The following is a 60,513-nucleotide window of genomic DNA, read 5'->3' on the forward strand; positions in this document are numbered from 1 at the left end:
GCCAATCTATGGTTGTCAGGGAGCAAAATCAGCCAATCAAATAATTATTTTTCTTAAATCCTGAGTAATATATAAATTTTCATTTTTTCCAGTAGAAAGTATGGAACAATAACAAGAAAATAGACATGTTTTGTCAGATTTTGACTGTTTATTGATATGGTATGTCTCGCTGTACACATTCCCTCCCCTAAAAAAATATACATACAAAGAAACCATATTTCGAGTGTTGCTTCAATTGAAACACAAGTTATTCTGGATTGTTTGTTTGCTGCATACCAAATATAATTTTATATTCCATGTACCTTAGCCATTTTTTATATGCCTATATCTCTTTTTCAGGCACTTGATCGCATCATCCTGGCAAACCACATGGGGTTGAACCCTAGTTTCCCAGATGAAAGGCTTGTCAGTGTTTTGGATGACATTTTTTCTGACCTTTAATGGTTATTATCCATAAAACCAAACAAACAACTACAATGTCTGTGGAGGCATCGACAAAGTGAACAACATCATTACCATACAGAGCTGAGCAATCTCATTACATTGGTAATGTGTGGAGGGTCTTTCTCTGTGTGTCTGTGTGTGTGTGTGTGGCAAGACAGGGCAAAAAACAAATCAAAGGAAATAACATTTAGACAGTCGTGCTATTGGCTTTGTAGCTTTGTGTGAGATCATTATCCAGATGGGCTTACAAGGTGATCTGGAAGTTGTGTAATGAATGTGTACTTCCTAACAATGAATGAAGGTACATACACCGAATTTATGCACAGTGCTTTCAGCTCAGTAATAATGGACTCAGTTACACTGATGAAGATTTGCATGCACTGTTTTGTGCTTGCAAAACTGGCATAAAAATCCATTCAGTTACTCACCCATTGATACACACGCGCTGGTATTCTCCTCAAGGCAAAACTGTATTCCTGAACTCCCAACCTCTCTATCATATCTGGGAATTCCACCAGATAGCCTTCTGCATGATTTCATGCTTTTCAATGATGCTCTTTGACCGGCTGAAGAAATGCCTCAGGCACCCGGAGCAGTAATATTACAACTATAACGAATATTGAAAAAATGCAGTGTTGGGGTTTTAACAAATGCTTATATACGGTGTATTAGGATGATGAATTCCCTGCTTGGGCACCCTCCAGACACAGCACAAAAAGATGAAAACTATATTACACACATATACACACACAGAGGAAGAGAAAGAGAGAGAAAGAGGTACACATAGACAAAAAAATGAGGCAAATGGCAGAGTTTCTGCATAGCCTTTAAGTGTGATTAAAGACTATTACGATAGGTGGACAAAATATTGGGTGCCCCTTTTTAACCCCCTGCAATCCATTATAAGACCATGAACTGCCTCAACAAATTATAACAGAGCTGTCAACAAACCGCAGACACAGACTCAACAAAATAGTGCACATTAGAAGCTTCTCAGGGGTGCATTAACATTGTAAAGGTCTTCATAAGATTGTAACTACCCCCTGCAGGTGCAACTGGCATTTGTCAAAAACAAGCCAACAACCAAGAACAAGGGCATGCAGATAAAAGCCAGAGCTCTTTGGATGTTAGAAAGATTATCCTCAGACAACACACTCACTGAGGATGTTCAGTGCTCTCTGATTTATGGGCTGGTTTTATTTTTTTACACAGAAGGATTTTTTTTCTTTTTGCTTTGGTTTCTATGGCACCCCAGTGTTCAAGCCAGTGGAACTTGCAGTCATCACTTTGAAGTTGTAACACTCGCACTGTGATGTCTCAGAGTAGCGAATATATCACTATAATCCAAATTCTTCCTTTAATGGGCTTTGAAACAATGTTTAACTGAACTCTATAGGGCTGGCATATAACATTCACGAACAAACCATGAGCCGCATTCATATCACAGTTTTTGGTCTCAAGAACAAATCACACATATTCAAACTCATAAACCACCGCAACCGGCTTGACAATGTTTCCTCGTAGCAACCTTGAACACCAAATCGCTTTTCTTCTCCACTCATTTTGCTGTTCATTTTCTTGTCTGCACTCGCTGTTCAGCCGGTTTCAATACTGATATATAACCAAACTAATCTATAAAAAGGAGAATAAAGTGTGGTGTGCTTTAAGGTGGGCCTATCTTGTGATTGACGATTTGAGGTTGCAGTGTGTCTTGGTTTCTCAGTTAGATCTAGTTAAAGTTAACATTATCAAAGCCTGACACGAACTGTGAGCTCTTTTCTTCATAGCTCACCTGTTTGGCCTTTGGTGAGGCAAGTTAGTGACAGGACCACTTTGATTTAGCCAGTAGTTCCCTGCTTAAATTTACCTGGATCTCTTTTGCGCTGCAATTTTGGTGAGTGAAATTCTTGTATTTTATTAGCCTGGTACTTATGACTAATTAGCTGATAACTTAGCTAATGCTATCAGCTAATGCAACTTGATGTTTGGCTCATGCTGTTATCCAAATATGTTCTTTTCGGCCAGCAATGAGGCTTCAAAATGTAGAGTTTAGAAACCACTGTGGAAATATCCATCTTTCACATAGAGTGCAGCAAGCCACCGCTCTCTTCAGCTGGTTGGAAAAAAATCAAGACATTTTGGCTAAAAGGCTCAGCTCAAAGTTTCATGATTTTATATCTTTTCCAACTACTGTAACTTATAAATCAAGTCGTATTCAGTAGGAGTAGGGAAATCTGACAAAACTACACTCAAACCAGCATTTGGGAGCAATGTGAAATTATTTACTGAGGGCACAGCTAGCATACAGACTTATATACAAATGGGCTTTACTTTTACAATAAGAGTTGCCAACTGTTGGCTTTTAGAAAGAATGCAGATTTAAGGCACATCCATATTGACTTCATTTTCAGACCCGCACACCACATCCATCTTTTGTATGCAGTGTTAAGCAGTTATTGTCTCTGGATTTGTCACTTCAAGCAAAATGATTTACAAATAGGTAATCTTCACATCCTTTAATGGTCTACTAAATATTGATTATAGGAGCTTTAATCACCATACAAGAAGTAATGAGGGTGTTAAAGGGAACTGTGTAAATTATGTAATCAATACTTGCTGTAATATGTATTCAATACAGCATGAACTTCTTTGTGAAATACTTCTTCTTAGCTACGACTATATTGATGCACTCGCTGAGTCCTAGAATCAAAAGCTTTGTGAATAAATATTAACCACTCTGTTTATTAACCAACCAGTCCTCCAGCACAGCATAAGATAATACATAACACAATGCTTAAGTCATTCTAAATTCAGGCCCTTCGCTTCTCAGACCCATAACTTTTCCTACTACTTTTGATCACATCTTTGTTTTGCTCCCTGAATGCAGAATTTGGTAAAAGTTATTGAAAAATACAGAGGAAAATCTGTAAAATGTGATTGAAATAATAATAAAAATGTTGGGCAAAACTTCAGTGTTTAATGGCTGTATTCTTCACAGCTACATTTACGAGCATTTAAATGAATGTTTAAACACACCAAGTTGAACGCCAACTCTGGAAATCTATAGTGACATTGTTTTTTGAGGACATGTAGAAGGTGAGGCATTGCTGCAAGCCTATACAGCGTAATTAAGACATTCAGAAATCTGGCAACTCAGTAGGGTGGAAAGCACATTGCTGAGATGCTGCTCTGTCCTCTAACTACTGATCTGGCAACTGGCAGCATCGTCCTGTAATTAGCTCTGACATGAATACAAGGAGCACACACGGATGTAGTGTGTGATGAGCAAACAAAGGATGGTACTGTATGACAAAAATACTAACATCAAGAGCTCTCGCTGTACTCCCCTTCTCCTTTATTCTCTCCTGTCTTGTTTTACTCATCACATTGGAGCATTTATATGACTTTATTTAAAAAAAAAAAAAATGTTTCTCTGTTTGCAACAGCTTCCAGTGTGTTCAGCCTAACCCTCTCTGCCATTGTCTGTCAACATCCCCCTTGTGCATGTCTGCTGCGTCATTCTGGCCTGACCCACATAACCTGTGGTCATCAATTTTGTATACTGTTGAAGTATTATGATGCACGAATTCTTGTGGCAGCAAGGTCCCCCTGGGGATGTGAACAGTGCTATGTCAGGCACACACTTGGACACAAACACACAAAGAAAGCATAGCTGCAGCAGTCATTCACTGACATAAGCCCCCTCTAGCAAAAACACACATGAACAGCACTGCAGCCTATTCATAGGCAGAGAAACATGGTGAAAGACTGCACAGTCTGAGAGGAGTTGATAATATCGCAGTGTAGACACTGGGTGTACGGAATAAAGAAATAAATGGAACGGATAATTAAAACATATAATGTAATCGGCTAACACAGACACTCCGAAACCTTCTACAATGTTTGACAGATGTAGTTGTGAAGCGTGCACAGCGGTTTATCAGACTGGAAGTACTAAGAAATTTTTACAGTAAGCATGTCGCACAGTGAATGTTTCTGGATGTTTTGGAAAAAAAGGTATGCTCAGTGTAGACGGTGGGTGAAATGCACAATGTCGGTCAATTTTGGGTTCTGTGCTGTTGTCGTAAATGCCACATTAGTGAAATCACAGTGTTTAGTCAGTGAATCAATGGAAAGGCCTGAGGGTTGGCCTGTAGGCTTTTCCACCCCAGGGCAGAGTTGCCTTTGTTTACCATAGCAAACTGTGCTGGATTAGCGACACTCACAGCAGCCTACACACGCAGCATGTACTAAATGTCTCCATTATCTCCCATCTTACTAGTGCAAAAGGGGCAGGTGGTGGCAAGTCTGACAGCTTGTTATGCAAGCCCACCCAAACCCCTTTAATTACTCGCTCCTTGAGCTAGACATGTATAGTACACAGTGTACATACTGGACAAAAGTGACAGATTTACCACTTGAAATGTGTAATTTCTAAAACAATAACTCACTAATTTCACACAGACATAGACAACAAAAAGGGATTTTTCATTTTATCCAGCAAATGTCAGTTTTGTCTGTCACTGAAACATTTTGCCAAAGTCTACTAGTTAATTGCTGCAATGAATTAATGAATGAATAACATGACACGTGGCAGAGTGGTTACTTTTAAAAAGCAAATTCTGTGAAAAAGGTCTGAAATAGCACAGTCCTGATGGCTCTGCACATGTCTCAGGGAAAAGTTAACATCAATGCAAGATGATCATCAGTGAAGACATGCAGCACTGGTTTTGTAATGCAAGGTCGAGTTAGCTAATGGAGCAATACATGCTTTATGATTTAATTTCGGTGATGATAAATGTTTTCACTTGGCTTGTTTTGACATTTCCCTGACTGGATATCTAGCTCACACAACAAGAAAAAAAATGATGAAAAACATATTTAATAAACACAGATGTCCTGATAATTACAGGATGTGTAATTTATTGTTCATATTTCCATATATATAATAAAGGATTTCAAAGATGATGAGTATTTGATGTATTGATGTAATCTGCTGGTCGTAAGGTTGGTGGTTCGATCCAGTCTTTAACGTCCAGTTATACTTGAGTAACTGAATGTGTGTGCATGTTAGATAGAAATCATTTACATAGGAAGAACATAGAACAAGTGCTTCTATGAATGGGGGTGAATGAGGCAAGTTGTGTAAATTGCATTGAGTGTTCTGAGGTGAAACGCGCTGAACCAGTCCATTTACCATATGAGTATTTGGATATTACGTCACTGCAGTGTGCAATATATGCTAGTGTAAGTGAAGTGGAAATGTTTTTTATCTGTATTGCAGTTGTATTGTTTTTACATAATTTGCATTGTGACATGTCTGATCAGTTTTGCAGCATTTAGCTGAATGTGAGCAGTAAATACACTTCCTGCTATTTCTATCAGCAGTTCAGAAGACCAGCTTTCAACTGTTCCCATGTCATTAGGGAATACTGCAGCGGGTAGGTCCGCATGTTGGATTTGTCTTTATGCCGAATGCCTGTCTTGACCTAACCCATAAGGGGAGTTGTTTTTCCAGCAACTGTTTGCTTTCCAAGCAAATGTGTAAAGCATTACACTATGGAGCCACTAGTTTCTGTCAGCAGCTTCATCATCAGCAAACACAAGTGACCTGGTTCGGGCAGGCATATGTGCCTATTCATGGAGGCATCTCTTGATTGTAGAGTTTGGCGATAACAGGCCGAACTCCACAAAGTGTTCTTGACTTGGTTAGATGTTATGGAGTTGTTTTTCTTAACCATGCACATTGTTTTCCTTCTGTAGTCTTTCAGGCATCTTAGTGTTCCTGAACTGGCCATTCATTCATTTTAAGAATGAACCTAAATTGTTTGTTCGTCAACTCTTTTTTTTTTTTTTTGCAAACTCTGTTGTAGGTTTATTCAGATTTTTCACTAATGATAGCTTCCTTCACTTGCTTTGTGATCTCTTTGCCAATTACACTGAAAAGCTGTAAACAGTTTGAAATTACAGTCATTTTCCAACAATATGATTAAAAAGAACTGTTCCAACAGTTTTTGGTAAACTCGCATAAATTGAAGAGGAAAGCACTTCAATTGCATGTTGATTGTTTCATTTTAAATGAACTGAAGTGGTATACAGAGGCAAAACTTGTGTCTTTTGTGTAACAAACTAGGTAGGTAATGATAATCTGAGTATATACAAAATGCAGTTTTTAAATGATGATTTTATTTAAGGTAGAAAAAAGCTATACAAACCTACCCGGCCCTATGTGAAAAAGTAATTGGCCCCTAAACCAAACAACTAGTGCCAAGGTTTATCCCCTTGGTACCAAGAAGTGCAGTCAAGCATTTTCAATAACTACTAATGAGTCTTTCATATTGCTGTGGATACAATTTTGGCTAAAACATTTACCTGTATTGTAGCAGATAAATATTCAGGTGTGTCTATCGAAAAACCAGTCCATGCATTTGTTACTTCTAATCTGGAAATGGACTAAAATCAAAGAGTACTAACAGAGAATAGAAGGAGAGAGCATATATCTCACACATTAGCATCTATTCAGTGGTTCCCTGTTAAACCTAGAGTGGATTTTAAAATCCTTCTTCTCAAATACAAAGTCCTGAAGGAATACGATCTCTATATATCTTAAAGACCTCACAGTAGCATAATATCATAATAGAGAACTTTGTCCTCATATGACAGGCTTACTTCTTAAGAAAGGAGTTCTTCCTCCCCACAAAGTGCTGCTCATAGACGATGGTCTAATTGCTTTATTTCTAATATTTTAGGGTCTTTGCATTAAACACCCCAAGGTTACCACTGTTATGATCTGGCTCTATGTAAATAAAACTGTCACTAACGTGTGCACATTAGTCTCAGATTCTTGAACATTCCAACTATTCTTCTTCTTCCATCTCCATCCTCTTCACTAAATACACTGTATGAATAAAGGTACTGGACCACCTACACATTGTATATGCAGGAAATTCTCAGCTATGGATACCCAGGCCATGAAGCTCCTGATACACAGTTTTTGTGCTGATGTTGATTCCAGAGGCAGTTTGTAGCTCACTATAGCATGAAGATTTTTCCACACTATGCACCCCAACACCCAGCAGTCCTGCGTTGTAACTTCATGACATCAGGCATTTCATGACTTTTTATCCTGTCTAGCAGCTCGATGTTTAACATGCTATATCTAATATATCCTCTTCTGCACATGTCTAAACCATTTCAGCTTTGCCTCATTAACTTGGTCTCCAAACCTGAACTGTCCCTCTTATATATACTAATCTTGTCCATGCGGGTCATTCCCAGTGAATCTGGGTCATTCCCAGAGTTTAGCATCTTTTACTTGGCCACCTCCAGTCTCCACCAGTCTCTTTATATGACCGCTCCATCCTATCCATGGATCGTCCATCCAAGAAGAAAGCCTTCCTTGATAAAGGGAGTCAAGAAGGTTGTATGTTAACAATCTAATTTATCTTCAGCAATAACAAATGTCCCATAAAGCTTTAATGTTTTAAAGATGTGGTAACTGGAAGAGAACTTTAATGCGTTTGACTTCATCCCAACATCAGTGAAACCGCTCGTGAACGGCTCTAGCAGCCTGTCTAGTGACATTATAGTCCTGCGGTATGACAACACCACAAGGGGAATGCATTTACCTCACCGTGTGCTCAACTAATGCTGTAAACACAGTCTAATGCACCTCAGCCAGTTATCCAATCATGTAGTGCAATCATTACTTGTAGTGTTTCACAGTAGATGGCCATCTGTATCCCTCCAGACTTAAAACCTTGTTTAACATCTTGCAACTGACACTGAGCATCAATGACCGTTTTTTCTCTCCAAAGCCTCTAAACATAAATCTGTATGGACGGTGAAAAGAGACGAAAAAAATTAATCACATTAGACGTTTCATCTGGTTTTTTGCACTGACCTTTGATATCTGCACGTTTACTGGAAACTATGCCTTGGATGCTAGTTGTATGAGGCTAAGAGATTCCAATTTATTGCTTCACAGAGGTGTTGGTTTTATGCAAATGTGACCTTTAAAGTGACAAATGTTAGATATCTTATGAAACTGGCAAACACCACTACTAGTCATTGAGATAGATAGAGAAAGACAGAATGAAGGAGTTGTGGCAGCATTAGAGACTAGATAGATAGATAGATAGATAGATAGATAGATAGATAGATAGATAGATAGATAGATAGATAGATAGATAGATAGATAGATAGATAGATAGATAGATAGATAGATAGATAGATAGATAGATAGATAGATAGATAGATAGATAGATAGATAGATAGATAGATGGATGTTGTTTTTTCCACCCCCTCCCTATCCATCCCATTTTCTTTACCTTCCTCTATACAGCTCAGGCTTTATCTTCCCAAGGACTGAAGGCTGAATGTTGATAGAGTGATTATCCAATGCTTTAATGCCAACTTAAGATTAACACATAGGAGGTTGTTAAATCATACTTTTATGGAGCGCTCCTTGTTAGCACAGAACCGATCAAGGTCACGGACCTATCTTGACCGGGTCTTCAGCACACTAAATGAGCAGAGCCTTACTGGGACATAATGGAAACATATCTTTAATAGTTATCTGTGGCATCAACCCCGAGGAGAGCAAAGGGAGAGAGAAAAGTGATGAAAGGGGGAGGTAATGGCAGCTTGCCTAAGAGGAAAGACACAAATTCTATTAGGACCTATATTTAAACTGGAGCTCTTTTACTCAATTTCTCTTTCTGCCTCTCGCTCCCTGTCTCTTTCATGAAATGAGACACACACACATGCGCGCACACTCACGCCTACACACACACACACACACACACCGAAGCTGAACAAAATGAAAAACAGAGAAAAGAAGTGACCTCACGAAAGAAGCGAGCCTTTTTCAAATGGATACTAATTCCTGAAGGTTAATCAGTTTTTCTGTGAAACTTGAATAACGATGCTAAATCTCAGGTGCTTTTTTTTGGCGTTAAATTCTGTAAGTACCAAAAGCAAATGAGAGAAGCAGAGCAAATTCCCCTCCAATGCACCTGCAATGAAGACATTTTTCCATATATCTGCATGCAAACAAGACAATTCCATCATTTGCATTTTCAGCTCAATGGGCAGAAAATAAATCACGAGGAGAAATATTCACAACAGCAGTGTAATAAACAATTCTTGTTCAGCCCTGCAATGCTTGAGAGAAAAAAAAAATCAAAGTCTTATTTTTTTTTAATTCAGGCTCTTTCATTTCTTTATTCCCATACTAGTTCCCTCTTCATCATCAGCCTCCTTCCAGTAGCACATAGGAATTTGGGAAGCAGATTTCCATGGCTCCATTTCACACTAACTAGCATGCACAGAATCAATAAAACTGCTGCCGTATTACATTCATGTTTATGCAAACAACCCAAACAAACTGCAATACGAAAACAAACCAGATACCACTGTGTATCTTTTAATGGGATCTTTCCCATGCACACTGAAAGTCTGCTATTGCAGTACTCATAATAATAGAACATTTCATCAGGCATGATTTTAGGGGAGCTTAGCGATATCCGCTGTGACTTCATGCTTACGAGACAAACTTTAAATACTGGCCAACGTGCAAGTGAGATGTATCCCCTGCTGTCCAGTGTGTGGGCTGTGTACTGCCACGCAGGGAAGAGCTCCTGCCAACAAACAAATGTTCTTCTTTATGTCTAGAGTATTTCACTTTCATTACTCACAGACTGCATTCCCCTGCTCCATAATCAAATCTTCATGTGACTGAGCTGAAACTCAGTTACTAGCGCTACTAGAAAAGCAAAAATACATGCATTTGTGGATGTGCACAGGCTAAACTATATTTAGTTCTTGAAAAAACAAAATCTGATGTAAATCTGATGGAAGCAGGTGCAGTGCACTTTAAGTCATTATCTGGAAAAACCTATATCCTACTGTTGGGATATCAGTCTGAAAAGCCCTCTCAGTCTGACCTTGTATTACCTCTCTCAGGTATGCAGACCAACCAAAAAAGACAAAAAAAAGAATCGGCTGTGGAGGACACAGATGTAAATTCGCCCTGATGTCATTTCTGAAGTCATTTATTCATCTTGAAGCCAATAAATGAGATTTTATTATATCTCCAGGCCACTGGAGCTGTTAGTGTAATGTGTGGTTCATATAGTCTGAAACAGAACAGCTTCAGAACCACATGACCACCCAATCAAAGGCCTATTGTTGGCATTCACAATGGAATAAGTATTGTACAGCCCACACAGAAAGAGAGTGCATACCTATCGCAGGACACACACATGAACACCGCTGAGAACAAAAACCTGGCATTAAATTATTCACATATAACGTGGCAACCAAGGATTTTGGCTGTGCTCGCCCCTCCTCGCAGGTAGTTTCATTTTATTCTGGCTGATGAAACCTTTGCTCATGATAAGGCTGTGGAAGGTGAGTGTGCGTTAAAACTGGAATTACTGGAAGTTATCAGACTCCATGAAAGATGATTAAAATCCGTCCAACCCTTACAGGTGCTACAACATTAACGGGAGGCTTAGGGAATTGTCAATCAAGCACCGCCTCTACGAAGGAAAGTCTAATCAGACGCCATTATTAAAATGGCCCAAGTGCATGTAGTGTGCAGTGGATTTAATTGAAATGACTCATAAATCTGATCCCAGGTTGGAAGAAACATTCAAGTAGTCAAGTGATGGAACACATTTGAGTCCTTTCTGCTACTTAGCTTTTTATAAAGCTAAGGCTTTCCCCTCGGACACGTGCTAAGAACAACCCAAGTTTGTCTTTTCTGATCTGAGCTATGTCTGTCGTGTTTCAGGCCTGCTTCCTGAACAAAATGACTCAGTGTGCATCAGAAATTAGTGAGGGTCAGCATTGCCTATATCACTTACTAGGGCTACCCTTAGAAACTAAACTTTTCTAATGGTCAAACAAGGGCTTTAATGATACATGTTGAGGTTTCAAAGTTCTTCAATAAGGGTACTGGGGAAGTTGTCAAATGTCGTCTTTATGGAGGAAAGAGATCATTGTCAGAGTTGCTTTTGGAAGTCAGTATCATAAGAAATGTGTTTAACAACTAATAAATGATCAGTGGTGGAGAAAACAGTATCAGCTGAATCTGCTAAACATTAAAATGTTTACATAGAAAGGCATCAGTAAACACTGTAACAATCTGCTGTAAGAATATGGCCAACTTCTGACAGTTACATACTGTTTCTCATTAAAACTGTGCTCTACTGTAGGATAAAATACATTCTGGGCAATGGCTGTGGGTTGCCATAAAAATGCTGCAATATACTGCGAACAGCACTGCGCTCTGAGGATGATGTGAAAATCACTGGCAGAGAGACCCTGCAAAATTTATGTTACTCTGTTTCTGGAGGAAACCAGTGGACATATGTCAAGCCAACTCAATCTGAATCCAGGTGTTTGGTAGAAACTTGATATGGTAAAATGAAATGCAATTTATATTACCAATTTATCGTAGCTGAAGATGCTTATTTCATTATAACAGAGTAGATTTTGTTATAGGTTTTGATAGTTTGTGTAGTGCTTTCAATTCAGTTCAGTTGAATTCAATTTAATTCTATTCTGCTTTATTTATATAGCACCAAATCACAGCAACACTCATCTCAAGGCACTTTATATTGTAAGGTAAAGAGCCTACAATATAAAGAGAAAACTTCCCAAAATGAGAAGACCACTTTTGGTAGATACGTAGTGACAGTGGGAAGGAAAAACTCCCTCATAACAGAAAGAAACCTCCAGCAGAACCAGGCTCAGGGAGGAGCATTGTTGGTTAGAAGTCTTTCTTTTTGCAGAGGAGCTAAGTTTAAAGGTGGAACATATTATTGTGGAATGACCTGCCACTAGGCTTAGATGAGATGAGAAAGATTTATTCTGAATTTATTCCGCATTGAAGCAAATATACAAAAGGGTGCCAAGAGCAAGCAGTTTGGCGACAATGATAAAGAAAAACTCCCTTTTAACAGGAAGAAACCTCCGGCAGAAATAGGCTCAGGGAGGGGCAGCCATCTGCTGCGACCGGTTGGGGGTGAAGATACAAGAAAAATAAGTTATACTTAAAACAAACAAACACAAATTAAGGAATATGGAGGATGTATTTGAGAAAATATGGATTTAGGTTGGTTTTCTTTCCCCTCATGTATCTGTTTACAATTTAAAGGATATGCACGTTTGTTTGGATATTAAGACTAGTAGGTCTAGGGTATGTGAATGCATATGAGAAATTGTACTTAATGTATAGAAACAGATGCAGGGTCGAACCTATTTGCTAGATCCATCCACACCCCAGTTTTCATATTCTGTTTCCTCAAGTTGTTTTCATATGTGACTTTTAAATTATTAGCATTGTTCATTTTGTTCTTTGTTAAGCCTACACAATACACAAATAGCAACAGTGTCAGGAAAGAACAATCCACAGGGGAATACTGAATGCATTAGCCTGTGCCTATACATTCCTATTATGTAACTTGGCCTATATTCAGACAGTCAAAGCTGTGCTTTATTGTGAAATTACTTACTCGAATCTATTAGTGGTTGTGATTGGCATTAAAGTCAGCAAAGAATAAATCTCAATTCTTTACTGTGATGGATTTTCTGGCAGCAAATGATCTTGGAAAGCCTTCCACCCTTGTGCTCGCTTGCCAATTTAAATCTCCCTCTCTCGGCGATGCAGCTTCCGCTTTCAGGACCATGAACAGCGCCGTCACTGCTTTTTTTTCCCCTTTTTTTTTTTTTTTTTTTTTTTTTGTCATCGAGAGCTTATACGGCAAGCTTGAGGCGGGGAGGTAAACTTTTGGCGATATCAGAGTGAAGGTTTATAGCGTGTGTATCCGAAACTGTTCGCGCGCCTTCAGCCCAATGTTCACCACAGTCCGTCGCAGCGATAAATAAGTGCGGCCACGACCGAAAGGGAGAGGCACCGAAGATAGGCTCCAGATATGAAATGAATATGCACAGAGACGATTCCGTCAAACAGATTTGTTGCTGTCTGCCGCCGGGCTGCTAAGGAATAAAAAAATAACAACCGCGATAACAATAACAAGAATAAGAATAATAAAAAAGAGAGGAAAGAATCGGGCGACCTGCAGAGCGAGAAGAGAGCCGAGCGGAAAGGACTGCTGTGCGGGGGGACGCAAAGGGACTGGATCTGCATGTGAGACCGCTGGTCTACTCACACCGGAGGCAAGAGATGCAGCCTGCGAGCAAGCTCCTGACTCTGATTCTCCTCATCTTCATGGGCACAGAACTCACCCAAGTAGGTTGATTTTTAATTTTTAACGCCATTTTTCCACCTTTTGGTTTTTTGTTTTTTTTTTTTTTAAAAAAGGTCGAAGTAGCGGTTAATTGGCTCCAGATCCAGTAAGAGATTACCCGCTTTACCTCGCATGAAAGAGCCGGGTGAATTAGCCCTCTACAACCTACCCCAGCTTAAACAGATTAACGGGCGGGATTACACGATGTGAATACATTGTGGTTGACGGGGCGCGGACAGGTCCAGGAGAGCCCCCCGCTCAGTGCCTCTGACAAACGGGCCAGATAGAGGGAGAGGACTGCACGGTCGGTCAGTTTCCTCATCATCAACTGGTCCGATTAATCAGCTGCAGCACCATCCTAGTACGATAGAAAAGGGTTGCCTGTAGCATTATGTATGTGCGTGTGTGCGTGTGTGTGTGGTGGTGGGGGGAGGCCATTGTTGGAGGATGCTTTTAAAAGAGGGGCTCCACAACCAAATGCAGAGTCTCATAGAAGGTGTTCTGAGCATGCTCCGTGACCACAGTGTGACTTGCTGGTGCCTTTGTGAAGAGAAACGAACACTTGAGTCCAGCAATGTCAAGCCACTCAGCTCAGTAGTTTTCAAACACTGCCCATCACTAAAGTGCAGATGTGGGATTCTTTACTGGAACTATGAATTACTTCATGGTGTGCTTAAACACCATTTGTAGAAATGCATAAAGCAGATACTGTTGCAGTAAATTGCTTGCTTTGTAAATGATCACAAACAACAGGCTTTGGTGGTTGGGGAGAGAGTGAGGAAGTGGGTTTATTTATTTCAGGGCCGTGCCGTGGAGAATTTGTGCATTTAGTTGTCTTTGCGCCAGCACAAAGTGATACTTCATGGAATTCTCTGTTGTGTGAATTCAATTGCGGCTGCTAATTAGAGGCCACAGAAAACAAATAAAAGTGACAGAGTGACACTGAGGTACTATCAGTAAACGTGTCTGTGATATAATCCAAGCGACAGACTCAATACAATGTGCTAGAAGTAGGTTGCTGCAAGCCCCGCTGGCCCTGGCAACAACGTGTTAGAACAATATTGGCGTTATACCACTTTGACAGAAATATGCCAGCAATTGATTTCCACAATTTTATGAGAAATGTCAGCGAGCTGTGAGGCGAACTTTTTTTTTCTTTTTTAATTCAGAGAACATAAGCCTGGTTTTGACATTTAGCTGGTATTTGATTTGTAATTTGATCAAAGCTCTAACCTTACACAGAGTTCGTACTGGTGTACATTTAGTCTTTTTTTTCTGTACTGAGGCAACAAGTTTGAAATATGGGACCGGACGTTACAGCTCAGCTGCAGAGTGCAACAGAAACGCTGACACATCGGGGTCAGTTTGGACAGTTTGATGAAAGCCATCAAGTGGGAGCGGAGTGGAAAAACATGGCGATTTTCATGACATTCTCTTCAAGTCCCACGTGGCGATGCGCGGCCCCAAGTTACAGTGACAGTTTTTCCACGATGGACTGAGAAGTGTGTGTCATCTGTTCAAAGGTAAGTCCATATTAGCCTGTAGAAATACCTGTCAGCTCCCTTCCAGAAGCCCAAAAAGACAAAATACACTGACAGGCCCTATTTCTACTCCTGCTTTGGAAACCTGCAGTGCATTTTTTGCTGTTGGACAGCCGGGCCTCTCCACATTGCCTCCCGGTTTGAAGGCCAAAATATATCCAGTGAGAGGTGGATCTAAACTCTAAAAGATAGAGAGCTTTTCACTGCCAGATTACTCATCAGAAGAAGAAAAAAGGAAAAAAAAACACCCAAGCAGCCCGCCCTCAACCTGTGATGCTGAACAATGCCGCCCTCATAATGGCCACATTAACCACCTTGCTTCTCACGCAGTTTGAGACAGCGTAGGGCGGCCACAGCTCTTTTCTTTACATCTCTTCAAAGTAGCGGGGGGATGCCTGATTAGCGACGACCTCTCTCTTTTAAATCTGCCCACGTTCATTCACCTTCTATCCTCCACTCTGCTGAAGGATTTGGCGACTGACTAGCCTTCACATAGAGCAGAATAGTAAGCAGCCAGAACGGCATCTGTTCCTCACCTAGTGGCTCAACCCCGAGCTGCAAACCCACATCCTGAAGGATAGATGAAGCAGTTATAACAGTCAGTCCTCATCCAATGATCATCCTACAAAAAAAGACTATCAACACATGTCGCGCACTCTTACAACCACTCTGACACAAAATAACGCAGCTATTCTTTCTCATTTAAGTGGAAAGCTGCCAATATGTCTTCCCCTTTAAACAACAACAAAAAAAGCTCCAACAAAAGAAACCGTTTGAAACCGTTAAGGATTTTTAATGTATGAAAAAGAAAGAAAGAGAAATCAATCAGATTTTATGTGAGAACGCAGAGATGGAGTTGAGCTGAATTGCAATATGCGTGGTGTGATTGGCAGGCGGGGTTGAAGCTATTTATTATTCAGTATGGCTGGCTGAGCGATGAAGCAAAGGGGAGAGAGTGAGAGCAGAAGAAGAGTAGGTGGAGGTACGGTGCATTTTGTAGTGCACTTGCAGGCTGGAAATGTGAATTTTTCTCTTCTCCGCTTTATTAAACTGGATACTGAATGTGACAGAGTGGTTATCCTGCTGTAGGCATGCAATATAAACATCAGCTCACTACAAACTACAGCAGCCTGTGGTCGTGGGAGACCACCTTTTGTGCTAATGCTCAGCTTTTAAATGTTTTCTGGTAACTTCTTGGTCTCCAGTTTGGTAATTTTTGTTGTGGTTGGATGCGCTTCTTTATTTGCCCTGGTATAGCTACACATCTTGTATTGCAAACTGACATTAATGAAGGCAAACCCACAAAACACAAACCACATTCTTAAAAAAAATAAAAAGGATTGTATAATTTGAGCAACACCTCTCCATCAAATTTGTATTTGTGTAGGGTTATTGCATTAACTTGTATAACTAAAACTGTGCAAATGCTTCCAGTGCATCCATCCACTTGAGGTCTTGTAGGCATGTGTAAAACACTGATTGGCTACTGAGGAGTTCTAATAAAAGATTTTGATTTGTCTGGCTTTCTGGCAGGTCAACGACTGATCGGTGAGTTTAAAAGAGCACTTGTGGCCTTCCTCTTGCTTCAGTGTCGATCATTTTATATTAAATAACTGGCCCTACTAAATGTGGGGGTCACTAGCTTTGGAATGATGTGGAATCCACAACGGTGAAGCCTGAAACCTGAATAAATCCATGCTTTACAAAGCTTTGCTGTTAGAGACCCCCTGCTGTGCTTTGCTGAACTGCACGGCAACACACAGGGTGAGGACCCGAGTGAAGCTGATCCCTGCAACACGTTGAAGCCGCCTCTTTTTGAGTTCTCACCTCAAAAGGTCAGGGAGAAGTGTTGAGAGATTAAGAGCAGCCAGAGAGCGAAACAGACAGAGAGTAAGAGGAACACATAGGTGCAGCGAGCGCAGACTTTCCTCTCAGCTTTTCAGTTCACCAGTGAAATGCATTATGGAGCTGACAGAAATAGCCCAAACCTCTCTTTGCTATTCTGGGGGACCTCATGTATCATGCAGTACTACAATTTAGCCCATAGGCTGGAGCAGTGCCCCATAGATCTGCTAGTGTAGACTCAGGCTCTGGACGTTTCCTGGTATTATCTGAGCAGCTATAGCCAGCTGATAAAATAAAACACACCTGCTGAAGATGACAAAATCAAACTGGCTTTGAAAACACGCCTAAAATATTTGAAGACCTAAAATAATCAATAGATGAGGAAAAAAATAAAAACACTAAGTATGTTTTTTTTTGTAGTAATCAACCGCTTTCCTGTAAACGTGTCTTTTTTTCTTTCTTTCTTGCATTTCAAACATTTAGTATTAGTATTATTGTTAATTTTTTTTAATTATTATCATTTTTCCCAGCAATGCCAGAATCTGTTGCACGGTGGCGCCAGAGTTCCACGAATCAAAGGCTCATCCTTTGTTTTGGGCTGAAGCCTCCAGTATCCCATCAATAAAACATATTCCGAGCCCTACCACATCACTGCCATTGCAGTGCGACACCCTACATTTGTGTGTGTGTGTGTGTGTGTGTGTGTGTGTGTGTGTGTGTGTGTGTGTGTGTGTGTGTGTGTGTCTGTCACACACTCGACTACTGCTGCAGCGGTTGTTTTAGTTAACAATGGTTACCATGCAGGACGCGATGATGTTTGCGCCTGTGTCCAAGTGCCTTTAATCCTCCTTTTTTGATGGGTGGGCTGTGGAGAAAGAAATGTCATTGCTTGCTGCTATAAATAATCCCGCAGCATCATTGTGGGCCGACCTCGGTCGCACTGCTCATTGCCATTCCCTCAGGGGACAAGTTAGTGTCGACCCAACTATGAGCGACTTCAGGCGCAATCCCAGATATTACCACGAACGGACCCAACCTGGCTGACATCATTGCGTCTGGTGATATAGATAGATCCGTAGTACCTCCTCCTTCCTCTTCACATCCATTTGGAGCCGCCTGTGTGTGTAGTCAGTGGCACTTAATCACAGAGCGCAGCAAGGCAGGAGGCGGACCGTCGGGCGTGAACGAAATAGTAACGGCGAACCGGAGAGGCGGCAGTGTGCGGGACAACGCGGGCAGAGGAGCTATCCAGAGAACGTCTCCAGCTGCTGCTCTCGGGTTTTAGCCCCCCTCCTCTTACTTTATCCGTGCACCGGATCGCGCCGTGCAGTTTTGCTCTCCGTCCCGACCCACCAAGTCTCGCTCTGCCGCCGGAGCTTCCGTGGAAATGTCCAAAAAAAGAACAGTCGAGCCGGAGTCCCGGGTGAAACACGAAGATGCTCTGGGCACCGCGACTCGCCTCTCTCGTTTCTCCCTGGAGTCTGTAGAATGAAGGCGACTTAAATTGAAAAGAAGAAGAAGAAGAAAAAGTCAATAGCAGAGCGCAAAAGATGTCGGTGCCTTTGCTGAAGATCGGCGTCGTGCTGAGCACCATGGCGATGATTACCAACTGGATGTCGCAGACCCTCCCCTCTTTGGTGGGGCTCAACACCACCAGGCTCACGGCGGCGCAGGGAGGGTACCCAGACCGGAGCACAGGAGTGAGTTTCACTGTTTACTGCCAGTGGCTGGCTTAAAAAAAAGGAACAAAAATTAAAATAAATCCTAATAACAATTAAGAAATAAATTTCCAATTAAAATCCAGTCCAGATATAGTCACAGAGCTACTCTCGTGGGTGCCTTTGGTTTATAATTTAGAGCAGAAATTCACGCGCCTGCAAGAGTAAGAAAAAAAAAAGACTTGGAGAGAGCGTAATACATTCGTTCCTTCTTGCGTTTGATGTTGCTCCAGTTGCCTCTGCTACTGCTGATATGAGCATCCCCCACTAATGAAAAGTTATCATTTGGTAGTTTTGATGTGGATGCAAATGTGAAGAGACGCGGTGTTGCAAAATGAATGGCGTGGGGGAAAAACATTTCAAAGGAGTCTTATATATTCGCTCTGTAACAGCAGGAGTCTTCATTCTTTCTTTATATCCTTCAGTGTGTGTGTGTGTGTGTGTGTGTGTGTGTGTGTGTGTCAATGAGAGTCAGAATGAAGCGTTTCCCTGTCAGGCTTCCTGGCACTCTCAGAGCTGTGTTTGTGCCAGGGTAATATTATAAGTGGATGATTTGCAGCGATATTTAGAGCAATGAACGCTGAAGGCTGTTCTGTGTAAATATTAAATTCACTAAACTCGGGAAACAGAGTTTAATCTTGAATGTCATATTTTTTGTAATCATTTTTGTTTTAATGATTTATGGCTCTTTTTTTGCACATATCACACGTTTCGGGGTTTAGTTAACAATTAGTTGTTTTCTTACAGGGAGCTGTGTAACAGTGCTGATTACTACACTGAATACTACAAAGATGGGTGCTTGCTGGTGGTTCTCTTTGTCAGCGCATCCTTTGCTAGAAAACTGCAGCTGACTGACAGACTGACAGTGGCTGATTGCTCCGTTTTGGTTTTCACGCGAAGTCGCTCCTTCTCACTAATCAGCAGGTCTCTCCAGTGATCTTTTTTTTTGTTTCCTTTTCTCGCTGATGCAGTGATGAATGGCTTTGTCAAAGTCACCCCTCCATCCTCACCGTCGTCCCGTCAGCAGGTTAATAACTAGTGTTATCCATCGGGGTGGGAGGAGGTACAGCGAAGGGGGGGGGGGGCATGTTCTTGACGTCATACATTATACTCTGAGGTTTCACACACACCCAACCCTGAATGACGGGACAGGCTTCTGCTGTCAACGATTGGCTGCTTTAGAACACACAGGTGATAGTGGCGAAAATGGGTGGAGCCTAAAGGTTTGTGGCGTCCTGATGGTTATAAATATAATAAAGCGATAAACACGAGGAGGTTGTTGCGTGGCAACCCCCCCCCCCCCCCCCAAAAAAAAAGAAACATTACCCTGTTGTCTTTTTATTGTTTCCCCTCCCCTTATCTATGCCTTTGTTTTCAGGTGTTGCCAGCAAACCCAGAGGAGTCGTGGCAGGTGTACAGTTCAGCCCAGGATAGCGAGGGAAGGTGTGTCTGCACTGTGGTGGCACCCCAGCAGTCCATGTGCTCACGAGATGCCCGTACCAAACAACTGAGGCAGCTGCTGGAGAAGGTAATTATCACCTAACTCCTCCCCAGCCATCAAAAGTCATACAGTGTGACCCAGGGGACCCACTGTTACTTCCTCTGACCTTTTGTCACGCACAAAGACATGCATAGAAACACACACACACATATATATGCTCATGTTTGTGGTCTTTTGCCTGCTGGACAAGAATAGAAGTCATGCTCTAATGAGCTCACGAAAACCCAAGGCATCACAGGAGGCAGCTTATTTGTAAGTAGATGATATCTAATGATGCACTCAGCTGAGTGCCCATACACTGGGAGCTTCCCCCATTTTACAGAAGCACATTCATAGAACCCTGCAGGTTAAGTTGCTCATTCATATACTGTAGCAGCAGCACTACAGTTACAGTTACTGACAACAGCAGATTCCTCCTAATGAATAAAAGATGAGCCATGTTTCTGGACCACATCAGATCTGGAGAAAACAAATGTCTGAACAGTATGAATCCTACACTTGCGCCATGTGTCTGAGGCCCCTGACTAGTTGGCCTGATGTCAGAGTTTGTGAATCACTACGAGACGAACGCCAAGCCATATTGTAAAGTCTGTTGCCTTTTCTCTGCGTCTCCTATTCTAATTACAATGCAGACTGAGATTTTTTCTTCAACCACTCTTGCTCATTCGTACAGGTCCAGAACATGACCCAGTCCATCCAGGTGCTGGACCAGCGCACCCAGAGGGACCTGCAGTATGTAGAGAAGATGGAAGTTCAGCTTCGTGGTCTGGAGACCAAGTTTAGGCAGGTGGAGGAGAACCATAAGCAGAACATCGCCAAGCAATACAAGGTAAAAGATCCACTTCTCGAGCCATCGATCCAAGCGCCATTCCTTCATAGCTGCTTCTTTAGCTTACCCATTTCGTGTGTGAGTGTTTCCACTGTGGAGAGAACTCAGAATTGCCTAAATCACCATATTGCATCCCAAGAAATCTGCATGGATAATTAAAGAGGCAAAATAAATCGATACACAAAATGCCATAATTCATTTAAAAAAATCACGTTAAATAGAGAATCTGGGCTTGGAGGAGATTTAAGAAGATATCTTACATGAATTACAGTCACTGTGAACAATGGGCACAAAGATCTCTGCACACTGGGACAAACCTCCTTGACAACATCTAGTATACACTAAACCCTCCAAGGAGATTTTCTTTAGGGTTTCGTGTCCACATGTTAATGAAGCTTTTTTGCAAACAGGGTAGAGGAGTGTTTGATGCAAGTTTTTACTAGATTTTACTAGAGCTTTAGGGATTTATCGTGTCTTTATGTCCTGTCTTCCTCCCCTCAACCCCCAACCGGTCTCAGCAGATGGCTGTCCCTCCCTGAGCCCGGATCTGTCGGAGGTTTCTTCCTGTTAAAAGGGAGTTTTTTCTTCCCGCTTTTGCCATGTGCTTGCTCATCTATTGAGCAACACATAAGTGATAACAGGTCTACATTTTTAAAAAAAGGTCACAAAAAATTCAGTGCCACCTCTGATTATGGAGTATGGTTAACACCCAGCCCTGTTTGCAGTTACTGAGACTAATTCAAGCGTGCCTGTGTTCCTACAGCTGTTCATACCATCACCACCTGCACTGCTGCAATCCTGTCAATCATGCATGCTCAGCAGTCCCGTGCTGCCAGCGCCTTTCAGTGCATGTGTGCAGTTTTGTTTTCTGTAACATGTCTTAAGTGCATATACTAAGTGTGTTTGTCTGTGTGTCTGTTAGATAGGTTAGCAAGCTCTAGCCCCTGTCAACAGTTTGTCATTTTCTTGCTTGCAGGGCTAACTTTAAGACATGTAAAGAGAGCCACAGGTGAAGAAGAGGCAGGTCAATTCCAGATTCCCCTGAACTGGGCCACAGTACTGAGAGCATTTGGGCGTCAAACAGTTAATTTACCTTTAGCACCATTAAGACTAAGAAACCCCACCCTTCTCCCAAACCAACCCACCACTGATCTCTTCCTGCATGTTACTGCTGTCAAAGTTTTCCATCTAAAAGCTTTTTTAAAACGTAAATACATAATTATTATTATTATTATTATTAATTGCTGTTTTTCATTTTATTTTCCTTTGGCTTTTGTCAATGCATATTTGGTTATTCAACAAATCTTTACGTAAAAACTATAGACGTACAATTCGAGACACTTTGTTGTGTGTGACATGTAAAAGCATGTAACCCTTAATACGATGTTGCATTTTAAACGATGATGACCAATAAAGAGCTTTCCCAATTGTTGTCGGTGTACCGAGGGCTTGCTTTTTATCGGCTGGTCACTTTCCGGGACGGAGCCACCTGCTCTGCTCGTCACAGCGGGTGGAGAGTATTTTCTGGGTTTGTCCGCTCAGACACACACCTGCACAAACAGAACACCGCAGCTCACGCGCACAGAACACAGGACACGGAACACGCAAAAGCAGGGGGCGGGTGTCGCGAGATGAGAGAAGAGGCAGGATAGAGTTAGAGTAGTCAGGTTCAGACAGGTGTTTTGGTTTATTTTCCCCTTCTTTTCTTTTCTTTTATGGACAGCGGGCTCTCCTTTTTGCCACGCATGACACTCAACCGAGCTTATTCTAACCCTTTCAGGCCATAAAAGCGAAAATGGAGGAGCTTAGACCGTTGATACCAGTGTTGGAGGAGTACAAAGCCGATGCCAAATTGGTATTGCAGTTTAAGGAGGAGGTCCAGAATCTGACGTCAGTTCTAAGCGAACTTCAGGAGGAGATGGGGGCCTATGACTACGAGGAGCTCCACAACAGAGTGTCAAATCTTGAGGAGAGACTCCGAGCATGCATGCAAAAATTAGGTAGGCACAGACAGTTATTGGCTGTTGGCACACACTTTGCTTCAAACACATGCATGCACAAACAAGCCCACTGACATACATGAGTACGTTGAATGGCTAGAAAGAGATCCTCAGGCATACTGGCACAATACAGAACACATGATAAGAACATCACACGTGGCTATAACGATCTACCACTAAAATTCATAATTCAGCGGTATTAAAACAACAGTGTATCTTACGGTTCTCATCTGTACGTGCTGGTCTTTTTTAAAGGCTTTATCTTGGGTCTACACTTGAAAACTGAAAGTAATCCAATAAGGAAGTCCACAACATGACTATGCATGTTCTCTGCTTTTAGTACTGTCTATAAATCCTATTCACCCTTTCTGCAAAGAAACAACCCCTGAATGGGTTCTGGGTTCCTGAAATTTTGGATTCCTTCTTTTCAACACACCTACCTTTTAACTGTTTGTTTGGGACACTGCAATCTTTTTTAATTGGATGATCAAATCAAATAGGATGCTAAAAAAAAATACATAATTAGACACAGCACCAACCTGCAACCTGCACGCACCCAGGGATGGTTGAGGATGACGAGAGCTACCGAGCTTCTTCATCTTTTAGTCTGCGATTTCTCATCACATCCTATCTTTTTGCTTTTAGCCCCTGTCTGAATCTTTTCACACCTCTGTCACATCCCACAGTGCTAATAGATGCACACCCACACTACACTGACTAAGATATATTACGAGAGCAGGGACACTTGCACGCGGCACATCGCGGGTATATTGTGTCCCTGTTTCAAATTATGCGCAGCGGAAGATGACAGAAAGAAAGAAAAGCTTTTGGTTATACTGGCGAAGAAAAGAAAAGAAAAAAAAGACAGTCAACATGCTCTAAAGGGATTAAGAGTGAACAAACAGACTACAAAAACACACACCTAATCTCTCATCACCAGTTGTTTCTCGTGCCATTCTTTATCTCAGCATACACTGCTCTTTTTTTCCTAGCCACATCTGCTTCCACTACCCACCAGCCTGGAGTCTTTTCTGTGTTTTCACTCCCAGTTCAATTAACATGCCACCCCTCACACATCTATGGTCAGGCTGCCAAAGATAGGAGAGTAGGGACCAGCGGGAGTGACTAAGTGTGTGTGTGCGTGCGCAAGATCAGATGAGATAAAGGTGAGGTCACCCAGCGAGAGACTGGCTCAGGCAGAACAGAGGGTGGCTATTCCTTTCATCTTCACACGATTGCAGACGCACTCATGCGTAGTGCAACCAAATACAGTCCGGTACACTTGCATTACTTAGATTAAGCTTGCGAAGGTCACTCGCAGCATTTGCATCTGAATAATAACATTGAGAGGAAAAAAAATAGAGCAAAGTTTTTAACAGACAGGAGACTCTAATACAAGGTGGTATTGAGAAGGAGACAGAGAGAAAGAGTGATAAAGTGAAGGCGAGTGGGAAAAGTGAAAGAGAGTAACTAGGGTCCCCGCAGAGCTGTCCTTCAAGCTGTTTTGTGCCGGAGAAAGTAACAGCCCAACGGCTGCTGGGACACAATGGCCATCGATCAAGAGGACATGCCAGCTTGCTGGGCAATAATCAAATAAATAAATCACCTTGTGTTGTGCCCCAGCACTGTGGAGGCACTGAGAGCTTCAGGCAAATCCAGTCTTTTCACACTGAAATGCTGATGAATGAAGCAGGAAGGTCACTCCGGCACATCAAGCCCTCTGCTACCTGCTCTGCTGCCACTGGTTTCCCTTTATATTCTGGCTGTAAAGAACTAAATTAGACTATTTCTGTCATTTTAAACAGCTCACCAAAATCACCTTCTCTCTTTTCCTTAATTAACCCTCCTCCTTTTCTTAAGACTAATTCTTAAATGAAATCTTTTTGTAATTTAGAGCGGTGGGGGCTTCTTTCCCTCTCCACACATTAAGACTAAGTGGATAGCTAATTAGCGGTTAAAATTATTACGACCAGCGTAGCTAACTGACTATATATATAAAACAATGTTATTAGCCTATTACAGCTAGGTAGCCTAAATGAACTCATAGACTTGTGAAACAAGATAACTTCTTTATGACACCTGGAGGAAGATGTTATGTGTTATGATTTAGCCATACCTGCTAAACATGTGTACGAAAGAATTTCTTTACATACTATACCCATATAACATCCACCTGTGTCATACCAACCCTCGGCATGTCCTCCTTCACTACATCCATCAGCCTGTTCTGAGGTCTTCCTTGTTTCCTCCTTGCATCAGTACATTTCTTCTTCATTTCTCAGACATCCTCTCATGCACTTATATTTATCTGGTTAAAAGGTCCACTGCCTTCTCTCCTAGACATCTCCACACCTTCATAGGTATGTCACTCTTCACATCGGGCCTCTTTTCCTCCTTACTAAACAATAACCATCTTTCCTCATCCATCCACCCCTTTCTCTCTCAGCTCACTTTGCTCATTTATGCATTTCCATTTCTATCCTTAATCACCCCAACATGCTGCACATCCTTTCCACTGCAGTCTCTCTACCTTGCCAAACCATATAAGTCATTTTCCTCTTCTTTAGTGTCCAGCCTCATTTACATCTCCTCCCTGAATTCTGCACAACATTCTTCCTTCTTCATCATTATCTCTACCTTCAGTCATTTCCTCTTTCTCTTTCAGATTGTACCTTCTGTGTAAGATAGTTCATGTGTGTGTACCTTCCTCCATTCCTATGTGACCGTGCGCCTCCCTCTTGTTGAAGTACATGTTCACTGCAGCCTTTTTTGCAAAATCCACTACCATCTGTCTAAGACCATATCTACCCAAGATCTCCTTATCACTGTTCCCTTCACCTACATGCCCATTGAAGTCTACTCCTGTCACCCCTCTCTCTCCCCCCCGGGAACACCCTTTACTAGGGATGGGTACCGGTATCTGGTGCCATTATGGCACCGGTTCTCACATAAACGGTAGTAACCAGACCGAAAAGCAGCGCACATTTCAGTGCTTTATTTCGGTGCTTATTTTTCCTGAAATGTCATACACTTTGGATTCTAGCCAATCATTTTACCTTTGCAAGCGTAGTAGGCGGGCCCAGGTACGTACTTTCTTTTAGAGCAGAGCTACAGATTAAAAATGCCCAAGGCGAAGCGGTCAAAAGTCTGGCTGCAAAGATGCAAACTCAGCAGCCTGCATCAAGTGCTTTAAGGTGATACTGTGATACTGTGCAAAGGAGGTAACACCTCAAATCCGATGAAACACCTGGCGACATAAAGCATTTTGTTAAAAGCCGAGAAATGCACCGTATTTGATAGCTTGCTGCGAGACCTCACACCGAGCACATCTACTGTGGGTGTGGTGCCTGTAATCGGACCCGGAGTTAGCAACATCCCCCAAAAACCCGAAGAGGAGAGTCCTGGCCCCTAGCCCTGTCAGTGTAGCAGAAATGATGACGGATGATGATGGCAGCAGCAGCCGTTCTTCTCTGTGTGAGTAGCTTAATGTTGTCCGTGTGTAATTTACGTTGAGTAGGCTAACCACGTTATTAAATTAATGCACATAAGGTGAACTAGCAAACACCGTCGTAGTTACATGCGGCTGTCTTCTTGTTTGATGGCAGATACTCCCTTCACCCTGGCCAAAAAGGCTAAAACGACCAAAGAAAAAGTGGAAAACAGCTAAATATGAGAGGTTTTTGGACAAAGTTTGTGTTTTTTCCATTGTTTAAGCACTGCTTCCAGCCCAGAGTGATGCCATATATGCCCTATAGCTGCAGAAAAAGCTAACATTATTATCTTTTTACAAAAAAAACAGCTGAATATGAGAGGTTTTTGGACAAAGTTTGTGTTTTTTCCATTGTTTAAGCACTGCTTCCAGCCCAGAGTGATGCCATATATGCCCTATAGCTGCAGAAAAGGCTAACATTGTTATCTTTTTACAAAAAAAACAGCTGAACATGAGAGGTTTTTGGACCAATTTTGTGTTCTTCATTCTTTAAGCACCGGTTCGAGCACCGGTTCGAGCACCGTTTAAGCACCGGCACCGTTTCAAAAGTACCGGTTTGGTACTGGTATCGGATAAAACCTAAACGATACCCATCCCTACCCTTTACAGCTTCATCCAACTTCAGCATTTCTCTTTCTCCTTTTTCTCTGACAACATTCAACATCGCCTCTTTGATTTCCAGCTTCAAACCATGATCCTGTATGACTCTCTCTTTACCTCCAGAACATTCTTCACATACTCTCCCTTCAAGGCTTCCCCTGATCCATTTTGCTTCCTATCTTTGCTACGACAGAACAGCTTAATCTACCTCTGACACTCCTGTTTTTTTCTATTCTATAGACCCTTCATTTAAAGTTGTGACCGATTTACAAATCGTATTATTGATCCAAATATTTGATTTCTGCCCTTTGAATATAATGGCAGTAAGTGACCCTTGTAGGGGTCTGATTGCTAAAAATATATTTGAATAACAAGATAACTGTAAATATTCAGACTTTAAGAGGCAGCCTGTTCATGTAGGTACCTCTAGTAGAAATTCTAAATCGTCACATTTTGGGCTAAGGGCTGTTAATCTATGGTGCTAGTGTCAGTCGTTATGCAAATGTACTGTTTATAAGGTTGGGGAATCCTTCAGTCAACTCAGACTGAAGAAATGTTTCTCCCACTGAAAACGTTACATCCAGATGAACAGAATTAAGTTTCTGGGGCTGATGGCGGGCTTTGTTGTTATATCAGCTCCAGTTTCCATTAGGTTTTCTATTTGATTTCCCTTGTACTTCAGTCCAGGCATATTCAGGCCAAAAGGGGATTAGACCTTGTGCACAACTCCAGAATCCAGATCCATCAGCTGGCCGTCCAGCAGACTGCAATAGTAGTGTCATTTAAAGACAGAAGCATGATTAGAGAAAAGAAATAAATAAATCAATGGCCAATGTATTAATGCAGTCTCTAATCCCACTGAGGGTTACGTAATGGGACTCAAGCCCCCACTGGAAATAGTAAATGCTGCTCATGTGACCATGTGTTTGTCTCTCAGCCGCCGCTGAGGTGCGATGCCGACGCATTCTCACAGGCACGACATATGCTGCACACAGAGACGCACAAACACTCTAACACAAAACCACAAGTTTCTTTATGTGGGTGATAGAAATGAGATAGAGGGAGGCAGGTAACCGAGGGAGAAAGATAAGCAGAGGAAACACAAATGAAATCGATGCCGTCTGACTGCAGAGTAAAAATGACATTTCACAGCAATGAAGCGCATGACAGATGATGGAGTTGTAACAAAAGGCGTCGTTGCATCCTGCTGTTCAAATGAACTTGGGATGTGATGAAATTAACTTGTCAAGACCATCTCATTGACTCTTGTCTTTATAAACTATTGTGTGAAAGCAGCTTAAATGAAGAGATGCACTGCGAGAGCTTCTGTTTAGTAAAATCATGTCTCTCATTCCTGCCTGTGTTCATTAGAAGGGGTACGCTAGTCTAACTGACTCTCAGTCAAGAGGGACACAGAGCCCGGTGTTAGTTTTGTCAAATTCTTTAACACCTCAATCAGCACTAATTAACACTACAGCAGCTTACAAGTAGCACGCAGGAACAGAATACACAGAGGCTCTCCCTTTCCTATCCTATCCTTCTCTCACTTTTTCACACATCCACATGGAGAAAGTAAAACAGGCATTAGCATGTGTGAACTGAATAATAAGCACCACTTGTGCAGTACATCACGCAAAGAGAAAGGCGTAGCAACAAGCTGGACTTTGACTCGTTTATCCTTTAGGCAAATTCATCAGGATTCAAAGCAAATGACATGAATCCCGTGCAAGAAATTGTGATTCGGTCTAAATGTGTAAACAGGCGTTGCTGTGGGTATTTCCTATCTCGCTTTTTCCTTGCAGCATGCGGCAAACTGACAGGCATCAGTGACCCCATCACCATCAAGACGTCCGGATCCAGGTTTGGCTCCTGGATGACTGACCCTCTGGCTCCTGAAGGAGATACTCGGGTATGTGGCACACAGTCACACAGTGTGGGCTGGGTATCAAAACTGCACTTACCTAATATCTGCTCAGGTGTTATTTAGGAAGACAAGTCCATTAACTGTCAAGTCACTTCTTATTTTTTCCTTCTTTAGTAGATAAAGAAACCACTGGCTCTAGTTTCTCAAGGCTATTTTCAGATTTCTAGTAACACTTTATAATCCAGCTGCTGCTACTTTTGTCTGGCCAACACTAAAAAGCCCAGTATTGTTCAGATTACCATCCAGAAAAAAATCTGATAACACTTTGTATTACAGCCCTTAAAGGCATAAATCTACTGTAATTAAATGGATATTGATATTCATATCATATTTATCCACAGATACTTAATAGGTACACTAGAATAAGGAGGTAGCAACCCAGGTTTTCACAGGATACAATGAAGTAATTATACACTAAATAAATTTAAGTAATGCTTAAGCAATGTTACAACACAATTTATTATGTAAGTAACTGTAAGGACATCATAATTTCATGGCAATTTTTCTGAACAATAAAATTTAAAAATATATATATAATTCCCGACCTTACATTGGAAGTACACTGCACTTTTCAGGGCATGGGCCATATTTTGGAGTGCGTTAAACTTGGCAACCTTTCATGGGAAATTACTTACACAGTATTAAAATGACTTTCAGCACAATTTGTGTCTCTTTTCCTGTAAAAAACTCATAATTTAGGCACTACTTAAAGTGTACTTGCATGTAATTATTTCTCATTTCCTTTAAAATAATTAAATATTTTATTTTCCTGTATAATAAATTAGTTTTATGTACTATTTTTGTAAAATCCTGACCTGTTAACCTCCTTATTCTAGTGTGATAGTTGCATGTAGATAGTTGCATGTAAATATAGTAACATTGTACTTCCAAATAAAATACATCAAAATTTAATTTGATTACAGGAGAATCATTTTTTAGTCGTGGGCTGTGATGTCTTGATACTAATCTGAACATTACTGGGATTTTTTATTGTTAATAAAACAAAATAGTAATATCAGTATGTCAACTTGAGCTAATGTGATTTATAAGTAAGTAGTTCCATTTCTGCATTATTTGAAATGTGTGGTTTGTTTCCTGGTCTCTATTACTTTAGCAGTCGATTGCATCTGATTTCCCTTTGCAAAGTGCATCTTCCTGCTCAATAAATAGGCCTGCCTTCACTACTAAAACACATTAAAAATAAATACCAAGTATAAATCTATACGATTTGAACAGGAAGCTGCTTGGTTGACAAGAAGCTGGAAATAAAGAGAGTTTATTCGTCTGCTCAGCGTGAAGACGCCCTTTCTGCTCCCGCTTTATTAGACGCATCAATAAGAGATGGAACGCACACGAGCAGAGGGAGTAAAAACTTCAGCTGCACACGGCTGTGCATCTGTACAGTTACAGTTTCTGATGGCTAACGGTTCTGACAACACAGGCCACAGAATTTTTATGGTACAAACGTCTTTACCAGCAAGGTTGAAACTTACTGCTGACTACGATTATTTTTTAGCAGACTTACGGCAACTTCCTTTGGTTGAAACTAATACATTTTGAACAGAACCCATGAAAGATGTTCCTCGCTGTCAAAGGGCAGAGAAGAAAAAACAGAGTTTAATTGATGGAAGCAGACAGGCCTGCCCCAATTCTTTTCATCTTAAGGTTTTCTTACCTTTCCTTAGTACTTTTTTTTTTTAGCCCCGTGGAGTCCTTCTTTCTTGATGTGAATCATTTTTAAGTTAATCGTGACAGCAGATATAACCAGGTAGAGGAAGTCTTTAGGTTTATCAGTCCCACTGTGACCAAGGAAGTATTTGAGTCTCCAGTGGCTCTGGAATGAGAGCTCTCTGCCCACCTCCACAGGGGCCAGCAGGAAGCTGGGTCATAGCAGCTGAGACAGGCCTTTTATCTGGAATGATGGGCATTATCCCTGTGGGGCCGGTGCATGCCACCCTGCGGCTGTCATCCTGACTGTTTGCATTCAGAAGTAGATGGATTTCAGCTTCGCCTGCTCCTCGAGGAAGTCTCAGCACTAACTTAATTGGGATGCTTGTTGACGATGTGATTTGATTTATTCCGCGTGTGATGTGCATGCTCGATTCTCGAATTCACAAAGGCACGCAGGAAGGATGATGATAGGCATTTCTAGCTTTGAAGTACTGCTGCGTTTTTAATTCTCTCTCTCTCTCGTCTTGATGCTTAGGTCTGGTACATGGATGGCTACCATAACAACCGCTTCGTGCGGGAGTACAAGTCTATGCATGACTTCATGACGGCAGACAACTTCACGTCCCACCGGCTCCCCCACCCGTGGTCAGGAACAGGTCAGGTAGTCTACAATGGCTCCATCTACTTCAACAAATTCCAGAGCCACGTCATCATCAAGTTTGACTTCCGCACCTCCTCCATCAGCAAGTCCCGGCAGCTTGACTACGCAGGCTTCAATAATGCGTATCACTATGCCTGGGGAGGGCATTCTGACATTGACCTCATGGTGGACGAGGGAGGACTGTGGGCTGTCTATGCCACCAATCAGAATGCCGGGAATATTGTTATCAGCAAGCTGAACCCCAACACGTTGCAGATCATCAAGAGCTGGACCACCAACCACCCCAAACGGAGTGCCGGCGAGTCTTTTATGATCTGTGGCACGTTGTATGTGACCAATGGCTACTCGGGAGGCACCAAAGTCTACTATGCCTACTCCACCAACTCCTCTACTTACGAGTACATCGACATTGCCTTCCAGAATAAGTACTCACATATCTCCATGTTGGACTATAACCCACGTGACCGTGCACTCTACGCTTGGAACAATGGTCACCAGGTTCTCTACAACGTCACACTTTTCCATGTCATCCGCTCAGAGGAACTGTAACCATGAACATGGATCGAACACCATAAATGCATATTGTCTGTAAAGGAAATCTCACTATATACAAAAATATATCTGCTCCAAGAGACTCTATGGCAAGACCATTCTATTTATGATATCAAAGAATTTCTGAAAGACTGTATCAACAGTGAATGCAAAGTAGAGTGAATGTGCATATGAAAAAATATCTAAAACTGAAGGGTTTCATTCCAAAATGTGATAAATCACAAACAAGAAAAAGAAGCCGTATCTGTTATTATCACAGATGATTGCGTCAAAAGCAAAACATTTTTGTAAATAAAAGGTCGTAACATGACTTCTTAGTCTTAGTAGACTTTATTTTAATAGCTGCCATAATTTTGTTAAAGGGTCTTTTATTTTGGAATGAAACTCTTTAATTGTTTGCCGTATAGAAAATGACTGTAAAAGTAGATATAAATACATCAGATTTAAAAGAATAAGAACAGATGCCAAAAAAAAAAAAATCAAAACAAAAAAAAACACACGCCTTTTTTTATATCATGGAATATCAACCTAAGCTCATTCCTGTGGCTCCAGTTCTTCTGCAGAAATCCTCCCGGCTGAACTTTTCTTTCGGTCATTGGGGGTCCTGAAACGAAGACTGTTATAATAAACTGTTGGATCCCCGTGTCCCATGGACATAACGTTAAAAAAAAAAAAAAACGGGAGGTCACTCTAGTCAGAAGACTTGATAGCCTAATGGATGCTGTGTGTCATATTCTTTTTATTAAGTACCGTAGCAAATCAGAAGTCTGTAGAGAAACAGAAAACATCAATAACAACATCCACTAAAAGACCTGAAGGCACTGACTGTTGACAGCGCTGTTGTTTAAGATGATTTCCCTGTGTTGGTGACTATGTGTGAAAAAGGCTTTCTTTGCATGAGTGTTTTCTATCACTCCGGTCTTCTGAATGTCTTTTTTGCTGTATGATACTATTAAAAAAGGTGGGCGGTAGGGTGGGTGGGGGAACAAGGTAGTATGCCTTTGGGATTTGGGGGTTTGCAGAGATATTTACCTTTTTCCTGCTTCCTTCGATTTTGTTCTCGTTCTGTTTATTTCAATTTCTTTGCAATAATGGTTTTTTTTAACGTTTTTGTATCTCTGTAACTGTTGCCACCAGTTTTGCCTCTCTATTTGTTTATTTGGACTGCGTAGGAGGAATCTATCTAGCTCACATCTCTCTGAAGTAAAAGAAAAAAAGAAACAACAGAATGTATCTAGTATTGTATACTGGAAACCAGGCCCTTCTATTTTCAATCCACCTCATGTAGTCGGGAGAGGGTTTTTTGGGTTTTTTTACAGGATAAATCCTGTCTCATGTCATGTATCCCCCCACTGCTAGTGAAGGATAATGCTGTTTAAATGTATACTCTTGCTGAGGACAAAAGCTTTTCACTCTTTTTGCGCTTTGCTGGACATGTGTTGTATCTGAGATGAGATAGTTAATGATTCGTGTCAATAAAATAGAGAAATCTGACGCCCGGATTGCTGCCTTTAAACGCTACAAGGTGCTGTGGTGTACTGATAGTACAGTTAAGTCCCTATTAGACGTAGAATACATAATCGCTGGTTTCATCAGTCTGTTTCAAAATAGTTTAGATCTGACCTTTAAAAATAACAAAATTACTAAAAGAGGGGAAAATGTTTCAGCCTTTCTGGAAATTAGCATACAAAGCAGTGACATGAAATGTAATTATTGACATGCTATTACTGTTTTATTGTGTTCTCAAGTGAACTGGGCAACTCAAAAAGATTCACAAACGCTATGGAGGGTCTTTATGTGCCTGTTAATGTTGCTGCAGGAATCCAGCGTTGGGTGAAGTCCAACTCTAGTAACACGACTGAGGCAAATACTACAGCAAAGAGACCAGAGTGCTCATTCAGACATGAAGCTGGCATGTTCAAATGCCATCAAATTAATGGAAAAGAGTGCATGTCTTAAAGGTGCTTAAGCCTGTGATGGTTCACATGGATATAACTTTTACATCACAGCTAATGCTCTTATTTCCTGCCTTGAAGGTTTTACTTCATTAAGATTACATAGATTACACAATCCCGCTTTACTTGGATTGTGGAAAAAGAGCATTTACGGACCCTGGTGCGTGTTTAGAAATTGCAAAGTGAGGCTCCTAAATAAACCACACACACACACAAAAAAACATAATCTTGCTCTTTCAAATGAAATGTGGTATTTGCAAGCAATAAAACTCATGGTTGCTAAATTAAATACACCCAAGTGTATTGTTGCTGCTAAACAACTTGACTATTAACTATTGTCAGCCATGTTTAGCTTGATTGTCACTTGGAGTCATGTGAATAACTAAATGCTTCACTTCATTAGGGTTTGTGGGCATTCATTTATGCATGGCTCTCTGAATGTTCATCCACAGTATTTCTGTTGTCATTCTATTGTAGATTTGCTGCTGTGCTTTGGATTTATTATCCTGCTGCATGATGATTTCAAAGCTTTAGCTGTTGGACACATGCCCTTATATTTGACTCTAGAATACTTTGGTATACAGACAAATTCATAGTTGGCTCAACAATTGCAAGGTGTTCAAGTCCTGTCACTGTAAAACAAGTGCAAACCATCATCACTCCACCACAGTGCTTCAGAGGTTCGGTTTTAACCAAACTTGAGCTGCGCTGCTGTGTCCATTATACAGAGAAGAGGCCTTCCAAACAAGTCCTACTTGTTCAGGCTTCAACAGTTAACATGCTATCTGATGTAGCCCTTGGTTTTTGAACAGTTTGACCTTGGGGTGGTTATTGTTAATTATGTTAATATACCCGAATGCTCCCAGCAAAGCAAGTTTCACTCTTGATTAATTGATCATCTTCATCCAAGACGGGAGGCACGCCGTAGCATCGACAGGCACTGTCAATGATGCATTTCCTTTAAATTACAAGTTACTGTCAGCTCCAATAACAATCATCTGTGTTTTGTTTTTCTTCACTTGACATTTCCTTTATTTGTTGGAATGTCTTCTTTTTCAAACAACACTGTCCACTTTATGTTCGCTAAGAATTTTCTCCCCTTCTTTGATCTCCACTCAATTTCACTTACCACTACTCCCATCCTCCTTTTTACTTCTTGTCCTTCAACCATTCTGTCTTTTTCCCGCTCTTTGTTGCTCCCACTCTCCCACTGCCTCTTAGTCCTCTGATGTTTCAATCAATGAATAAATGATTGCTTCTATTTTCACTCCGAGTGCTTGGCCAACACAAGCTGCTTTGTTCCCCTGAAAGAGTTAGAGATAGGATTTGGGAGACAGAGGGAGAAGAAAAAAAGGCAGAAAAAGAAACATGCTCAGCGGAAGGTCTTGCAGTGTTTGACACGAAGAACTGTCACTCAGGAGATGAATATATTTGCATCTTTAAACAGCAATTGGTGTGTCAAGAGACATCGCTGTACTGCACATAGTCCCAGTTCCCCACCAGCAACAACAGAACACACGCCTGTGAACTTGACAGTTGCCTTCAATTTCATCATTTTGCATATTTGCTCTGTCTTTTCATTTCCACACCAGTGTAAATGAAATACATTTCTATTTGGTGACTTTTACCGCAATGTATTGTTTACACGAGACATCATAAGGTGCACTTGGCTAATTATCTTTTGCATACCTTGCCCTCTAAATGGCATGACCACTGCAGCAGCACTTTTGGGACTAAGGGATGGACACAGTGAGAGGTTTGACCTTGCTTAGGCCGGCTGTAAGGTGTTTTATTCCCCCAAGGACAAAACCACTTATCAGTGATAGAAAGATAGTCTGTGCGTGCCAACAGGAGGCTTGCAAAAAAAACCCCCAAAAAAACGCAGAGCACTGCAATAACTTGGTTTTGTGGCACAAACATCTCTGACAGGTTGTAACGCTTGTACAGCTTTCCTATTCTCACATTACATAATTTACCCTTGCCACTGACTCTGAGGCCTTTGTCTCTACGGCCTCTGAATGACGCAGCTTTGTAAACTGAGAATGCTGATTAAAAACTATTGAAAACATTCTATAAACTTATTTATAAAGATGATAATTTGGAAGTGGAAGCACATCACTGAATACGCTTAATCCATGCGTCACCACCAGAGATGGGCAGTAACGCGTTTTTACATTTTACATTACATGTAACGCGTTACTGTAATCTGATTACTTTTTTCAAGTAACGAGTAAAGTAAGGGATTACTATTGCAAAAACGGTAATTAGATTACTAAAACCGTGATTTTTTTGCGAGAATGTCTCAGGACAGTGACGTAAGCGAGTGCGACGTTCGTGACAACAGCTGTGTGCAGATCAACAGTGGATCATATATCGAGTGCGGGAGAGAGTATGAGCGTGCAGCGTTTAAAGCGTGGAAGTACTGACCTTACTTTGAGTTTGATTCCATAAAAAGTGGCAAAAACATTAGCGTCCGTTGTGCGTGGGAAGAAAACTTCTTTTCACACTGAACCCCCCCCCCCCCCCCAAACAAGCACCGAGTGCGCTGCGACGTAATGGGAAATTCACAGAGAAACTCGCGGATTCTTCAACTGACCGTTGCGGCACACCTGCACCAGAGCACACCTCCGCCTACGCCACTCCTGCTATAAAGGGGAAAATAGAGCAACAGGACCGCTAGTCTTTGATTTTATTTATTTTCTGCTGTGTTTTACTTGCATCTATTTGAAAGACTGAGTGTAAAAACAAAAAATATTTTATTTTATGTGCTGGAATGTGCAGAAAATAGGTTTAATGTTAAACAAATTTCTTCAAGTCAGAGAATGGTGCATATAATTTAATTTTTGCTTGATGCATAAAGTTAAAAGCTTAAAACTAATAAAACAAGTTTTAAAAAGAGACTTTTCCATTTGATTACATTTTATATGATGGATTATGCAGAAAAAGTAGAATTGGGCTGAAAGGTCTATCGCTTTATCACCTATTCAGGTTGTAAATCGTGTTTTTAAAAAGTAACTAAGTAACTAAGTAATTAATTACTTTTGAAAATAAGTAATCAGTAAAGTAACGGGATTACTTTTTTGGGGAAGTAATCAGTAATTAGTTACTGATTACTTTTTTCAAGTAACTTGACCAACACTGGTCACCACTAGTGACTCATTCATCAGCTGACATATTTATACAGAAAAAAGATCTTGAACGGATGTCACCTGCACCTCTCAGTGTTACAGTCATACACACTACTGTGTGATATTACAAAAATAAGTTGATTTACCTCAATAAGGATAATCTCACCGTGTTCTCACAGCAGACTGTCAAATACTGCTTCACCTTCGCTCACAGGTTAAGTTTAGGCACTAACAAACTTCTTGGTTTGGTTAAAACAGTAAAATATTTAGGGTTTTTAAAGTTAGGTTTACACACTGGAAATAGCAAGTAAAAGTTAAATGTAATGCCATTTAGGTCTGTTATGAATCCATATGTGAGAAGCCCATCTCATCATTTCTGTAACCCGGTATGTCACGTCACACATGCAAAAGAGACCCTGTGCAAAAATGGCACTTTTTCACATCCTAGGAAGAGTTTTATAATCCTCATCACAGCTCAAAGGGACTCCTTTTTGCTTTTATCTTTGAAATGACATTGCACCCCAAATGGCAACTGTATTGAATAAACATCTTGGATGGTATATTGTGCCAGGTCATGTAAGATTAAACTGTCTACAACAGAAATAGCCTTTTGTAGAGATCCAGCTGTTGGAAGCAATAACTGCATGTCACAACCTGCATGTGAATGTCGGTGTAAAGAACTGGACTTGGAAAGAAAAGGTCAGACATATCTGCAGACCTAGTTTTACAGAGCTATTGGATTATAAAAAAGTATTTAAGGATTCTCAGCAAAGAGCACTTTTATTTCATCACTGTGTCACACGGTAACCGAGGTTTAACATAGCTAAAATTTCTTTTAGGATATAGTAATCCTTATCTGTCAAGGGAGCCAACGTACTATTAACATTTCCATGGCCTTGGACCTGCATCACATTCAAGTAATCACTGTGAGGTATGTGAGCCCATGTTTTGTCAAACCGATTCCTTTTCTTATTGTTTCTTTAAAAACAAAGTTCTATTCAGATTCATGGCACAGGCAGAAGAGCAAAACAAAAATAAAGCCTCAGTCTCACATTTCCATTGTAGCTGGGAGCAATCGCTGTGCTAAACTTGTTACAAGTCCGGTGTGGGTTGGAATAACAGCCAATAATACATCAATAGAGCCATAAAGAATAGGACAGAGACAGAGGGAAAAAAAACAACAGCGATAAAGACAATTCATTTTAATTATGGTGTAATAAAAAGGCAAAGGAAAACAAACTCAGATGTCCCTTTTGTGATCCTCACTTCACCAGTTTTATTTACATTTGTGTCCTTGTCAGCATTTCTAACACCTGCTTTGCAACAAAGCTTCTCGATTAGCATTTTCTTAAATGCACTGTCCTCATAAGGGTGCACACACAGAGGACAGTGTATGGAAATCAAACCATGAAAGCAAGCTTGGCAGGCTCTAAATAATTTTCCTAATTCCCCCCCCCCCCCCCCCCCCCCCTTTTTTTTTTTTTTGTTTAAATCCAGGAGCTGTTACACTACTACACTGTCACAGACAGGTGATGGATGGGAATTGTTAAGTATAGAAAGCTTTGAAATTGACAACAGGGAGAGACAGAGGAAGACAGCAGTTTTGAATTTGTTGCTGAAAAGTCCCACCACGTGGTTAAACTCTGTGAAATCAATAATTCCCGAGAATCTGCAGAGGCAAACTCTTTTTTGAATATAAAAATATTGACTATCATAACCAAGACCTCAAAGCATAAACTTAACAAAGTGCTTTGAATTAGCATAGCTATAAAAATCATGCTATCGATGCAAGAAAGACTATGAATAACTTCTCAGAATAGTCTTAAAATATATATTCACCTGACTAATAGCTTGCTGTATAGTACAGACCATTCAAGAACCTTGCGCTTCAGCTTCGGTGAGTGACCTTCTAGCATTTTAGACCAATACTTGTTAGCCAACATATGTATTTGTGCATTGCACCCATACAGTTTATGAATGTAGCTTGCTAACTAAGCTAACTAAGCTAATTGGTATTACTTCACAGCTTAGCACTCCACTCTTTCATAGATATTAGGTAGAGTAAACATGAGTATGGTTGAAATGCATGTAGCTAGGCCTATCTTTTATACTGTCTGAAAGTTTTGTGGCTTTGTTAGATGGTGGCCTGTGCTGTTATACTATCTTTAGAGGTAGTCAGAGGCTCAGTGTAGCAGCTGGCACACCATCAACTGGTGTAATTATTTCTAGTAAGTGCACAACTTTCCATGTTCATTTGAGAAAGCAGTACTCTGTTTAAATTCATGCATTTTGCAAATAGGTTTCTAATGTACTTAGTGGTCATAAAGTTGCACTGTTGGAAGTACCCAAACTGAGACACGAGTAACTACTCCTGTTAAGATTACAGTCGTTCACATGCATGGCACATGAGTAGAACACAGGGTCTGTACATCACATTTCCTCAATCCTTCCAAATCTCAAGAAAAAAGTCTGCTTTGAAGCCTCTAAACCCCTCAGCGTGCCTGAGCATACTGAGGACTAATGAGCGAAGCACCGTTCATATTTCCCACCGTTTCTATACCTCACTTAAAAGGCTCTGGGCAGTGTACCAGTCTGTGTTTGTATATTTACGGGTATATGATATGTGTGTAGATGCAAATGTTCTCTCAATGTACTCTGGTGTGCAACTAACCATAACTGTGCTCCACCAAGCATACAGGACAGTTTCTTTCACACTTAAGTGGCCACATGTTGTGACGGCAGTTGCGCCACATACCGCATTCTGCCTAGACAATATGGGCGATCTAATGCCAAGGGTCAAGCCTTATTTACTGGTGCGTGTTCGTGCGCGCTTGCACGTATGTGTGCGTGCATTTGTGCGTGGATACGTATTACTAACAAGCTGTGGCGACAAAATGTGTGCCATCTGTGCACACAGGAGACTTCACACTCGTGTTCATGTTTGAGTTGTGCCAGTATTCTCATCGGGGACACTGGCCAATCATCACAGGGAAGCAAAGAGCAACAAGCTCCAGCCTGTTAGCCAGTTACATACTGATTTTTAATAAAATATAGTGTCACACAGCAGGATAATTTGTGCACAACGCTCGTTTCTGTTCGAATTTTTTGAATAAAGATAAACAAGAAAGAAATCAAGAAATGTAGTGTTTCTTTTCTGGCAGGCAAAACTGATGTATCAACATTGTGAGTATAGTTTAGATCTGTAATTTAGAGGCAGATTTTTGCAACAACATTTGTGACAAACAACTGAAATTGTTGTGATTAAAGGGTTTTCAGTGACATTAAATTAGTCTTTGATGAGGTACGATCCAGCAGTGGTGACTCACGGGCGCTGATTCACTACAGGCATTTCTAATCCCTGCTTCCAGATGATTTGAGGACAGCTTGTGTCAGAACAATGAGTTATTCTGTATCGGCTGTTCACTTGGAATGAAACCTACAAAACCACAATGATGTGGGTGATTGAAATTTAAGAGTGGCACTGACAGAGTACAATCTCACAGACTCACATAGTTTTTAAATCACCGCCTGATTCTGACAAGGGACTTCAAATGGAGCCACCTGTGAAAGACTCATTACAGTAGTGCAGCTTTTTGTGTCTTCCCTACTTTGCCGCTCTCTGCCGGCATCCCGATTGTCAATATCGCAATTGCTTTAATACCGTAAGGGCCTGCTCATGTAGCATGCCTCAGCTATTGTCAAATATCTTCAATTTAGACACAAATTCAGCGCTGTGTCCATCCATTTTAGTCAGCAGCTGGTCTGCAGGAGTCCTGTCAGCACAGCTTGATTACTCTGTTTCACCTGACACCTTCAAGCCCCGACACAAGCGGCGAAAACAGCATTAAATGTAACCAGATCAATACCTCCAGGCAATTTGTCGCTCTATCCCCATCAATGCATAATTATATGCTCAACCCGTCCACCTCAATTGCATGTACAGTCCCTGACCTGCGCTCTAAGGGTTACGTCAGGCACATAAACACCTCGCGCTGCTCTTTCTCATCTCTCTGACAATCGTTATCGTGTTACTTGTCTCCACCGCCAACTCCCTGCCACATTTTATCTTTGTGCCGTCCCGTCCTCAGTCATCAAGAATGCAAATTGGGAGTGACAGAGCAATCGTGAATTCCATCACTGTGAGATGGAGTGAAGCAGCTTGGCCAAGACCTATGAGAGAGAGAGAGGGTTTTAGTGATTAAAGTCTTTGGTGTCACTGGTTGAAAGTCATTTTGCGTGCGTGTCTGGTAATAGTCGCCATCTATAAATCTCTATAAACACAAGTTTGAACCCTTAGAATAAGCTTCAAATCGGCACAAGCTTTACGCCTTATTCCGACATTATGATACTAAGCGTGATGCACTGTAAATGAACATTAACCTTACTACATTTGGCAATGGGGATAGTATTTATATCTGTTGATGCCTGCAACCATATCAGCATTGAACACTGACAAATCTAATATCACAATCCCTCTGATCCCAAATCATGTCTTTCTACAAATACCCACGGATACATTTGGGCAATCATTCTTGTGCGTCTGTGTGTGTGAGTGTGTGTCTGTGCTGTGTTTAGAAAATCTGTACAGTCATTTCAAATCCTAACCACGCAACATCCACATGCTGTCTAATGCAGCCCTATACAGCTCTCCCCGCCCCCATCTCTGCCCTCAGGTGCACTGAGGCAGAGAGCAGAATGGAGCAGAGCCGTGTGCGGTGACAGTGACATCCATCGCATGCAATGAATAATCAATGAACACCATCTGGTGCATACAACAGGGGAGCACAGCTCCAATCGTTTTCTCCGGGATGCCTTTCTCAATTCACCCCCCTCACTGTCTCTCAGTTTTTCACCTGTTCTCTCGCCTTCCTTTCCCCACTTTTCCCACACATATTCACACAGTCACTGTTTCATTGTCTTTTCAATCTGCATCCACGCCCTGTTCTCCACCCATCCCCAGCTCTAACACCTCACCTACAGTAAGTGGCCTGTGTGAAGGGCTAACCATTGCACCCCTCATTTGAATTCAGCAGTAGAAATCCTATTCAGCTAATAACGTGACCTGTTGCCCTTCAAAGGACATTTGCCTTTATGATTTATAGTAACTGAATAGCTTATTAGACGTAATACTATATAGGTACTCCAATAATATAATATAAAGCAGGGGTGTCAAACTCATTTTAGTTCATGGGCCACATATAGCTCAATTTGATCTGAGGTGGGGCAGAGAAATAAAACCATTATTGAGTAACTAAAATGGAAAAATCTCCTCTTTAAATTTCTCTGCTCTTCAGTGTAAAGATTGATGATCAGCGAGCCGTTTACAAAAATGGAAACGCCAGAAAGACGTTAAGACAAATTATTGAAATAATACAGCTCAGTTTTTTACATTCAGAGCATCATTACGTTTACGTTACAATTTACAGATCGCAGGCATGAAAGTTTCACATGTAGAGTTTTGCAAAGTAAAAACAGCATTTGAAGTCCCTATGATTCAAAACCAAATCGACTCACTCCGCAGTCATTAATGTTCAATGCAGTCCAGTGCAATTTCTGCAGTTTGCAAAGCCATACAGTCGGTCAAACTCCCAGGGAGCATGGTTTGACATCCTGATCTAAAGGTTCGGGAAAACTTCTTTTCTCTCACACTTACTAAGACCGACAGCACGATTCTTTCACTACTCCATTTCCATTTTTTTCCTTCAATTTATCGGTTTCATTTATAGCTTCAGAAATTAAGCAATAATACTTGCACTACTGCCTTCAGTGAACGGGCAGATTACCATTTTACATTTGCATCAGACCCTGTCTGATAGCAGACTTCTGTGCCCCAATCTTCAGTCAGAATTAGCTTTCTGTTTTTGTCTACAACTCCTCTCTGTTTTCATCCCCTGCAGTACATCCAGAACTGCTGTCCTAACATCAGCCTCCCCAAATCCTCCTACATCAGCCATCCTTTTTTATTCTCTCTGTCAAAAGCTGTATCACGCTCAGAAACCCCCGATAGAAGTGCATCTCACGATCTGGCAAATTATTTATCTTTAAAGTTAAATTGAATTTAATGGGCATTTTAGAGGTCAGCATGTCTAAAAACTGATGTTTCTCTGTGTAATATGTAGGTAACGTTTGCAGCTGCTAAGAAGTGCCATTATTGATTAGAGGATTTCTTTTCTAAGCTAACTTTAGCTAGTGTTGCTCACTGCTGGCGCTGTAGGGGAGCTGTAGGATTTGAGCAAAGGGGATCAGAGGAGAGCATAAACATCACATATTTGGATTTTCACAGCAAATTCAACCCTTCACATAAGAATCAGTCCACAGCCTGTTGGAGGCAGATAGCTTTTTTTATTTGGTGCAATCCTTTCACACATTGGAAATAAAAGCAAAAAAAGCTTGCAAGACGTCAAAAATCCTACAGTGAGAACCTTTATATGCCTCCCTCTGGGTCTACAAAATCATGTTGTCCACGTCATCCCACTTTTTTTTCCTTCTAACTCTTAGGCTACTAGGCTTCATTATTAATTAAAAAAATGCCAGAAAAGGAGGTCATGGTGCAAAGTATTTATTTGACTTTTTTTAAAAACCATATTGCATAGCAGGCAGAATATAGACAGAGTTTCAACAATTTTTTAAATCAATTTTAAATAATGCTTTTTTTTTTTTTCTTTTCTTTTTTTTTGTTTTTAATGTCTCTGTAAAGCACTTTGAATCACCCTGTTGTTGAATTGTGCTACATAAATAAACTTGCCCTGCCTTGCCTAACCAGTCTGATTTGATCATAATAAACAGTGGATGGTCTTATGTAAAACCACAGCACTAACTACAGCTCACACATATCTATAAATTAGTTAATGTAAAATAAGCTTCAGCGTATCATCTTTAATAGCTGTCCTGATCACCACAGGTATCAGGACAGGCAATATAACACAAGAGAGGGACGTAAGACAAACATCAGCAAAAAATCAACTGAGTCTGAAAACATTGTCAGAAACACAAGTGATGCTTGCATCTATGCTAGGGACAGTGTTTATATTTGAAGAGCACATCGATTAGTCCACACTGACATAGCTACCCTGCTTGCAACAAAAAATAGGTCAGACTACATTTTTCCAATGGACAATCCTTTCCTAAACTCAACCTAAAAAGGCTGATGAAGTCAACAAAAAAGTTTACACATCAACTTGCAAATTTAGCATTTTACAGCTACAAATGGTGCGATTGAGAAGAATGATTTGTCTTGTACTTGTTACGGTCCTGGGCCTTGGAGAGAGTGAGACTACCCTTTTGTGCTTATGCAAATCTAAGTGTGCCAGGACTTGTGGATGACTGGCTGCTGGGAGTCCTGTGCCAGCCTTCTTTTATGCAGATCAGTGTGCCAGACCTCGCGGACGATTGGCTGCCTGGAGATCCCATGACCACTCCATGACCAATTGACTGGCTGATTGTCTGCACCTGGGAGTATAAAAGGCTGAAGATCCTTCACACTAGGGGGAATTGCTGCTCTGAAGTGAACATGCAGTGTCCTCCTCGTCTGCTTTGCATGTGAAGCCTGTTTGTTAAACCTGTTTGCTGTGTTGCTCTTTGTTTAAACCTGGTATACAGCTAAACTTAGTTTATTAGAGTGTTGTGATGCTGGCTTGCCTTAGTTAACCCTTAGCTTTTACTCTTGCCTGTTTTTTTCATTGTGTATTAATTGTTTCCCCGGTGGTCTGTTGAACAGCCCCGTCGGTTTTCAGTTTAATGTTTGTAATAAAACCCCTTATTTACTCAAATTTCGTGAGAGGGCTTGTGTATGTTTCTCCCCTCCTGTCGCCTAGCAGAGGGGGTCGTAACATACTGCCTGCCTTGTGCTTAAATGCACGAGACTCGTAAGTACGGAAAGCTCAACAGGTGCGGTGTCGGTAAGCCCGGCCCTACGGGGCTTTGAAAAAAGGTTTGAATTGTTGGAATTCCTTAAAATTTTGCCCAAATTTATAATTGGGTACAAAATCTTCCACTTCTGACTAGCATGCCAGGTAAGATTTGTTACAACCAGACCTTGTTTGCCTTCAAAACTTCCTTAATTCATCGTGGCATAGATTCAGCAAGGTTCTGGAAACAGTCCTCAGAAGGTTTGATCCATATTGACATGATAGCATCTCACAGTTACTGCAGATTTGTCGACTGCACATCCATTATGAAAATCTCCTGTTCTACAAGATCCCAAAGGTGCTCTACTGGATTGAGATCTGGTGACTGTGGAGGTCAGGAGTACAGTGAAGCACTGTCATGTTCAAAAAACCAGTTTGAGATGATTTGAGCTTCGTGACATAGTGCATTATCCTGCTGGGAGCAGCTGTCAAAAGATGGGTACACTGTGGTCATAAAGAGATGGACAAGGTCAGCAACAATATTCAGTGACATTTAAATGATGCTCAGTTGGTGATGAAGGAATCACAGATTAAGAAGAAACTATTCCCTACACACTACTACGTCCCTACGCCACTATTACTACCTGGGAGTATTGTGACATGTTGGCTCCATGCATTCATGTTGTTTATGCTAAATGCTGTCCCTGCCACCTGAATGTTCCAGCCAAACTTGAATCTCATCAAATAAGGCAACAATTTTCAAATCTTGTCCAATTTTGCTGAGCATGTGTGAAGTGCAGCCTCTTCTTAGCTGACAGGAGTGACGCCCAGTGTGGTCTTCTTCTCCTGTAGCCAGTTTCCTTTCCAGTTTGACATGTTGTGCACTCATAGATGCTTTTCTACTTTGGTTGTAACAAATTATTTGAGTTGCTCGTTTGAGTTACTGTTGCTTCCTCCCAGCTCAAAGTCATTCTCCTCTGACCTCTGGCAACAACAAAGCATTTTTGTACAGAGAACTGCTGCTCACTGGATATTTTCTCTTTTTTGGACCATTCTCTGTAAACCCTAGAGATGGTGGTGTGGGAAAAACCCAGTCGATCAGCAGTTTCTGAAGTCCTCAGAGCAGCCCGTCTGGCACCAAGAACCACATTCAAAGTCATTTAAAATCACCTCTCTTCCCCATTCTGATGCTCAGTCTGTACTGTAGAGTCGCTGCTGTGTGATTGGCTGACATAAGTATTGACAAACTGTTGAACAGGTGAACCTAATGAAGTGGCCAGTGAGTGTGTATGAAGGAATGATAGGTGGAGGTTTTTGCAGTCTTCTCAGTTCTCTGGTGTGATTAGACTGCCTGGGCCAAGCCCCAGAAGATATAGCCTCAAATTTGATCTCTGCCAATTTGATTAGGTTCAGGATTGTCTCTAAATTGCTGAGGAAGCTTGAAAAACTGTCTAGGAACATTAGTCATACTGTCAGACTTTGACAGAAATAAAATCATATCTTCAAAAACAAAACAAAAAAAACATAACCCATATACTAATAAAAAGAAAGATATTGCTGACAATAAGATGCTTAGATTCACGCTGCTGAATGCCAAGTCTTTTGGGATGTAATGCCAACAGACAATAGCAAAGTGTCTGTTTTGATTTAGATAGCATTCTCTAAAATTGTATTTGTTTTTACAAGCCTACATTAAGCCTAACGTCCTCTTCTTCAGCTGTAGCGGCATGTCAAATTCTCATATTAGTTTTCATGGTGTTCTTTAAGACGCAGTTTTAATTTGTTATATGTTATTTGTCCCTTGTTTTCTTTTTTTCATCAACAGTTACAAAGCAGAAGATAGAAAAACCCTAGGAAATGTGAATACGTGCACAACAGGAAAAAGAAAATTAAGGATGGCCAAAGATATCAAACCAGTTGGAATAATCAGCCTCCCAAATTGAAAGATGTGCAAAATGTGGGAAGGCAAGCAAAGGCTTCATTAGCCCCAAGGCTAAAGGGAACACTCAGCCAGCCACAGAAAAGTGCGCTGAGAATTTTGTGGAAGCTAATCAAGTCAGCGTGCACGGCTTTAATTTCATACTGCAGAAAACAGGTGTGACTTTGTTTTATATTGTGAAAAGTATCTGCTTTGGAGCCTCGCTAATGAAGAGAGGGACACCCGGGATGGTAAACTGTAGCACAGCTGAGATCTGTCATCCAGGCAACCCGATGCAAATGCATGTAAATTGGAGCCCTTTATTTTGCTGCTGAAATAAAACTCTATTCAGAACCAGCTCCTTCTTCAATGCTTTTCACAATGCAAAGATAAACTGCGCGAGGACTGAAAGGAGATAGAGTTGCTTGCATAAGTTTGGGGTGGAAAAGCCTCATGAACCCTCTGCAGGCTGCAGATATTATCTTATGGAAAAGTACAGACTTTAGCAGAGGATAGGGTCACGCTACAGAAACAAAGAGAGAAAGAAAGAGCATATGTCTACTACACAATGTGCACCATTCAGTAGTAGCAAAACATCCAATTCTACTCACTTCAGGCACAACAATACATCTAGCCTTAAATTTTTAAAACATCTAATGGATAAACTCATTTTTGAACAGCCCCATGCCTCTATTTTAATTTTCTTTTTGCTGTATAACATATTAGTTTATACTATCCATCTGTTTTAAGAAATCTTATTTTAACAGAAAATAATCAAATACTTCCCATTTGTGTGTGTGTGTGTGTGTGTGTGTGTGTGTGTGTATCATTTTATGTAAGAAATGCATCTTGATTTACTTATGTTTTATGCCAAATGAATTCATTCATCATCATGTTGAAAGCAAGCAACATCTTTGATGCTTGTTATCTCCTTTGCGGCAGGTTTACCAGAATAAATATTTTGTTATCCCTTTAGATTTTATCTGCATGTCATTCAGTTCCAAGCTTCTGCACCCAAATCAGTTTTAAGGTGATATGATCACCACTGAAGGGCAGGATCAAGGATGTTTGTTGAATAGAGCTCAGGGGCTTTATAATTTAGGTACAGCGTGGAATCACATGCAGGGCCTGTAAAACCTCGTCTGAAACACGGATTCTTTAATGTAATCTTCTGCTCGGTAAAGCAAAAGGCAATCACACAACTAGCAAAGTACTTTTAAGAAAGGGCTCGACCTCCCCCTCAAAATATGATTGCCCCTGACCAAGGCCAATGGACTAGAGTACTATTAATCTTACAATGTATTACTCCAGCAGATGAAATGCACTTTTAATGCACTTATACTTAATTTAAGCATTCTGTGGCATACTCCTTTCTTCTTCTATTCTGCTTTATTTTGGATGCACTCTGTTATTACAGATAAAGCCACATGTAATTGTATGCTTAAGCTGCAGCCTTAAAATTACGTAAATACCTAATCCAATTTTAAAATGTATAGAACTCTGAGAAAGGGTCAAAATATTCGTTTTGCCATTTTGCAAAACTATTATTAAATCTAAAACTGTTTTCAGGTTCGTGTGCTATTTCACTTAAAATAGCACAGGGCCTTGCTTTAACTCCTCTCCGTGCTCCTATCCTGAGAAAATCCTAGACATCATTCTGCTTTATAAAATATACATAATGATATGAAAACGACAGAAGAAGAGAAACTATTTCTGTCCACTTCTTGTATAACACGAGGAAGCTGAGATAGATAGCAACGGTCAAATTTTATTAGCCTAAAAGCTGGAAAATCCAGTAATGATAAATTCTGCGACGACAAAGTCACCTTTTTTACAATGGGCTTGCCAATTATATTAAAAAAGATAAAAGTGTTATTCCTTGCCGTAAATTAAAAAAAAATTCCACTTTAAAAAAAAAAAAAAAAGACTTGTGTCTTAAATTTATTAGAGATCTTTGATTTCTAAATAGCATCCTAAAAAGGTAGTTAATGAAATGTACAGTGGGGGAAATAATTATTTGATCCACTGCTGAAATTGTAAGTTTGCTGACTTACAAAGAAATTAATAGTCTCTAATATTTATGGTAGTTACGTTTTAAAGGAAAGAAACAAAGTATCAACCAAGTAAGAAGAACCATCTCCTACAATTCAGCCAGAATTGTGTGTGCCACATGCACACAAAGTTGCTTTGTGTGCATGTGACACACACATTACAATCAATCAATCACAGATAATCCTGATGTTACGAAATCAGCTTCTTTCATTCCAACCTTTGAACCACCATGGACAACACCAAATAGCTATTGGGGACAAGATTGTAGACCTGCACGAGGCTGGTGATCTGGAGCTCCATGCGAGACCTTGCCTCACGGAGTGAGAACGATCATGAGAGACGATTATGTCTAATCCAAAACTACAAACTTCCTTTCCTTAGCCAGAGCATTGAAGATGGAACATTTTTTACAGCATGACAAAAAAGGAGCAGTTATTGACTCAATCCTATAGAAAATCTGTGGAGGGAGGTGAAGATGCCAAGCAGAAGCCAAGAAACCAAAAAGATTTAGAGTTTCTGTAAAAAGGTGTTGGCCAAAATCCCTGAGATGTGTGCAAAGCTGGTGACCATCTTACTGCAGTAATTGCCAACAGGGTTTTCTCCATCAAGTGATGAGTCTTGTTTTAATTGTGGATCAAAAACTTCTTTCCCTCAATGACATGCAAATCAATTCAGAATGTGTTTTTTTCTGGATTATTGCTTGATATTCTGTCCCTCTCCATTAAAATAAAAAAAAACTTTATAGTAGCCAAGGAATTAAATAATTACTTGTTTTTCTGTTCTTTTTTAACGTATTTTTTTATTATAAGAGTTTATAATTAACTGTTACTATAAACAGGTGGACCTGCAGGGACTCCTGAGTGTGTGATATACATGGCAAAGCGGCTCCTCTTGTCATTTACACAGTCGCGACTGTGTGCTAGTCTTCTGTTTGGTGCCAAGTACTATTCCAAAGAGACAAGGATTTGCCTTTAATTAATTTCTTGAATGAGTGAGCGCAGTTTAATGGTTGTTTCCTTCCTGTCCAGAGGTGATAACAACAAAAGGCTATTTTTTTAACATTGTCGTATAAATTAACCTGGCCGTGGTCAATTTTGATCGAATGGGATTTTTTTTGTGTGTGTGTGTAAACAATACCATATAAAAAGGTGAAGACATCATTTCTGGTTATCAAAAATCGGCAATAAAACTAAACATTTATAGAAGGTTTTTAACTGCAAATGCAGCCAACAGTAAAAGGCACATCTTTATTACTGCTGCAGAAAATAGAAATGTCACCCTTTGTGACCTACTCGGACCTCGCTTTCGCAAGGAAAGAACTTCCAGAGGGAAAAAAAACAAGAGTTGGGACTTGTCTTGCCCTGAAATTCACAGGGCAAACTGCTGAGTTGTGCCTACATTTGCCTGTTCAGGCTGATCTGGCATACAGCCCCTCAAAGGCTGGCAGACACAAAACCAATATGACTGCAAGACAGGAGAAGAAAAACAGTCCTTTGTGTTTAGTTAATCCCAAACGTCCCATCGGTCTGAAATGATTTCAGTGTTGGCTCTTGGCTTTAGATTATGAGGAAAGGGTTGCCAGTTCCCTTGCCATCTGAATGCTTATGTTTTCTATGGAATAAACGTATGTAGATGTCACCAGCCACAGAAACAATACATCACCATGTGCTACCAGTTACACCCACAAAGGCAACAAAATAACTTGATATATATAGAACTTGATCATTTGAAAAAGAGCGTTTTCACAATACTCTGTGCAGTTCTGTGAAAGACCAAGTACACAAAATGATTGAATAGCTTGTAGAAACACCTTTAGCTGCAATAACTTGAAGTAATCATTTCCTGCTTGACTTTATCAGTCTCTCAGCCATTTCTGGAGGAATTTTGGTCCACCATTCTTATAGCATTGCTTTATTTCACTGAGGTCATTGTAAGCATTCATTTATACACAGCTCTTTAAATCTGGATTAGGTCTCGGCTTGATTCTTTTCTCTTTCAGTAATTCTGTCGTAGAGTTACTGGAGAATCATTGAATCATTGTCCTGCTGCATGACCTAATTTGGGCTAAGTTTTATCTAGCAGACAGACAGCCTTGCATTTGACTCTACAATACTTTGGTATACAGAGAAGTCCATTGTGTTCAGTGTTACAAAGAGTCCAGATCCTGTGGCTACAAAGCAAGCCCAAATCATCACCCCTCCATCACCATGATTGACAGTTGGTACAAGGTCTTTGTGCTGATATGCTGTGTGTAGTTCGGGCCAAACTTGGAGCCCTTTTGCTTTGTTTGTCCGAAGGACATTGTTCCTTCCAGAAAGGCTTGTGGTTTGTTCAGATGCCACTTTGTCATGCTACCATGTTCTTTTTTAGGGAGAAAAGGCTTACTTGGTCAGGCTCCTTATATTCGTAACTGGCTAACTCTGGCAGGTAGAATTTCAAATATAACTATTAGTTTTTTGTTACAGTTTGCTGGGACGTCCACATCTGTGGAGGATGTAGCTTTGTGTATTCACACCTCCAGACCAGCAAACTGCAAAACTTGCTGATGATCAGTTCATTAAACGTGTTCTTGGTTTAGATTCCTGTGAAAACTGTCATGTCTGAACTTTTAACTTATTTAATTCATAAACTGAAACAGACATGAGCCTTTCTGTGACATTCACCTTAACATGATGATATACAGTGTCTTTAAACCCCTCTCTTCCACACTCCTGCTTTTATCCTTGTCTAATTACAGAAAGTCGAGCCACATTCCCTCTGCTCCCTGGGGTGGGAGCTGCCATCACGACTGACCTCTCCATATAAGAAGGAAAAGGATAGCAACAGCGGCATTAGGTTGTTTTAATTAGTCTTTTTCTTAAAATGTACAATTTTCAAACTCCACACTGAAACCGCTCTGTCTTGGTATCCCCTTTTTCAAAGTAAAATTAACTGAAGTGAAACAATCAAAGCGAACAGTTGCTGCTGCTTTGGCAAACGTGCAGGACCATCAGACGAGTTTGTAGTTAGAAATAAACAGAAATATAATAAACACTGCTCCCCATAGGGTCACAGTTAAAACAATGAAAAATACCTCTGTTATGAAACAAACGTTTGGCAGAGTTGTCCGACTCAGAGGTCTAGGCCTTTTATCTCTAGACTATCCCACACGCGACACTAGATCCTCAAAGGTGATAGTATAAGGTTGTAACTCTTGGGTATTTTCTTTTTCAATCTCTCCCTTTACATAATCTAATGTCCCAGAAAATACATTTGCCTTGTATGCATTTATATTACTGTATGAATACCAGTTAGGCATGAGAAAGACCTTCATGTTTAAGCCTTTTTGAGACATTTTTCTGTATTATGAACTCATTTCAAACATTATTTACATCCTGGAAACATTACTTAACATATACTAATGTTGGGAAGTTGTGTGAAATGTAAATAACAACAGAGTACAATCTTGCAAACCTATATTTTATTCAGAATATAAACTAAAATAAAGTCAAAGATTTAAACAGAGATTGACTGACAGTGAGTCCTTCTCTTAATATAAGCGGCATCCATGTTTTCCAAAAAACATGTTTTCAAAGTTAAATTCGCGTGACTGGAGGACAGTTTTCCATTTTACCTCAGTCCATTTTAAATGATCACAGTTCCCTTGATCACATATGGCTTCTTTTTTGCATAACAGAGCTTTCATCTGCGTTTGTGGTTGGCACGGTGAACTGTGTTCACAGACAGTGATCTCTGGAAGTCTTCCTGAGCCCACGCAGTGATTTCCATGACGGAACCATACGTGTTTTTAAAGCACTGCCACCTGAGGGCCCGAAGGTCAGGAACATTCAGTATTGATTTTTTGACTCTGACCTTTATCCACAGAGATTTTTCCAGATTCTCTGAGGTTTTGATAACATCATGAACTGTAGATGATGACATTTTCAAAGTTACATTGACAAAGAACATTTGTAGATTGGTGAACATCTGCCCAACCTTTACATCTATGAAACTCTGCCTCTCTAAGAGCTTTTTATTCCTAATCATATTACTGACCTGCTGCCAGTGAACCTAATTACTTGCAAAAAGTTCCTCCAGCTGTTTCCTTTTAGTATCACTTACTTTTCCAGCTTTTTGTTAACCTATCCCAACCTCTTTGAGACAGGTTGCTGCCATTAAGTTCAAAATTAGAAAAATACAATTACATTTTTTAAATATAAAATTTTTAAATATAATGCCAACATATTCTCAGTGGGAAACTCATTTTCAGCATGTCAACACATCAAACGACACGTACATTAAATATATGGAAATGTCTATGACAAAGACAATAAGCTAAAAAGAAAACAAGAGCGAGGATATAATAACAGGATAGAGGACAGTAGAAAAGCGCAATGGGTCGCCAACTGCTGCACCTGTAAGAAAAAACATAGAGACACAACAACAATGAGAAAAACAGCACCTGGAAGTGAAAGATATGAAACAAACACTGGCCCAGTTTTAAATGTGATGTGAAAATCTAACTGTCCTAATAATCTTCCAATAATTTAATTAAAGAAAGGCTGACTGTGAATTGTACTGTTTAAAAGGGCACATCAAACTGTATTTGTATGTGTGTATGCACTTTTCCTTCTTTTATTCTAGTCCTAATAAATTAGTTAGAATGATATTTAAGATACAACTGAATATTGCAATACATTGCTTAAAATTTAAGCCTCAGAAATGCATTAAAACTAATATATATATAATGGTTATGAAGATAACATTCCTATTTATTTTATGCCTGCCAGGTCTGTTCCCAGCATTAACCACAAACCAGGACCACGATAACACTGCAAAGAAAGAGCAGAGCTGAGAGCTCAAGACTGATATGTGAAAATTGAGGCATCCTTCTGAGGACTAATGTGCAAAATGAGCAGACAGATTCACCACCTTTGGCAGCTTTTCAATTAATTCTCACTTTCCCCGAATACTATTGTGCACAAATTTAATTTTTGGCTTTAGGTTTCATGGGCACCAGACAATGGCTGTCATTTAGTGGTTTTTAGCTCAGTATTTTCTCATTTTAAACTCAGCACTTGCAATCAGTGCCCTTCTCTTTTGCTCTGTGGGGGAATCGGAGAAAGAAACGGAGCTTGTCTCAAATAAAGGAGCATTTTAATGTGAAACGCTGCTTTGAGCGAAGGTCATCAGTGAAGCTAAAACAATGAACCCGGGCAGGATATTGGCAGCACCTATTTATGGCCTCACCAGGATCAGGGTGTAAAGCAGCTGCTTATTTAACTCTGTTTCATCCGTAAGTTAAGATGCATCTTAAAGCAGGGCAAAAAAAAGAAAAAAAAGCGCAGGTTTACTGGCTTTGTTGAATCCACAGAAGTGAAGACACCGTTCAAAAATGGACGGGGCTTCCAAAGCAGAGCAATTTAAATTTTCTGCCTTTGCCTTATTTTCTCGTTTCATTTCATCCTCTTTTATCAGCAACCTAGAAATCCGCATCTACCCGTTAATAGACCCCAGCAATGCTCTACTATGCAAATTCAAAAACAAAGAGCTGTGGATAATCTAAATTGCCCGTTTTTTGTGAGATTTCTCACATGATAGCACGGAGCGAATGGTTCAAATTCTGAAAGAGAGCAACAGATGCAGTTCCAGTTTCGTTAACCCTCTCTAACTCTGCCCCACTTACTGAGGAAATGAAAACAAGCTTTGAGATTCCTTAACAAGCAAATTTCATCATCAAATCTTCAGTGTGGCAGAAGGCAACTCTGCAAAATCATATGCCTCTCAGCTGCAATGTCGCATTTCTGAGTCAAGAACCTGGAAAGGCATAATGATATATACACAATGAATCTGACAAAGAGGGATGACAAGACAAAGTCGTGTTTTCTTTTTGGAAATGAACCGCATCTGTCTCTTTACTCATGGAAAAGGTAGTTCTGGACATAACCACTTATACTGATTTGCCTGTGTCACCTGAAACACAGTCACAACACAGAGATATTAACCAAAGGTGGCAAAGTCACAAAAAGTCAGATATTACCGTGAGGACAGTAACGCTGATTAAAATTGGTAGTTGCAATGAAGCACAAATGTCAGTGTAACAATCAGCGAATCCAAGTTTTTAAAGGACTTTCTGAAAAACAAAGTCAATTGAACAAAGGCTAGAAAATGACATTCTTTGAGTAGCCACTTGAGTCGGTCTCCAAAAGCAAGTGTAACAGACATCTATCTGTTACAGGAGTATTGTTTGCTTCTCATTAGAGTGCATCACAAAAGGTCCCGTCACTTGCAGATAAAACTTTTCAAGGCAACAAGCAACAACAGCTTTTTTTAATCACACAGACAGCTTTGGTCATTCTATGTCTTAAGAGTTTCTTAACGTAATAAAAGCAATTGAAATGTTATTTGTGGTGATCACATTCACCCCTCATGGTAATGAATCTTTAGTTTTATTCATATTTATTTATATAGACCCAAATCACAACAACAGTCACTTTAAGGGGCTTTTGACTGCAAGGTAAAGACCCAGCAATAATAGAGAGAAACCCCCAATAATCAAACAACCTCCTATAAGCAAGCATTTAGTGATAGTGTGACAGAAAACCTTTCTTCTAACAGGAAGAAACTTCTGTCAGAGCCAGACTCAGGGAGAGCCATCCATCATGACGAGTAGTCTGGTAAAACCTGAGACAGAAGCCATTTATATTTAACTGAATACAATAAAAAGACACCAAATATTGTTTTAGATTTAAGATTCTTTAAATTGAACTTTGACAAATGAAGAAATTCCTTAGATTATCTTTGCCTTAAATAAACTCTTCTACGAGTAATCACAATTATTACTCCCATTTACACATGCTGATCCAGAGAATTCAAGACTCTGTTGAATGACAAAACCTAATTAATCTAATTCATGTACATCACAAGTGTACAAATACATGTTACATGTTTTGTCAGAAAATAACGAATGATGAATTCTTTTCCTTTCTCTTTTTCCTGAATGAAAGCAAATAGTTTCAGGCCCAAAATGAACAAAGAGACAGCCTCTTCTGCGCACATGGGGAGAATCTACTTTAACACTACACCCCCATCAGAAGTCATATTTCATGGTGGATTACAAAGTGAGGTCAACACACCCGATCTCATTTGTTTGTTGTGTTTCATTTTCAGGGAGGCGCATTTTCTCCCCGTATCAGCTGAGAAATAGGAGCGAAGCAGCAGGAGGGAAAGACGAGGTGGGGGATGTGGATCTGATCAAAGGCGTGGTGTCTTGTATAGCACATGAAGCTGTTTCATCATCTCTTGATCCTCCTCTGACGCTTCATGTGATGGGGTGTTTGGTTTCTGAACAGAGCTGTGTCTGTGTATGTGTGTGTATGTACAATAACTCGTGAATAGCCGAGATGATAATGCTGAGCCCTTACAAATGTCAGTTCCCTTGCTGAGCTTTAATATCCTGGCATTTCTTTTGCACAGCAGTAGGATTTTTTTTTCACACACCTGGAGCTCTCGACTAACAGTAGCATGTGGCATCTTAAGAAAAAAAACTGAGACAGCTGGTGGATACAGGTTCTTGTGACAAAAACATATATAACATGCACCTAATTACCAGAATGACTTAAATAAGGATTAAAAAAAATTAAAGCACATCTATTGGACAATTAATTAGCATCGTAGCTCTGTGACTGTGAGTTTCTGTGCGATCCATGGGCCTCATGGGTAAGTGTAGAGCTTCGTGCCTATATTTTAATTACAAATTGTATAAGGCTCACTGGGCCACCGCCCACCCAAAAAAATTCTAGCTTTGAAGATTTACAGAGATAATATGTTAAAAAATACAACAACAAAAAAAAGGATCACCCCGTGCGAGGGCTGCACGGCATCAACGTGTTAGCTCGTTAACGTGTTAGTGCCATGCAGCCCCTCGCATGGATTAACTCGCTAACAGAGATTTGGCGCGTTAATGCGGTTATGGCGTTAACGTCATTTTAACAAGATTAACGCTGACAGCACTAATTACGAGTTAACCCCTAGTTATCAAAAGTGAATACTGATGAAATTGATGTGGAAATCTAAATTTTTATGTGATTATCTTTTTCCAGGCCAATTGAGACAGCCACTCCAAAGATGCTAATTACTGTTCCTGTCATGGATCTGTTGTTTAAGCATTGTGGAGGAATTTCTGTGAGGTTCTGGCTGGACTGTAAATGTAAGTAGTTCATGTGAATTTCTGTGTATGTAGACGACATCATGTTTGCAGCAGATGGCAAAAGATTTGTAATTTTCAAGGAATTATCGCAGTTAAGACAGAAACTCTCTTCTCTTTTTTTCTCCATTTTTTTTTATCTGACATTTTTACCACCAGGCTTTGTAGTGTCCATAAAGGACATCATGGATTACTTTCAAGTGCTAAGTAGCCCGTATTACACAGCTTTTAACAGAGTTTGTGGTTATTTTAGTGTAGAGAAATAAATGTTTCAGAAAAAAAACACTATTTCCACAAAAGTTAAATAACCAACAAGGTAAATATGCCATAGGAGCGTCATTGAAAATACTTATTATTTGTGAAATGAGCTATAGCATCATAAATTTATCTTCAAGACTACAAATACACTCAAGTGTTACTCTCCTTTCCAATAAGTAACATCTGCATGCATGTGCTGAGACCAAAATACTCAATCTAGTCATGATTTAGTCATTCACTTAAAGTAAATGAAATCGATGATTGATGTTCAGCTGGAAGATTACAAAAGAATGGCATGGTCTAGATATCCAGATACAACAATATCCAAAATCAATAAAAAAATGAATACATAATGAAAAATTCAAAGATAACAGAGGATAGCATATTGTCAGAAAAGGTCCTCGGTCTCTGTTGTGGTGACTTTCCTGGTTGGTAATTCAAATGTTCCACATGAGATATCATTTCATTTAAAACACATTTCTTCGGTTTGTGGGTTTCACTGAGATTTTCTTCCTAAATAATGACAGAAGTTCAGCTTTTTTTCATCATGGTTAAAATGAACTAATTTTCCTGTAATTATAAGCCAGCTGTATATAATTACTATTTTCTTTAATACAGTTTTACAGTGTTTAGACTTTATTTAATCCCACACTGGGGAAATTCACTTGTTAGCACAAGGGACAGAAAGAATAGTTCATTTCAGATTGCTACATGAAACAATAAATAACTAAGAGAATAGTGTACAACAAAGCCAAAATACAATACTCAGCACAGATAGTTACTATATAAGTTTTGTTTTATATGTACATTAAGTGCTGTAGGAGTGATGTAATATAAAAACAACTGGCTTCCATCTAGGTTATGTAATGTATGATTTCAAACTTATATATTTAAACTTCCATTGTTTTCATTCAAATTCTGTTGTTTTCATTCAAATTCCGTTGTTTTCATTCAAATTCTGTTGTTTTCATTTAAATGCTTTTGTTTTCATTCTAATTCTACTCTTTTTTTTCAGATTCTATTGTTTGTTTTAGAATTCTATTGCTTTCATTCAAACTCTCTTCTATACATTCTAATTCCGTTGTTTTCATTCATATTCTGTTGTTTTCATCCAAATTCTTTGGTTTTTGATCAAATTCTGTTCTTTTAATTCAAATTCTGTTGTTCTCATTCAAATTCCATTGTTTTCATTCAAATTCCATTGTTTCTTCTCAAATTCTGTTGTTTTCATTCTAATTCTGTTTTTTCATTGAAATTCCGTGGTTTTCATTCAAATGCTGTTTTTTTTCATTGTAATTCTACTCTTTTTATTCAAATTCTATTGTTTGTTTTAGAATTCTGTTGCTTTCATTCAAACTCTGTTCTGTACATTCTAATTCCGTTGTTTTCATTCAAATTCCGTTGTTTGTTTTCAAATTCCGTTGTCTTCATTCTAATTCCATTGTTTTTGTTCAAATTCTGTTTTCATTCAAATTCTGTTGTTTTCATTCAAATTCCGTCGTTTTCATTTTGATTCCGTTGTTTTTGTTCTAATTCTGTTATTTGTTTTAAACTTCCATTGTTGTCATTCAAATTCCATTGTTTTCATTCAAATTCCATTGTTTTCATTCAAATTCTGTTGTTTTCATTCAAATTCTGTTGTTTTCATTCAAATTCTGTTGTTTTCATTCAAATTCGATTGTTTGTTCTCAAATTCTGTTGTTTTCATTCAAATTCCATCGTTTTCATTTTAATTCTGTTGTTTTCATTCAAATTCTAGTCATTTCATTCTAATTCCGTTCATTTCATTGAGATTCTGTTGTTTTCATTCAATTGCTGTTTTTTTTTCATTCTAATTCCACTCTTTTTATTCAAATGCTATTGTTTGTAGTGCTGTCAAGAGATTAAAAAAAATAGAGATTAATTAATTATGATTTTTAATTAATTGATCTAATTAATCTCTTTTTTAATCTCACCTAAAAATAGCTGAGGAAAGCCCTCAACTTATTGTGGCAGACCAAAAGACTGATATAACAAAGAAAGTGACTTTATAAAGTCATTTATTGTTTAACAAACGTTAAACAGATGCAACCATTTACATACTGTTGTATTCTTTTGTAAAATAAGTGGAAAAATAAATACAAATAAAATCAAATAAATTAAGTGCTGCAAGTTAGCACATCAGAGTTGCTCTTTTCTGAGCAATACAGCACTGAAATTCCTCTGCTTCAGATAATGAAAAATAAAACTGACATTGCAGTGCTGCAAGTTAGCACATCAAAGTATTCTTCCATCACAAAAAAAAGTGCTGAACATCAAGCAATCTATTCTAGTAGGCTACAAATGACACAGCAGCTATGCTGACCACATGTGTCTCATTTCTTCTTCCTCAGCCAGTCGCTAAGACACACCAGCCTGGTAACATTTTCTGGAAGCAAGGCTGCCCTTTTCTTTTGCACTATGTGGCCTGCAAGGCTAAAGAGTCTCTCACAGGGTACAGAGGTAGCTGGGGAGGCCAGGTACTTTTGTGCTAGGACTGACAGCTTTTCATAGACTCCTGAGTGAGCATACCACCACTGCAGGGGACAGTCATCAATACTGATGCTGGGTTCTGCTCTGTAGCGCTGCAGCTCTCCAGACTCAATTCCATCTTCTGAGTCAGAGTCAGACCCCAGAAGGAGTTCGCTCCTCCTCTTCTTCTGAGCTGGTCCATCATCCTCTGTGGAGGGCTGGAGACTATCTGCTCTTCTGGGCTCTGCTGCCTGGAGCATATTCTCCAGAATGGTCCACACCTGAATGAATGAATGAATGAATGAATGAATGTGATTAAAACTAAGTGCTTTTTTTTAAATTTTATTTAATCTTGTAAAGAACTTTGTGTTCCATATAATAAATAAAAGTTTGATTTGATAATGAATTGGACTCATTAGTCCAGCTTAACCTTATTGTCCTACCTGTTCCCTCTTTTCTCTTGGAAGACATTTCAAATCCTTAAACCGTGGATCCAATGCTGTGGCCACCTCGAACCATATCTCGTTGCCATTAGCTCGTCGTGCTGCCAGATCCTTCTGGAAGGCATTCTTGAACTTCACCACGTAGGCAGGATCATCATCAGTAATGTCCATGACACGGTACAGATGGCGAAAAGCAGGCAGC

The 60,513-nt window shown here is 40.1% G+C and overlaps 2 protein-coding genes across 3 annotated transcripts in view; one reads left to right on the forward strand and one right to left on the reverse strand.

Moving 5' to 3' along the window:
* Window positions 1–13,511: 13,511 nt before the first annotated feature.
* On the forward strand, window positions 13,512–33,529 carry olfm1b (olfactomedin 1b). 2 transcript variants are annotated; one of them, XM_026173331.1, is made up of 6 exons: window positions 13,512–13,705; window positions 20,186–20,335; window positions 20,982–21,137; window positions 22,918–23,137; window positions 29,030–29,136; window positions 31,358–33,529. In XM_026173331.1, exons 1-6 carry the CDS (start codon window positions 13,640–13,642, stop codon window positions 32,030–32,032), a joined length of 1,374 nt encoding a protein of 457 aa, XP_026029116.1. In that variant the 5' UTR covers window positions 13,512–13,639; the 3' UTR covers window positions 32,033–33,529. The 2 variants fall into 2 exon arrangements, with proteins under 2 accessions (XP_026029116.1, XP_026029115.1); XM_026173330.1 differs by lacking the exon at window positions 13,512–13,705 and adding an exon at window positions 17,830–18,789.
* Window positions 33,530–59,400: 25,871 nt separating this feature from the next.
* LOC113025506 (zinc finger BED domain-containing protein 1-like) overlaps window positions 59,401–60,513 on the reverse strand; it is a 1,862-nt gene continuing 749 nt past the window's right edge. The window contains exons 2-3 of the mRNA XM_026173332.1: window positions 60,312–60,513; window positions 59,401–60,149 (exon numbers count right to left, since the gene is read on the reverse strand). The exon at window positions 60,312–60,513 is cut by the window's right edge and continues 51 nt beyond it. Of these exons, the coding sequence (XP_026029117.1) occupies window positions 59,733–60,149; window positions 60,312–60,513 (619 nt within the window). The 3' untranslated portion in view covers window positions 59,401–59,732. The remainder of the gene's footprint in view (window positions 60,150–60,311) is intronic.

Source organism: Astatotilapia calliptera, chromosome 7 (assembly GCF_900246225.1).
Source record: "Astatotilapia calliptera chromosome 7, fAstCal1.2, whole genome shotgun sequence".
NCBI classification, from domain to species: domain Eukaryota; kingdom Metazoa; phylum Chordata; class Actinopteri; order Cichliformes; family Cichlidae; genus Astatotilapia; species Astatotilapia calliptera.

What these genes read in the sequence shown, in the direction of transcription:
- olfm1b (XM_026173330.1), top strand. Translation starts at nt 18,640, where the DNA reads ATGTCGGTGCCTTTGCTGAAGATCGGCGTCGTGCTGAGCACCATGGCG. An exon ending in ACCCAGACCGGAGCACAGGA is followed by an intron (nt 18,790 to 20,185) that starts GTGAGTTTCACT and finishes CTTTGTTTTCAG; the next exon opens with GTGTTGCCAGCAAACCCAGA. An exon ending in TGAGGCAGCTGCTGGAGAAG is followed by an intron (nt 20,336 to 20,981) that starts GTAATTATCACC and finishes TCATTCGTACAG; the next exon opens with GTCCAGAACATGACCCAGTC.